The 61550-nt window shown below is 43.9% G+C and overlaps 2 protein-coding genes across 11 annotated transcripts; one reads left to right on the forward strand and one right to left on the reverse strand.

Moving 5' to 3' along the window:
- Nucleotides 1–6912: 6912 nt before the first annotated feature.
- LOC129863900 (tight junction protein ZO-2-like) lies at nt 6913–46069 on the forward strand. Of its 4 annotated transcripts, XM_055936296.1 has the most exons (24): nt 6913–7089; nt 25065–25203; nt 30084–30137; nt 31038–31162; nt 31271–31373; nt 34001–34721; nt 34968–35071; nt 35309–35462; nt 36450–36561; nt 36759–36901; nt 37040–37133; nt 37290–37440; nt 37953–38061; nt 38169–38388; nt 39559–39740; nt 41569–41664; nt 41888–41967; nt 42143–42353; nt 42557–42657; nt 43614–43841; nt 44038–44139; nt 44280–44549; nt 45039–45124; nt 45299–46069. In XM_055936296.1, the coding sequence occupies exons 3-24, from the start codon at nt 30093–30095 to the stop codon at nt 45462–45464; spliced, it is 3603 nt and encodes a 1200-aa protein (XP_055792271.1). In that variant the 5' UTR covers nt 6913–7089; nt 25065–25203; nt 30084–30092; the 3' UTR covers nt 45465–46069. The 4 variants fall into 4 exon arrangements, with proteins under 4 accessions (XP_055792271.1, XP_055792272.1, XP_055792270.1 ...); XM_055936297.1 differs by lacking the exons at nt 6913–7089; nt 25065–25203 and adding an exon at nt 29361–29624 and having other exon boundaries at nt 45239–45328; XM_055936295.1 differs by lacking the exons at nt 6913–7089; nt 25065–25203 and adding an exon at nt 29362–29624 and having other exon boundaries at nt 37076–37133.
- LOC129863901 (amyloid-beta A4 precursor protein-binding family A member 1-like) lies at nt 44654–58600 on the reverse strand. Of its 7 annotated transcripts, none has more exons than XM_055936304.1 (15): nt 58090–58598; nt 56517–56619; nt 54314–54364; nt 52459–54217; nt 52037–52258; nt 51883–51922; nt 51582–51727; nt 51021–51053; nt 50784–50867; nt 48285–48497; nt 47983–48162; nt 47532–47744; nt 47131–47250; nt 46902–47042; nt 44654–46684 (listed from the first exon to the last, which is right to left on the reverse strand). In XM_055936304.1, exons 4-15 carry the CDS (start codon nt 54136–54138, stop codon nt 46613–46615), a joined length of 3144 nt encoding a protein of 1047 aa, XP_055792279.1. In that variant the 5' UTR covers nt 54139–54217; nt 54314–54364; nt 56517–56619; nt 58090–58598; the 3' UTR covers nt 44654–46612. The 7 variants fall into 7 exon arrangements, with proteins under 7 accessions (XP_055792279.1, XP_055792278.1, XP_055792276.1 ...); XM_055936303.1 differs by having other exon boundaries at nt 56303–56619; XM_055936301.1 differs by having other exon boundaries at nt 48411–48497; nt 52459–54364; nt 58090–58600.
- Nucleotides 58601–61550: the final 2950 nt, after the last annotated feature.

Here is a 61550-nt window from a genome sequence, read left to right on the forward strand (position 1 = left end):
CAATAGGACCGCAAAAACCTGCCCATATCCTGGTTAACTCTCTCCACCTGCCCATTACTCTCGAGGTGAAAACCTGAGGTAAGACTAACCGAGATCCCCAGACGTTCCATGAATGCCTTCCAGACCCTTGATGTGAACTGGGGACCCCGATCAGACACTATATCCTCAGGCACCCCATAGTGCCGGAAAACGTGTGTAAACAGGGCCTCTGCAGTTTGTAAGGCCGTAGGGAGACCGGGCAAAGGGAGGAGATGACAGGACTTCGAAAACCGATCCACAACGACCAGGATCGTGGTGTAACCCTGTGAAGGTGGAAGATCAGTCAAACAGACAGGTGCGACCACGGCCGTTGAGGAACGGGTAAAGGTTGAAGCTTACCTCTGGGCAGGTGTCTAGGAGCCTTGCACTGGGTGCACACCGAGCAGGAGGAAACATAAATCCTCACGTCCTTGGCTAAAGTGGGCCACCAGTACCTCCCATCAAGACAGCGCATCGTCCGACCTATCCCAGGATGACCAGAGGAGGGTGACGTCTGAGCCCAATAGATCAATCGGTCGCGGACAGCAGACGGAACGTACAGACGACCAGCTGGACACTCAGGAGGAGGACTCTGCACGTGACGCCCGCTCAATGTCCGCGTCCAGCTCCCACACTACTGGCGCCACCAAACACGAAGCTGGGAGGATGGGAGTGGGATCCATGGACCGCTCCTCTGTGTCATACAGCCGAGACAATGCGTCTGCCTTGACGTTCTGGGAGCCTGGTCTGTAAGTAAGGGTAAACACAAAACGAGTGAAAAACATGGCCTACCTTGCCTGGCGAGGATTCAGTCTCTTCGCCTGCCGGATGTACTCCAGATTGCGGTGGTCAGTCCAGATGAGAAGAGGGTGTTTAGCCCCCTCAAGCCAATGCCTCCACGCCTTCAAGGCTTGTACGACAGCTAACAGCTCCCGGTCCCCCACATCATAGTTTCGCTCTGCCGAGCTGAGCTTCTTCAAAAAGAAAGCACAGGGGCGAAGCTTCAGTGGCACACCCGAACGCTGAGAGAGCACTGCTCCTATCCCAGCTTCGGATGCGTCCACCTCCACTATGAATGGCAAAGAGGGATCCGGATGAGCCAACACGGGCACCGAGGTAAACAGAGTCTTCAGGTGTCCAAAAGTCCTGTTCGCCTCAGCCGACCACTGCAAGCGCACCGGGCCCCCCTTTAGCAGTGAGGTAATGGGAGCAGCCACCAGACCAAAAACCCCGTATAAACCTCCGGTAGTAATGGGCAAACCCTAAAAAACGCTGCACCTCCTTTACCGTGGTTGGAGTCGGCCAATTACGCACGGCTGTAATGCGGTCGCTCTTCATTTCCACTCCTGAAGTGGAAATCCAATGCCCTAGGAAGGAGATGGATTGTTGGAAGAACAAGCATTTCTCAGCCTTGACATATAGATCATGCTCCAACAGGCGACCAAGCACCCTGAGCACCAGGGACACATGCTCGGCGGGTGTAGCGGAGTATATCAGAATATCATCGATATACACCACTACACCCTGCCCATGCAGGTCCCTGAAGATCTCATCTACAAATGATTGGAAGACTGATGGAGCATTCATCAACCCATATGGCATGACAAGGTACTCATAATGACCTGAGGTGGTGCTAAATGCTGTCTTCCACTCATCACCCTTCCGAATACGCACCAGATTGTACGCACTCCTGAGATCCAATTTTGTGAAGAAGCGTGTCCCGTTCATTGACTCAATAATTGTATTTGTCAGAGGTAACTGATAAATGCACGGGCTTAAACCACCATCCTTCTTCTTCACAAAAAAGAAACTCGAAGAGGTTGGTGAAATGGATGGCTGAATGAACCCCTGACGCAGGGATTCAGAGATATATGTATCCATAGCCACCGTCTCTGCTTGCGACAGGGGATACACGTGACTCCTGGGATATGCAGCGTCTACCAGGAGATCTATCGCACAATCCCCCCGTCGATGGGGTGGTAATTGAGTCGCCTTCTTTTTACAGAAGGCGAGAGCCAAATCGGCATATTCGGGGGGAATGCGCACGGTGGAGACCTGGTCTGGACTTTCCACCGTAGTAGCACCAACGGAAACCCCTAAACACCTACCTGAGGACTCTCGCGACCACCCTGTGAGAGCCCTCTGTGGCCAAGAAACAGTGGGGTTATGACAAGTTAACCAGGGTATGCCTAGCACCACAGAATACGCAGGAGAATCAATAAGGAAAAGACTAATCTTCTCCTTGTGACCCTCCTGCGTTATCATACACAAAGGTGCGGTGACCTCCCTGATAAACCCTGAACCTAATGGTCGACTATCTAAGGCATGAATAGGGAAAGGCATATCCACAGAAACAATAGGGATCCCTAAACTATGAGCTAAATCTTTATTAATGAAATTCCCAGCTGCGCCTGAATCTACTAGCGCCTTATACTGGGAATGCAGGGAAAAATCCGGAAAAGTGACAGTCAAACATTAGTGCGACAGAGGGCTCTGGATGAGAATGGTGCCTACTCACCTGGGGTGATGCCAGAGTGCCCTGCCTGCCTTCTCTATTCTCAGAGGAACCAACCTGGTACCGACCAGCAGTGTGATCTCTGCGACCACAGATGGTGCTCAAGCGGGAACCCCCTCCGGTCTCCCTGCGCACCATCCCTCCCAATTCCATAGGTTCGGGATAGAGGGTGCGGGAGGTTGGAACAACCAGACCCCGATCTAGACGTCCACGAGTAGCCAGCATGTTGTCCAGCCTGATGGACATGTCCACCAGCTGGTCGAAGTTGAGGGTGGTGTCTCTACAGGCCAACTCCCGACTGACGTCCTCGCGTAGACTACAGCGGTAATGGTCGATCAGGGCCCTGTCGCTCCATCCAGCGCCGGCAGCCAAGGTTCTAAACTCCAAAGCAAACTCTTGTGTACTCCTCGTCTCCCGCCTCAGATGATAGAGGCGCTCACCCGCCGCTTTGCCTTCGGATGGGTGGTCGAATACCATCCGGAAATGGCGGATGAACTCCTCAAAATGGTCCAACGCCGCATCCTCCTCTCTACACACAGCGCTGGCCCACTCCCGGGCTTTCCCGGTGAGGCATGAGATGAGGGCGCAACTCTTGTCACTGTCCGATGGTACTGGGGAGACCGTGGCCAGATACAACTTAAGTTTAAGGAGGAAACCCTGGCAGCCGGCAGTATCTCCGTTGTATCCAATGGGTAGGGGTAAATGGATTTTGTTCGGTTCAGGAGGGGAAAAAGTGTTCAAGGAATAGCCTGGTTGTGGGAGTGGAGGCGCTGGAGAAACTCCCTGTCTCTCCCAGCGGTCCATATTCTGGACAATGCGATCCATGACTGCGCTCAAACATTCAATCTCCTCCGTTTGTTCCCGGACGTGTTCCTCCACCTCCATGAGCGTAGTGTCCTCTCCTGCTGACTTCATATTATGGTCAGAGATTCTGTCAGAGTCGTGTGTATAGGTGGCAGGGAAGTCAGGCGCAGGAGAGTCAAACGGAGTGTAAAATGGAGTCTTTTAATGAAAGTCCAAATACATGCTCCATAACACTAATAAGAAACGAACAAACAAAATATGGGTACGAAGACCCGTCGCGCACCTATACACATAAAAAACAATACTAACAAGAAACATCTCTCTGACAAAGACATGACGGGAAACAGAGGGTTAAATACACAAGAGGTAATGGATGGGATTGAAAACAGGTGTGTGGGAAGATAAGACAAAACCAATGGAAAATGAAAACTGGATCGATGATGGCTAGAAGACCGGTGACGTCGACCGCCGAACACCGCCCGAACAAGGAGAGGCAACGACTTCGGCAGAAGTCGTGACATGTGCCCAGTGGGTCCTCACCCTGATTGTACACCGCACCACTTCATATACACCAGACCTCACCCACTCCTTATCCACCATAGCACCCTTATACCTTTCAAGGCTCACCCCTTGATGGAACCAACAGTTTGTTCTGTTAGACAGTGATGGAGTTATTTATCTCTGTTGTCCATTGTAACTCTTTCCACTGTCTCCTCAGTGATAACCATTGTGACTCCAGTGCAAATTTGGCCCTGGATGACACTGTCTTCTCTCCCCATACCCAGAGCAGCCCAGACTCTATGCAATGTCTACTTGGTGGGTGTACAAGATACACTATGCATTTAGTTAGGAGTCATTATCTGTTTAATAGTGTCTATGACATCATCACTTCTGCTTGTCTCTATGATATCATAAATATTCCATGCCCTTTGTAAGGTCACTGATTGTGTCGCTCTGTGACATCATCGCTAACTTAACTCCTATATATGACATCAGTAAGATGTATTTAGACATTTTCCGTATATTACCAATCCTCTCTGAAATCCCTGTTTGTTTGGTAATCTATGACATCTCCAACATCTCCTCTCTGTTACATCTCTGATTCTCAACCTCTTATGTTCTAGTGAAGACGGGTGGAAGAAGATGAAAAGTCCCTTCCCACAGCATCACTAAATAGATAATGATCTCTTTAAGCATCAACTGCACATAAAAACGCTATTATGACAGTGCCCTAATACAGACTGTCCTGCCTTTTAAAGTCATGACCTGCACTGTAAAGCACCTTTCTCCTGCTACCGTACACTTTGCTGCTTCTTTAAAATCAGGGACAATCCTAAGGTTTTCGAATGGAGATTACTAGCAACAGTCACCTTGTGGAACATGCCAAATCACTTCTATTCAATGCTTCTCTAGCAAAGCTCTATTTGTATGCACATCCATGTGATTGATTATGGATTTTAATGTTGAAATATCACCAATAACAATGTTCAAATCTCTGAGGCTGGATTCCTGAAAAATTAAATCTGTAAATGTTATGTGATTAAATAGGAAGCATTAAAAAAAATGTATATACATATATATACAGATGAATTTTATGAAAAAAGTTGTTTCGCAAATTACATTCAGACGTGCTAAATAGTCCTACGCTTGGCCAGCAAAAGCTATCGGTGTGTCTGAGCCCTTAGTTGCCAATCAATGTTCCATGAATTGAATTAGTCAAGATTGTAAAACAATGCCATGGTGAAAGAATACCATCGACGGCTTATGTTATGTAGCTAAAGACATGTGATTATGCCATATCACGAAGTGTCTTCCTTTCACGAGCACACATTTTATAATGCATTTCATATAGGTGTTGGCCTATTAATGATCAGTCATGATTGCACATTTTATTTGTTTTAAAATGATGTATTTCATGATCAAATGTTTATTTTTTTAATGTACAGTTGGCATAATATGTATATTGTATTTAAAAATAATTAGTCTTCTATAAATATAATTTGTCGGTCAAATTAAATCTGATTTTATCCAGTAGCTTTGTATGTATCATCTCTAAATTCTCCATCCCTTACTTAAAGGATCGCATTATCATTACCATGCCCATAAATCATCAATAGGGGGCACAATGTGTATAGAATTACTGATCTTTGTTTCTTTCCTCATCGAGGATTATGTTATGATAGATGCAAACGCTATCAATATTCCATATAGAAGCTTTTTGAGTGAAAACTAAACATAGAAAATATATACATTTTATCTGTACATGTAAGTGAGTTTAAAAAACATGGACTTGAATGGGGACTCCCGTTCTATTAATTCTATCAAGGCTATCAACATATCTGTGTATTTTTTATCCTATCAGATAACCGAAATTCAGATAGATAATCTTAGAAAAACTGGGCCCTGGTGATTCACAGCCAAGTCCTCCTGGGTCACGGCTTAAGAATGGGCTGTTGTGGCTTCAAACGTTGTTTTCATTATCTGGAGATGCACAGGAAAATTCAAAAGGCTTCTGGTGGATCACAGTTTGGAGACCACTACATTTATACACATCAGGGAATCTCACTATTACACTCTTCTATGGACATTGCAGGCCAATGCTATCAATATACTCTGTTTAAAAACAATGAACCCATCCATGAGTTTCAAATGCAGAAACGCAACAGCTGACATCAAGGAAACATACAACAGGCTATCAACATACAGTGCATTCGGAAAGTATTCAGACCTCTTGACTTTTTCCACATTTTGTTACATTACAGCCTTATTCTAAAATTGATTCGTTTTTTTACACCTCATCAGTCTACACACAATGACAGAGCAAAATGCTTTAAAACATTTTTTTTGCATTTGTATTAAAAATAAAAATCTGATCACATTTACATAAGTATTCAGACCCTTTTCTCAGTCATGTGTTGAGCACCTTCAATTGAAGAACCAAATCAACAGGTGGAATCCAATCAAGTTGTAGAAACATCTCAAGGACGATCAATGGAAACAGGATGCACCTAAACTCAATTTCGAGTCTCATAGCAAAGGGACTGAATACTTACGTAAATAAGATATTTCTGTTTTTTATTTTTAATACATTTGCAAACATTTCTAAAAACCTGTTTTCGCTTTGTCATTATGGGGTATTGTGTGTAGATTGATGAGGGGGCAAAAATGTTTGCCCAAACAGCAATCATTCCAGGAGTAGAAGCACTGAATCAAAATTGTAGCCTGTTGATAACATGTCGGTAGGGGTGGTAATGGTTGAGAAAATAATGGTTGAGTGGATGATGAGTTTCCTTTTATGTTTCACTTCCCAGGTATGATTCATGCAGTTTCAGTGTGGATTAGGCCCTACTTTGAATTATAAGGAGTGTGTGATTGGCAGGAGTGAGTAGGCTTTGTCTTACCTTACATATTAATGAGCTGACATTCAGTTTCTGTACAATTCACTGGGGAGTGTGGACATCCTAACGGTAAGTGGGCTATATAAGTGTACATTTGAGGGGTGACTCATGCCCTTCCGCAGAACTGAACTCACCTACGTATGGTCACGTGGTAGTCTACAGCGCCGTGCGTGACTCACCTGCAGTTTCAACGCCACGCCCATACCTGCAAAAACCAGGAAACGCAAAGCATTGTCGCAAAACGAACTGCTTTTTTCTTACTTCAAAACTCACCTTCTGCTGGTGTACTATCATATTAGGTTTTTAATTGTGGTTTTCAATCGCAAAAGACCAAATATCCAGAATTTCCATTAGGTAAGTCAAACTTCGAAACTGCCTTTCGTAACGTAGTGTATAATCTCTCAGTTTGCTTCTCTTGCCTTATTTGGGTATTGACCATTGTTCACAGTAGCCATATCATTCGTTATTCGTTATTTCTAAAGTAAAACCTCAAACTTCTGAAGATATAGTACAATTATAACTGGTCAAGCTTGGGCGGCCTCAGTGTTTGTCCTTTGTAGCCCATTCACGAGGGCTATTATGTTACAGAAACGTCACGATTTGGCCTACATTCTGAGGAGGCCTCAACTCAATGTTACTAACTTACTGAACCATTTCCATTTGTTTATGTCTAGTAGTTGACCTATTCATCCACTCTTGCTTTTTGGGGTATCCAAAAAGAAAATTATTATACTGATTATAATTCTGTAAATATTAACTGGTGTCTTTGAGTGTGGCTATGGGTGTTTCTAGCCCTTGATCGTGACTCAGTGCCGTTGTGTTACACACACAAGTCATTGGATGAAAGCTTTTTCTGTATGGGGGAGTTTGCCGATGCACATTAACGCGCATTGCTTGCGTTACGTTTTGGAAGCATAAGTATGGAACCAGATAGTACGTTCAACCTTTTGGCAGCTATCGTTAGGATAGTAAGAAAAGGCATGCATGAATCGTCAATGTGAAATTGAATCAGTGAACATACAAACACCATGTTACGATTACGGACTTACATTTTAGTCTTGAACAAATCTTGCGTTGCAATTCTGACGTACAATAATACTTTTCAGAGTTTTGTCAGTTTCATCTCACCAACAACAAAAAATGTACACCAAACGGCCTGTGAGGAGTGCTACGCGAACAAGTATAACACAGTAAAAAAATGTAAATGGTCAGGGAAAGAGGTATCCTGCCTGTTTCAAAGTTAAAAGTCTCTATTACTCCTCAGTTGAGTTTACTTCACATTTAGGTTGCTAATGTAATGGATTTGTTGGCCAAGTCTAGATAGCACTAGCTGTATTATGCCTACAACAGTGAAGTTTCATTCCGCTAGGTGTATCTCTACAGACGTGGACATCCCCATGCATGCATCTTATCAAAATATGACTAATTCAATATTGCACCATCCCATTCTCTGGGCTCTTTCTGCAATCTTAACCAGTAGTATATACCAGGAATAACAAAACAGAACATAATAGATATTTGGTGAATATATGAATTATGTATGACCACTGGAGTCTTTGCCACTCAAAATATTGACAATACATTTTGACATTTATTTCATCCCTCAATCTTGCCAAAGCATATTCTGTAGGAGGGGTTAATATGAATTTAAAATAATTTTACATGATTTGTATGAATCGGGCCATGAACACACGGCCTTTGAAATGAACTAGGGAGAGGTTCAACAGAGGCTATGTCTGGCATAAACTTATTCCCACACTTTACAATAAGTCTGTTGCAGTGGTCTTAGGTAGTCTCCGTATAGGCTATTCCCTCCATCGTGACACTGCTGCCCAGTTGAAGAGCTTGTTATCTGCTTTCAGCAGCACCATGCGCCTTTGGAAAAGCACCCCTCAGCCTCAGAATATGCCCTTCTAGAGGCATGCAGCCATAGTCATTATACCCTAATGTAGGCCTACTAGCCAGAAAAAGTACAGAGCATGCATGATGTGTGCGTCTCATATTCCAACATTTTAACATTTAATTCATCCTCCATTTAGTTTAGTTTGTCATTCATTCTGTAATTTGCCTGAGTTGCAATAGGAACTAAATCAAAGAGAATAGAACAGTCTTATCCATTTGTTTATTGAAATCCATGTGTGTATTCAAAATCATCTAAATTCTGCAAAGGTCTTTAGCCAATCATTTTAACAATTCAATGTTTAATTTAGGCCTATCCAAATAAAATAGGACTTCAACTTTTAGGTATTGCAATTTAGGCTATCATTTTGGGTACTGGTGTCTTGTGGAGTAATTTTAACTCTATTTGTGTTTTATAACTGTTTTTATAGGCTTCCCCTTAAAAAGAGGTCCTAGCTCACAGGCCTCAAAATAAATAGCTTTGTGAGTAGTGCGTGACCCTAGGGTGGCAACACTTTCTAATTGCTTTCAATGGGTCTTTCTCCATTCTGATTGTTTTAAACTGTTCAATTCAACTTCAACCCAAAATAATTTTTCATACATTTCCTGCACTCATTTGAGAATTTCCACACTGCCACGTAGGGTTGCATGATACAGGCAAAAAAAATCTAGGCCTTATTTTCTAACACATGGGTGAACTGTTGGGATCATGGAACTAGAATGATTATTCTAATTTTATAGTTACAATATAATAGTGGGCACTTTGAATAGTGTTTGACATGATAATGATTGAAAATGCCAGGAGGAGTTATTTTGATAGGGTATGAAACAGTTTGATAAGAGTTTCCTAGGGGAACCAATAATCTTTGTCCACGTTGAATGATTTCACTTGGCTACATGAAGTAGCTAACATTCTTTCTTTGCGTATTCGGCTTTGATTTAGAAGATACTGTTGCACAAACAACATGCTGATTTAGGTCTACACCATCACTGGTATTATCAGGCTGTATAGCTAATTACATTTGCTCTGACTCGATACATTTTATTAGCTAGCCAGCTAACTAGCGATTAGCATTGGTGGCTAACAAGATTTAGGCCCAACTTCCTAAGAAAAGACAAACTAGCTGTTTTGCAGATGTAATAAACACAAACAAATAGTGTTATTTATAGAACACTAGTGAATTTATATTAAGAAGCAAAGTGAAAACTGCATCATTGTCATCAATATTGTTGCATGTGCTAGACTGAACGCAAGTGTCTCCGTCTGGAACAACAAATGCTCTTGAGTGCCGGGGCGGGACTAGGTCTGTGTGGAAAAAGAGGTTGGAGAGAGATGACTTAAGTAGCAAAGTAAACTATAAAAATGAACGTTACACACAGTGTATTACATTTTAACAAACCAAACATTCAAATAGTGTTAGAGGGTAAAGTAAAAACCCAAACCGGTTCGTGCATCAATACTGGTATATTGTAAAAATACGGAATACCGCCCAGCCCTAGAGTATTTGGCTGTTTTGACTTCCAGGGCCAATTCCCCTTTTTAACAGAACATCAAATCAAACTGTATTCGTCACATGCGCCAAATACAACAAGTGTAGACCTTGGACTATAAGGAGTAATGTTAGACTCCTTTAGTCCATTTATTGGGCTATGGGTTTGTCTAACCCAAAGCACCGAGACCTTATTCAGAATAGCAAATCCCAGGCAAAACATCCCTTTGTGATAAGGTTCACAACAACCATGTGGAGAAGAGATATATTGAGATATATCATCTCCTTTTACTCCATTTCTTTATTTCAGTCTACATGCCCAGACTGTTTGTAAGAACTGAATGTATGTTTTAATGTGAGGCCTTCTTTGATCCGAGTCATGACCAGTTCTGAATGCTGCAGGTTTAGGCATTTGTTTTACAATGAGATTCATCACCATTCATCGTGATTGTAGTATCTGGGATCTACATCTGTTTATATTCGTTACTATGCTGTTACTAAGCAGTGATGTATTACGACAGTGTTACGTTACTACACCTAATAGGAAATGCACATGCGCACCATGGTGCCGCGAACTGGAGAGCACGAGAGGTTTTGACTAAACGAAAACTAACTGTACTCCCGTCTCCTGCCTGGTCAATTCTCCACAACACAAATATTAATGGCAATGAGGTGGTTAAACTTCTTTAACGGACATTGCTTGAAGGGAAGAATGTTGTGTGAGTAATGAAACTCAAAATAATTATGTAATTCGTCAGTTTTTTATTTTATTTTGCCAGTAAAAAAGGCTAAGCACTGCTAGTAGGTACAGTGTTCAGGAGCTGCCAAGTAGCAAGACTATTGGAGTCCAGAATAGCGACACTACCCTCTGGTGGTTAAATTAAAAAAACTGTCATTGAACTGGAGAGCATCCACAAATATCTCAGAGCTGGGGTCATTTTTGGGGCTCCTGAACTATTACGGAAAGTTTGTGGCAAACTTGTCCACATTGTTGCATCCGCTTCACCAACTGCTGCAGGCTGATACAAAGTGGAATTGGTCCCCACAATGCGAAGAAGCATTCAAGACTTGCAAACAGCATCTGCTAAAGAGTAAGTGGCTTGCCCACTACAACACAGAGATGAAGCTGAGACTTGAGTGTGATGCATCTCCATACGGAGTAGGAGCCGTCATCTCACATGTTCTATCGTCAGGTGAAGAACACCCTATTGCATTTGCATCACGGACTCTATCACCAAGTGAGAAAAATGATGCTCAAATTGAGAAGGAAGCCCTGAGCATAATATTCGGAGTGAAGAAGTTTCACAAATACCTCTTACGGAAGGAAGTTCCAACTGCTGACCGATCACAAGCCTCTGTTGGCCCTCCTTGGAACAAATCAGCTATACCAACCCTTGTTGCACTTCGAATGCAACGTTGGGCTCTGATATTGTTAGCCTACGACTACGAGATTGAGTACAGACGATCCAGTGATCACGCAAATGCAGATACACTATCAAGACTACCATGCAATAGTGACTCCGACAATGAAGATGATAGAGCAGTCCTCCAGATCTCTCTCTTTGACGAACTGCCCATACTTACTTCAGACATAGCAGAGGAAACAAGGAAAGATCCAGTGCTTTCCAAAGTCTTGGACTTAACATTAGGCGGTTGGCCAAATTTCGTAAATGACGATAACCTTCGTCCATTCATCGACAAGAAAGACCAGTTGTCCACTGATCAAGGATGTGTTCTGTGGGGATCAAGGGTGGTGGTACCTCACAAATTCCAGAGGAGCCTGCTATCTGACCTGCATGAGGGACATCCAGGGATAACTCGAATGAAAGCACTCGCTCGCAGTTATCTGTGGTGGCCTGGACTGGATCAGGACATTCAACAGCATGTAGGCCACTGCTCACCTTGTGAAACTGTTCACAACAAGCCTGCTGCTGCACCTCTTCATCCATGGTCCTGGGCTGCTACACCTTGGGAACGCATCCACGTGGATTCCGCCGAGATTGACAAGCAACATTTCCTTGTTGTCGTCGATGTCCATTCCAAGTGGATGGAAGTGTTCCCTACTCAACTGACCACAGCTGAGAAGACCATCAATCTTCTCAGACACCTGTTGGCATCCTTTGGACTAGTCAAGGAGCTCGTATCGGACAATGGCCCTCCTTTCACTTCAAATGATTTTGAAATGTTTCTCAAGAACAACGGAGTAAGGCACATCCTGTCACCACCTTACCATCCGGCATCAAACTGAACAGCGGAGAGAGCCGTGCAAACCTTTAAGAAGGCCTTGACTAGACTCGAGGTCCAGTCTTACCGTAACACACCACACACAGTAACGGAATGTACACCAGCTGAACTGTTTGAGACGCCAACCACGTACCCACTTGACATTGTTGAAACCAGACTTGTCAAGCACTGTGGCAAAGCACCAGCTACAGCAGAAGAAAGCTCATGACAGACACTCAAAGACTGTCAGAGAATTCAAAGAGGGAGAGGGGGTGATGGTACGTGATTTCAGACACCCCAAGCGCCTGTGGAACTCAGGTGTGATCTTGCAACGCAGAGGACCTTTGACTTACCAAGTCCAAATTGGTCATCGCCAGGTCAACGTTCATGTGGATCATCTGCTACGGTCCAACGCCCCAGCAGAGACACGCCGAGAGAACAAGAACAATAACGACCCCCAGGACTATTCTCCTGACTGTGGACGTACGGGAGAGACAGAGCATGACCTTCCACCCGAACCTGGCCCACCACCGGAAGCCCAGGAGGAGCAGAGATATCCTATTCGACAGCGAAGGGCATCTCAAAAGCTTAACCTGTGAGTTGAGCTGGTTAAGGAGGTAACAGACAGTAAAACAAACAAACAACTTTATGTCCTAGATAAAAGGAAAGAAAAATGACATTACCTGGGTTAGTTATTAGGATACAAACTCCATCTTCGGTTAGAATAATCCCATGGATTTGTGCTGGGCTCAAAGTTTGCTTCAACCCAGTAGTTGAAAAATGTTAAGAATGCATTGTTCAGATATTGCATTAGTAGTTCCCTAACATATTTACCTTGTTCTCTGGGAGTTAAACACTATGGGGGAGGAGTGTAGTATCTGGGATCCACATCTGTTTATATTCGTTACTATGCTGTTACTAAGCGGTGATGTATTACGGCAGTGTTACGTTACTACACCTAATAGGAAATGCACATGCGCACCATGGTGCCGCGAACTGGAGAGCACGAGAGGTTTTGACTAAACGAAAACTAACTGTACTCCCGTCTCCTGCCTGGTCAATTCTCCACAACACAAATATTACAGTTATAGCTTCAGCTTTACTCTCTGTGTGCATTCATTTACTAAATTATTTCCTAAAATCACTGCACGCTTTACTTAGTCAACATCCCACAGTTGAGAACTAATCTGTCTCAGTGATTATTCAGGGACATCATTACGTTAACTGGTCTCAAAGCATTTTGTATTATTCTGTACGTAAATCCGAGTCACTCCATTTATCCTGAACAAAAATATAATTGCAACAATTTCAGAGTTTTTACTGAGTTACAGTTCATGGGGTGGCAGGTAGCCTAGTGGTAAGAGCGTTGGACTAGTAACCGAAAGGTTGCGAGATCGAATCCCGAGCTGACAAGGTAAAAAATCTGTCGTTCTGCCCCTGAACAAGGCAGTTAACCCACTGTTCCTAGGCCGTCATTGAAAATAAGAATTTGTTCTTAACTGGCCTGCCTAGTTAAATAAAGGTACAGAAATAAATAAGGAAATCCATCAATTGTAATACATTCTTTAGGCCCTAATCTATGGATTTCCCATCACTGGGAATACCGAAATCCATCTGTTGGTCACAGATGCCGTAAAAAAAAAAAAAAAATAGGGGCTAGGATCAGAACCAGTCAGTCATTTGGTGTGACCACCATTTGCCTCATGCAACACGACACATCTCCTTCACATAGAGTTGATCAGGCTGTTGAATGTAGCATGTGGAATGTTGTCCCACTCCTCTTCAATGGCTGTGCGAAGTTGCTGGATATTGTTGGGAACTGGAACATACTGTCGATCCAGAGTATCCCAAATATGCTCGATGGGTGACATGTCTGGTGAGTATTCAGGCCATGGAAGAACTGGGACATTTTCAGCTTCAAGGAAGTGTGTACAGATCCTTACGACATGGGGACGTGCATTATCATTAACCCTTCACCTAACCCTTTTAGCCAACCTTAACCCTTCACCTAATCCTTTTAGCTAACCCTAACCATTTAACCTTTCTAACGTTAGCCACCTAGCTAGACTTCATAACATATTTTATGTTTTGCAAATTTGTAACATATAATACAAATTGTATTTCGTAACACCCACAAATTAATACATATCATACTAAATTGAGTTTTGTTTTTACGTACAGAATAATACAAAATGCTATTAAACCAGGTTGCATTACAGTAGGCAAAAAGTCTCTCTCACTCAGACATATTTGTGATTGGCATGTGTCTCCATCTAGCATATGCATTCCAAATACAGTGAGCTCCAAAAATATTGGGACAGTGACACATTTTTGTTGTTTTGGTTCTGTACTCCAGCACTTTGAATTTGAAATGATACAATGACTTACGTTAAAGTGCAGACTGTCAGCTTTAATTTGACTGTATTTTCGTCCATATCGGGTGAACCGTTTAAAAATTACAGCACATTTTGTACATAGTCCACCCATTTTAGGGGTCCCAAGGAATTGGGACAAATAATTTTCGTATTTATTTACCCTTTTTAATTAGGCAAGTCAGTTAAGAACACATTCTTATTTACAATGATGGCCTATCAAAAGGCCTCCTGTGGTCCAAAGTTAGTTATTTGGTCCCGTATTCCTAGCACCCAATGCTTGTGACTCTACAACCTTGTTGGATACATTTGCTGTTTGTTTTGATTATTTTGTGCCCAATAGAAATGAATGGTAAATAATGTATTGTGTCATTTTGGAGTCACTTTGTTTGTAAATAAGACTATGTTTCTGAACACTTCTACATTAATGTGGATGCTACAATGATTGTGGATAGTCCTGAGTGAATCGTGAGTAATGATGAGTGAGTTACTCACAAATATCCTATCCCCAAGACATGCTAACCTTTCACCATTACAATAACGTTGTGGAGGGAGGCAGGGTTTGTATGCCTCTAACTTTCTGATTCATTCAGGATTATCTGTAATCATGGTAGAATCTACATTAATGTTGAAGTTTTTAAAAACGTTTTTCTTTACAAGATAAGTGACTCTGACACAATACATTATATACCATCCATTTCCATTGGGCACCAAATAATCTGAAACACAACCAAAACAAACAGCAAATCATTCAATCCAACAAATTTGTGGAGTCACAAGCTTGATGTAGTCATTGCGTGCTAGGTATATGGGACCAAATACTTAACTTCACATTTTAAGTGAATTTGGATGAAACCGACTGGGATAAAACAACTCGCAAGTAGACATTCAATGGCTACCTATTTAGAAATCACTTAGTACAGCAGAATGAACTCAGTTAAAGGGATACTTTAGGATTTTGGCAATGAGGCCCTTTATCTACTTCCCCAGAGTCAGATGAACTTGTGGATACAATTTTAATGTCTCTGTGTTATGTCAGTTTATAGACCCGATGCCAAGGTATTGGGACATCAAAAAACTGTCCCTAATTGATTTTAATTTTATACAGTATTGCTGTCAAACCCTTTTATACTAACCATTTTAAGACATTTATGATATTTACTGTCAGGCAGACAGACTAATTGTCTCTTCCAATTTTGTGGCAGAATAGTGATGAGTTGGTTATAATTTTGTATTGAGCATACACATCCATTAAGAGTGTCTTTACACTTGTGCACGTGCCACTGACTACATGGATTCATATTAGGAATATTTCATGAGATTACTATAAATAACTTATTCTATGTATTAAGCTGTTCTGGAAAAAAGTAAGTGTTATAAATTTGAATTCTAGTCATCAGTCAGCACAGTAGTAGCATCATTCATGCTCTTTATCCCTTAGACTGTGCCTGCTGTCTGGATGATGCACAATGCAAAGCAATTTAAAAGTCCTTCATTTTATGTTTTTGTTACCTAACTGGGTATAAAAGAGACTGTTATTTATATGCTTGCTGCTTGTTTGGGGCCCGTGGAGTGCTCAGGGATTCCTATGCCCTGCTCACTGGCATTGAAATCTTCTGCTGTCATTGACCAGCCATACAGAGAGCGGTAATCCAGACATGCAAACTGCTGGAATATAATTCCTGGCCGGAGGTTTGCATTGGCTGGCAGCTCGCCGGATGCATTTATTTACTTATTTCCCCTCAGGGGACATGGCTATGTACTGTCAGTGGGTGACAGGGCATACATACATGTGAATGAAATAGTGAAGACACTTGCCAGTTTGTCAGCGCATGCTCGTACATGTCCTGGAAATCCGTCTGGCCTAGCGGTCTTCACTGACATTTTCAACCTCTCCCTGTCTGAGTCTGAAATACAAACATGTTTCAAGCAGACCACCATAGTCCCTGTGCCCAAGAACACTAAGGTAGCCTGCCTAAATGACTACCGACCCGTAGCACTCACATCTGTAGCCATGAAGTACTTTGAAAGGCTGGTCATGGCTCACATCAACACAATTATCCCAGAAACCCTAGACCCAATCCAATTTGCATACCGCACCAACAGATCCACAGATGATGCAATCTCTATTGCACTCCACACCGCCCTTTCCCACCTGGACAAAAGGAACACCTATGTGAGAATGCTATTCATTAACTTCAGCTCACTGTTCAACACAATAGTGCCCTCAAAGCTCATCACTAAGCTAAGGACCCTGGGACTAAACACCTCCCTCTGCAACTGGATCCTGGATTTCTTGACGGGCCGCCCCCAGGTGGTGAGGGTAGGTAATAACACATCCTCCACGCTGATCCTCAACACGGGGGCCCCTCGGGTGCGTACTCAGTCCCCTCCTGTACTCCCTGCTCACTCATGACTGCACGGCCAGGCACGACTCCAACACATCATTAAATTTGCTGACGATACAACAGTGGTAGGTCTGATCGCCGACAACTGAGACAGCCTATAGGGAGGAGGTCAGAGACCTGACCGTGTGGTGCAAGGACCACAACCTCTCCCTCAACGTGATCAAGACAGAGGAGATGATTGTGGACTACAGGAAACTAGGGTTGCAAAGGGTCAGAAACTTTCCAGGAAATTTCTGGAAATTTTCCATGGGAAGTTAAGCCTGGGAATTTGGGGAAATTTGCTTAAATTTAAATTCATTTATCTGTATATTTTATTGTTTGTTTTACTTTTTTCTAATCTTTACAGGAAAATGCCACGGGCACTATCTGATATATGGAGACATTTCACTGCAGCTAATATAGAAGGAAAAGCTGTTTACATTTGCAAATACTGTGCCAAATCAAATGTGAAGAATGCAACAAAGATGCAGAATCATCTGGCCAAGTGCATAAAGTTTCCTCAGCGCTCCCAACAAGCAACCTCTGACAAAAGTCCCTCTACTTCTTTTTGAGGTGGAAATAATGAATCTGACACCTTATTGATAGCAACAGCTCATGGTCCTCCTGGAATTCAAAGTTTTTTTGACTCAATGGAGGAACGTAGTCAGAGAAATACTGATGAATGTCTTGCTCGAGCTGTGTATGCAACTGGCTCACCTCTGCTCACAGGCAATGTGTATTGGAAGAGATTTCTGTATGTTTTTCACCCAGCATACACCTCTCCAAACAGGCATGCTTTATCTACTCATTTGCTGGATGCAGAGTTCAACAGAGTTCAAGTGAAGGTCAAGCAAATCATAGAGAAAGCAGACTGTATTGCATTCATCTCTGATGGGTGGTCGAATGTTTGTGTGCAAGGAATAATTAACTACATCTCCACCCCTCAACCAGTATTCTACAGGAGCACAGACACAAGGGACAACAGACACACCCATCTCTACATTGCAGATGAGCTGAAGGCAGTCATCAATGACCTTGGACTACAGAAGGTATTTGCACTGGTGACAGACAATTCTATGAACATGAAGGCTGCTTGGTCTAAAGTGGAGTCCTACCCTTACATCACACCCATTGGCTGTGCTGCTCATGCATTGAATCTGCTCCCCAAGGACATCATGGCACTGAAAACAATGAATACACTCTACAAGAGAGCCAAGGAAATGGTTAGGTATGTGAAGGGTCATCAAGTTAGAGCAGCAATCTACCTCACCAAGCAAAGTGAGAAGAATAAGAGCACCACATTGAAGCTGCCCAGCAACACCCATTAGGGTGATGTTGTCATCATGTTTGACAGTCTCCTGGAGGAGAAGGAGTCCCCAAGAAATGGCCATATCACAGTCTGCCGATATGGACAGCCCCATCAAGAGGATCCTCCTGGATGATGTATTTTGGGAGAGAGTGGTAAGCAGCCTGAAACTCCTGGAACCTATAGCAGTAGCCATTGCATGGATTGAGGGAGACATTGCCATCCTGTCTGATGTTCAGACTCCGTTTGCAGATGTAAGAGAATAAATCTGTACTGCCCTGCCCACTTCACTGTTGCTCCTGCCCACTTCACTGTTGCTCCAAGCAGAGGAAACTGCAGTGCTGAAATGCATCAAAAAGCGTGAAGACTTCTGCCTGAAGCCCATACACGCCGCAGCGTACGTGTTGGATGCCAAGTATGCTGGCTAGAGCATCCTGTCTGGTGCAGAGATCAACAAGGCCTATGGTGTCATCACTACTGTGTCTCGGTGCCTTGGCCTGGACGAGGGCAAGGTTCTTGGCAGTCTGACGAAGTACACTTCCAAGCAAGGGCTTTGGGATGGAGATGCAATATGGCAGTCGTGCCAACATATCTCATCAGCCACCTGGTGGAAGGGACTTTGTGGATCTGAGGCTCTTCCCCGGTTGCCTCCATCATCCTCCAAATCCCACCAACATCAGCTGCCTCAGAGCACAATAGCTCCTTGTTTTGGAACACACAAGAAACAAGCCATCCTCAAACATGGAACAAGCCATCCTCAACAAGGTTGGAAAGTGACAATGAAGATGAGGCCTCAGAGTCTGATGTTCAAGAGGTGGACATTGAGGAGGTCCAGGGAGAAGACATGGAAGCTTGAGAGGAAGACAACCATAGCTTTAGTTTCTAGACTATCATTTTACAGATGTATGTTGAAAACATTTTTGGGAGATGCGATTGGTCATTGGGGATCATTCAATATTCTCTTTTGTTGTTCAACTCATTTAAAATTAAATTCATAAAATTATTATTTAAAAAAATTATATTGGAAGGATTTAATCATTTGCAATTATGTCTACTGAAAAGGTAAAAGGTTTATGTTTCTGTCTACATGTGATATGGTAAATACACTGCTCAAAAAAATAAAGGGAACACTTAAACAACACAATGTAACTCCAAGTCAATCACACTTCTGTGAAATCAAACTGTCCACTTAGGAAGCAACACTGATTGACAATACATTTCACATGCTGTTGTGCAAATGGAATAGACAAAAGTTGGAAATTATAGGCAATTAGCAAGACATCCCCAATAAAGGAATGGTTCTGCAGGTGGTGACCACAGACCACTTCTCAGTTCCTATGCTTCCTGGCTGGTGTTTTGGTCACTTTTGAATGCTGGCGGTGCTCTCACTCTAGTGGTAGCATGAGACGGAGTCTACAACCCACACAAGTGGCTCAGGTTGTGCAGCTCATCCAGGATGACACATCAATGCGAGCTGTGGCAAGAAGGTTTGCTGTGTCTGTCGGCGTAGTGTCCAGAGCATGGAGGCGCTACCAGGAGACAGGCCAGTACATCAGGAGACGTGGAGGAGGCCGTAGGAGGGCAACAACCCAGCAGCAGGACCGCTACCTCCGCCTTTGTGCTAGGGGTAGCACTGCCAGAGCCCTGCAAAATTACCTCCAGCAGGCCACAAATGTGCATGTGTCAGCATATGGTCTCACAAGGGCTCTGAGGATCTCATCTCGGTACCTAATGGCAGTCAGGCTACCTCTGGCGAGCACATGGAGGGCTGTGCGGCCCCACAAAGAAATGCCGCCCCACACCATGACTGACCCACCGCCAAACTGGTCATGCTGGAGGATGTTGCAGGCAGCAGAACGTTCTCCACGGCGTCTCCAGACTCTGTCACGTCTGTCACGTGCTCAGTGTGAACCTGCTTTCATCTGTGAAGAGCACAGGGCACCAGTGGCGAATTTGCCAATCTTGGTGTTCTCTGGCAAATGCCAAACGTCCTGCACGGTGTTGGGCTGTAAGCGCAACCCCCACCTGTGGACATCGGGCCCTCATACCACCCTCATGGAGTCTGTTTCTGACCGTTTGAGCAGATACATGCACATTTTTGGCCTGCTGGAGGTCATTTTGCAGGGCTCTGGCAGTGCACCTCCTTGCACAAAGGTGGAGGTAGCGGTCCTGCTGCTGGGTTGTTGCCCTCCTACGGCCTCCTCCACATCTCCTGATGTACTGGCCTGTCTCCTGGTAGCGCCTCCATGCTCTGGACACTACGCTGACAGACACAGCAAACCTTTTTGCCACAGCTCGCATTGATGTGCCATCCTGGATAAACTGCACAACCTGAGCCACTTGTGTGGGTTGTAGACACCGTCTCATGCTACCACTAGAGTGAGAGCACCGCCAGCATTCCAAAGTGAGCAAAACATCAGCCAGGAAGCATAGGAACTGAGAAGTGGTCTGTGGTCACCACCTGCAGAACCATTCCTTTATTGGGGGTGTCTTGCTAATTGCCTATAATTTCCACCTTTTGTCTATTCCATTTGCACAACAGCAGGTGAAATTTATTGTCAATCAGTGTTGCTTCCTAAGTGGACAGTTTGATTTCACAGAAGTGTGATTGACTTGGAGTTACATTGTGTTGTTTGAGTCCCTTTTATTTTTTTGAGCAGTGTATATCCAATGCAAAAATATTCTACATTTAAATGGTATTAATATTAATTTGCATATATTTCCATTAATTCCCACGTATTCCTGTTAATTCCCACGGAAAGTTTCCACCTCTGAATATTCCCCAAAATGTGCAACCCTAGTCCAAACACACCAAGACCAGTCGTGAAGAGGGCACAACAAAACGTATTCTCCCTCAGGAGACTGAAAAGATTTGGCATGGGTCCTCAGATCCTCAAAAGGTTCTACAGCTGCACCATCGAAAGCGTCCTGAAGGGTTGCATCACTGCCTGGTATGGCAACTGCTCGGGCTCCGTCCGCAAGGCACTACAGACGGTAGTGCGTACGGGCCAGTACATCACCAGGGCCAAGCATCCTGCCATCCAGGACCTCTATACCAGGCGGTGTCAGAGGAAGGCCCTAAAAATTGTCAAAGATTCCAGCCACCCTAGTCATAGACTGTTCTCTCTGTTACCGCACGGCAAGCGGTACCGGAGCAGCAAGTCTAGGTCCAAGAGGCTTCTAAACAGCTTCTATCCCAAGCCATAAGTCTCCTGAACAGCTAATCAAATGGCTACCCATACTATTTTCATCCCCCCACCCTCTTCTATGCTTCTGCTACTCTCTGGTATTATCTATGCATAGTCACTTTAATAACTCTACTTACATGTACATATTACCTCGACACCAGTGCCCCTGCACATTGACTCTGTACCGGTACCCCCCTTGTATATAATCTCGCTATTGTTATTTCACTGCTGCGCTTTAATTATTTGTTATTCTTATGGTGTGAGGATGGAATGGTGTGTGTCTGTTTGAGGATGATGATGATGGGGGGCTCTGGGTGTTAATGGCCAGAGGACTAAGCCTCCGTGGGGATTATGAGAAAATGGGGCGGGGTGCATACATGATCTATCAGGGCTTAGTACCAGAATTATCACGGCAGCAGCGTTTTCATTAGTGTAATGTTTAGAGATCTCCAGAATTGTATAAGAGTGACTTGCTGTCATCCCCTCTGGGCCTGCCCATCGCCTGTAATGTGGCTGTAATTGTCCATTTTGTTTCTCTGAGGGGGAAAATACATCTGTCAGAGCTGATGGTAGGGGACACAGGGCTCGTTATTGCAAATGTAGTAGCTAGTGGGCAGGGTTCAGTGTAGTGTGTATGTGTGATGGCAGTGAGCACAATGGTGGGAAAGAGGGTTGGTAGTCAGGGGTTTAGAATATTGCGGAGGGAAGTGAGATATGTTAGTGGAACCGTTGTGAGTAGCATGGGGTGTAAGTGAAAAAACAGCTGAGGGCTCAAAGATGAAGTTTAAGAAATTCATTACCATCATGCAGGCGGCCATGGGGATCGTTCCCCTCAACAAAAGAGAGCTCCTACCACCTGGGAGGAAACTATGGAGGCCCCCAGGGTGAGTGAAGCAGAGGTGTGGTGTATGAGCGTGTTTGTGTGAAATGAATGTGGGTCTAGTGTCTATAGTATGTAGCTTAACTCTGGTGGATTCAAGTACAAGCATTTACTGCACCTCTAACGGAGTTGAATCATTTGCACTACAAATAAAAAATTGTGTGCGTGTGCCAGAATGTATAGATGTTTCAGCCAGATGGTACTAGCCTACATGCTACAGCATGAGCATGGGTGTTGTCATTAGTTCCAGCTCAGGTCATAGAGCTTTGAGTGTGACTATAGATGCACAGCAGATGAATGTAGCAGAGATCCTGTGAGTCGCATGGCTCTCCTTAGTCCAGCCACTCACTGGATCTGTTATGGAACCGTTCTTTAGTTTGTGTGTGTAGATATTTATCATTCAATCAAATGTATTTATAAAGCCCTTTTTACATCAGCACATCACAAAGTGCTATATGACCCCTCACCCACTGAGGTTTTGTGTGTGTGATCCCTCGCCCACTTTTGAGGTTGTTGTAGATCAGTAATTCACTATGCACAATATTGGTCTTCGTCATTCTCCCAAGATACATAGATTGCAGTATTCTTAGTTTGGAGATTTCCTAATCGTGCAGTCTCATTCCAGGCTGTATCACAAACGGCCGTGATTGGGAGTCACATAGGGCGGTGCACATTTGGCCCAGCGTCATCCGGGTTAGGGTTTGGCTGGTGTAGGCCATCATTGTAAATAAAAATGTGTTCTTAACGGACTTGCCTAGTCAAATAAAATTGAAATAAAACTAAATATATGCTGATAGAAGCTTGCCTGTAGTTTCCCTGCACATCTGCTAGGGTCAGGGTATTGGGGAGATAGTTGGAAAGGAAAAGGCAAACGACACGAGCTGAGCATTTGGTCAAAACAAAAATATGAACGCAACATGCAACAATTGCAAAGATTTTACTGAGTTACAGTTCATATCAGTAAATTGTAATAAATTCATTAGGCCCTAATCTATGTATTTCACATGACTGGGAATACAGATATGCATCTGTTGGTCACATATGCCTTTTTTTGAAAGGTAGGGGCATGGATCAGAACCCCTGTCAGTATGTGGTGTGACCACCATTTGCATCGTGCAGCGTGACACATTTCCTTCGCATAGAGAGTTGATCAGGCTGTTGATTGTGGAATGTTGTCCACTCTTCAATGGCTGTGTGAAGTTACTGGATATTCGGGAACTGAATCACGCTGTCGTATACGTCGATCCAGAACATCCCAAACATGCTCATTGGGTGACATGTCTGGTGACTATGCAGGCTATGGAAGAAGTGGGACATTTTCAGCTTCCAGGAATTGTGTACAGATCCTTGTGACATGGGGTCGTGCATTATCATGCTGAAACATGAGGTGATGGCGGCGGATGAATGGCACGACAATGGACCTCCACGATCTTGTCACTGTATTCAAATTGTTATCATATAAAATGCAATTGTGTTCGCATAACCGCACCGCCACTCTGTTTACAACATTGACATCAGCAAACCCCTTCGCCAGCACTATGTCATACACGCTGTCAGCCATCTGCCCGGTACAGTTGAAACCATGATTAATCCTTGAAGAGCACACTTCTCCAGCGTGCCAGTGCCCATCGAAGGTGAGCATTTGTACACTGAAGCTGGTTACAAGGTCGAACTGCAGTCAGTCAGTCAAGACCCTGGTGAGGACGACGAGCACGCAGATGAGCTTCCCTGAGACGGTTTCTGACAGTTTGTGCAGAAATTCTTATTTTTGTGCATATGGGTTTTGTGGGATTTTTAAAATTCAGCTCATGAAACATGGGACCTACACGTTACATGTTTCGTTATTATATTTTTGTTCAGTGTATTTATTCCTGTTCTGACACAAGGCCAAATAGCAGAGCGTATGTTTGGCTAAAATGCAAACAGATTACAGCTACACTGGCTCTCCTTGTTGTCCCCTCCCCCCTCTGTCCTCTTACCAATGCAATCCCCCCCAAAATTAAATGTTGTCTATTTTTTTTAAACTATTTTTGTATTCGACAGGCAGAATAAATAGCATTAGACGAATGCTTTTTCGCCACACATCCAAATCACATGACATTCAATAATACAGATGTTAATCAATAAAATAAGGTATTTATAGTATAAGTGTAACAGGTGTGAAATGGCTAGCTAGTTAGCGTTGCGCGCTAGTAGCGTTTAATTTTGTGACGTCACGCTCTGAGACCTTGAAGTAGTTGTTTCCCTTGCTCTGCAAAGGCCACGGCTTTTGTGCAGCGATCGGTACCGATGCTTCGTGGGAGGCAGTTGTTGTTTTCAGAGGGTTCCTGGGTTGAGCCGAGGTTGGGGCAAGGAGAGGGATGGAAGCAACTCTTACACATGCACAGACATACCAATTAACAGTACATGATATTCTAATTGATTCCACCATTACAAGAACAAATATTTGTCTTAATTAGTTTCTACTTTTTTCTTCCGAGTTACATTTTACATAGGTTGACAATTAAAACTCCTTATACAAAGTTGAACTCTGATCTTAATGTTAAGTAATGATTATCGAAAGCCCTTTTGTCTCTCCCCACAGGGACACATCCAGTACTGACCAGTCCAACACTGACCTGTACCAATCTAGCTGCTCCTGGGATAGGTTCTACTCGACCAAAGAAGCCCAGTACCTGTGTCTCTGTCGACTCTCTTCACCCAGCTACTCTGCTATTCTGAAGGTACGTCATCATTTCTGCAAACTTTGTACATGTATTCTTTACCCATCCTAATCTGCCCTAATACCGTGGGTGTATGTGGTTGGACATATGATTTATACAGTGCCATTTTGTGATCTACTCTGTAAACAGGACATCAAGAGTGGTTTTGGCAGTAGGATATGGTTTAAAAGTCAGTTTGAAAATCTTTGCTGGATATCTATTCCCTCTGATCGTCCTTCGGTTATTCATGTTCCCCATTCACAATGTATCCAAGGCCTATGTCCCTTAGCACTATTTGGAAGTTGCTGGCCCACGCACCTCACCCAATGCATATTTAACCAGGAATATTAGGAGTCTTCCATAGAAGCAGTTTAAAGAGAACTGAGGAAAAGATTCAGGCCACCCATCACAACAGAATATTGTACTATATGCATGTGCAACCGGAAATGCTGTTTGGTCTTGAGGCTACTAGTAGCACTGTTATCTACTTTACTTTGATGCAATGACATGGAGCTACGCTTGATGGCTACATAACTTGACAGCTCTGAATCTGATATTGGAACGACACACCCACATATTAATGTTTTTATTCAGTTTGCATTGTTAGATTGAAATACCTGTCCTTTTTACAACACTGAAACTCTACAACTAACAATCAGACTTTCCAATTTGGAAACTGACTGACTTCCCTTTGTTAGTCTTGGGACACCCAGGGGCGAAAAATCTATTTAAGTAATCTGGAAGGATCCATTTTGTCAAAATAAAATGGACAGAATTCCAAACGATAATGAATGCGTGTTGTATTTTATTGGTTTGAACATTAGTTGGGTGTTTTTATAAAAAATATTTGGTTGTGGTAATGGACTGCGTTTATAGGTCTACGTATTTGTTGAGATAAAAATATCGAGACACTTACATTGGTACATCCTGATACTGTCAACATACTGAGTTGTTTTAGAGTCTTTAAAAAACGTTTTAACTCTGACCCTTTTTCCAGCATTGGGTAACATTCCCACGTCTATTTCTATTGGCACAAGCACTGTTCATGACACAAACTGTTCACCCCCCTCGTTGTTGGCAGATAGAACATTTGCAATTCTACACATTTTGCCATGTGTTTTTGTGATATTTGAGTGCGTCAAACATTACAATAACATGTTAGCTGACATGGGTTAGTTGATCTGGACATTTCTGACAAGGTTTAAATAACTCTAGTAGTGATTTTAATCCAGTACTGTAGGGTAATGTTACCCCTTGAAATCTGTTAGTGTCTCTGATAGAGTGCATTTGGGCACCCCGTGTAGTGTAGCTAACTGTTCTGGAAGTAGAGGGCATACTGCTACAAGAAGACATGTCCTGTAGATAAAACCACACCATAATGAGAACTGTATAGAATTGCAGTGCTGGAGTTATAGACATGCCTGGCATGTGTATTGTGTAAGGCTTTGTAGCAGATATGTATGGTTGTTTGTGTTGTATAATTCTATTGTGTGTGTGTGTGTGTGTGCATGAGATTTGTTGTTTTGTCTGAACAAGAATAAAGGATGTGGTTTTTAAAGCATGTGGTTAAAGCGTTTGCTTTTGTGTGTGCATGTTGGGTATATCCATTTAAATTCAATCACTTTTTGACGTGTCTTTTGATTTGAAACCTTCCATACATGTTTGCCCATGGAAGAAGTGAGTTTTTGGAACTGGATGCCAACACACATATAATTTAAATGATTACAAACAATTGTTGTCAAACAACTTGTATATATTTTTTGTTGTTGTACAAAACAATCCTTTTCATAATGTGTCAATTTATCTAAATGCAGAAAATCATTTTTTTTTCATATTCGCATATGTTGTAGCTTAGACCCCATTTCACATCATCTGAGGTTTTGTGTTATGCCTGCCATCGGTTGAGACACAACATTCTCTTGAATAGAGGGTGGGTGTCATTTCAAACATAGAAATATAATTCATAGACTGGACCTATCCCTTCAAACCACTGTAAGTTAGCTGGTAGACCATTTTAGACCAACTTTTAATTACTACCAAAAAACAAAGATGACTGCTGGTCCACCCACCAAGCGAATGTTAACTTCAAAACATGCTCCGATACTTTGGTGACTAAGAAAGCTTTTTCTTTCTTTTTTTCTCCCGCTTTGTGCTGGATGTGTCAATGTGTAGTTCATATATGCATAATTACTGTACCTCAATTAGCCAAGAAATACCTCATTTGAAAGCAACTGTTCTCTTGAAGCTATGCTGTGCAATTTTCCCAAAATCTTCCCCACGTGGGCCAGCCCCCTAGCAATTTGAGTAATAGCCAATGAGCTTCAGCCCCTGGCATTTGAGTGACAGCTAGCAAGAGGCCTGCCCAGCGATATCCAATAAGGTTGCAGAGCGGGCCCAAAGTCTCTGTCAACACAACAGAGGGAGAAAGCAATGAGGTGGTGCACATACAGTACCAGGCAAAAGTTTGGACACCTACTCATTCAAGGGTTTTTCTTTATTTTTACTATTATCTACATTGTAGAATAATAGTGAAGACATTACAACTATGAAATAACATATGGAATCATAGTAACCAAAAAAGTGTTAAGCAAATCAAAATAGATTTTATATTTGAGATTCTTCAAAGCAGCCACCCTATGCCTTGATGACAGCTTCGCACACTTGGCATTCTCTCAACCAGCTTGATGTGGTAGTCCCCTGGAATGCATATCAATTAACTGGTGTGCCTTGTTAATTTGTGGAATTTATTTCCTTAATGCGTTTGAGCCAATCAGTGGTATTGTAACAACGTAGGGGTGGTATACAGAAGATTACCATATTTGGTAAAAGACCAAGTGCTGCATCAGATGACCTGGCCTCCACAACCACCCGACCACGTCCCAATTGAGATGGCTTGGGAAGAGTTGTACAGCAGACTAAAGGAAAAGCAGCCAACAAGTGCTCAGCATATGTGGGAACTCTTTCAAGACTGTTGGAAAAGCATTCCGGGTGAAGCTAGTTGAGAGAATGCCAAGAGTGTGCAAAGCTGTCATCAAGGCAAAGGGTGGCTACTTTGAAGGATCTAAAAAATATTTGAATTTGTTTTTACTTTGATTACTACGTGATTCTGTATGTGCTATTTCCTAGTTTTGACGTCTTCACAATTATTCTACAATGTAGAAAATGGTAAAACAATTAAGAAAAGCCCTTGAATGAGTAGCTGTGTTCAAACTTTTGACTGGTACTGTATGTGATGTAGTACACAATTTTTGGGGACCACTTTTGGCTGGTGAGTGCTACTTTCAGAGCTACTGACTCTAAAGTATACAAAAGTACCAGAGAATCTTTTTAAATGATAGGTCTTGATGTCTATTCTATTAACTATATTTCTATGATTTCAATAGATTTCCTATGGAGGATTGACAGTATAATTTACAGCAGATATTCCCATTCAAGTCAACATTCTCTGATGTGTGGACATCCAACCATCCTTTTTGGTATCATTTTGAAAGTTTAAATGCCAACTTTATTCCCGTAGTAGTTAAAAAAAGAAATAATTAAACACGAAGATAAGTGCTTCCAGTGACCTCGTCGGTTTTCATCGTGGGATTTTTGACCAATTGTGAGTAGGCATTGCCTACTAATTGTCTATGAATTAGTTGATTATGTCATTGGAAACACTTAGAGAAAGCTTATTGTTTTTACTACATAGAAACGGGCCATTTTCACATGTTGATATTGGGGTGGTGCTTGAGATTATGAATATGAAGTTGAAACATTGAAATTACATTTTAATTATTATAAAATGAATGAAACGTTTTACATACATTAAAAAATAGTTTGACAACCCTGTTTGTAAGCTTTTAAATTATATAAATTTCAACCGTTTCTCTTTTTCAGTGATGAAAACATGGTATGATGGGGTATGCAAAATGGGTCAACTTTGAGCACCTTTTATCTCTTGAATATTTTGGCATTCGGGTCCAAAAAGTCGCTTTCTGACCACTTCTACAATGGAAAATGTAGGTTCCGTTTAAATCAAAAGGGATGCTGTCAAAAAGTGATTGAATCCAAATTCACACGTACATCTGCATATACTCATGCGTATATGTCGGTGTGCGATTATCTTGGTGAATCTATGCATGTTATTTTGTGTGCATGTGTATTTAATCATCGCCGCGTTTGCAATTGTGTGTTTACACTCTGTGGACGGTGGGATTTGCGCTGAATGTAGGCCAGCAGAATACAGCTTACGTCAAAGCTAGGCAGGCAGATACATGCAGGGTGTGGCTGCTGCCACTGCTGCTGTGGAAATGGATGAGGTCGTGGCGTAGCAGCTCAGGCAGCCAGAGCAAATAATCAGTGGAGGTAGATAGAGCAGAGAAGGAACCATGAAGACTGTCCTACACCTGCACAGGAAATGGATCCACACCTACAAGGCCATCCGTATCCTCCAGGGGCTCGTGAGTGACTCCAGCTTGGCTCTAGTTAGACAGGTGGTCTGGGTGGAAAGGTAGACCGATAAGCAGGTGTTTCATGGTGGGTGTAGTAGTTGGTTAAAATGTGGGTGGGTACTTTGGTCAAGTTTTCTGTTTTCAGCTGGTATGTGTACTGTATTGGATGGTTCATGTAAGGCTGAGGGTGTGCGGAAGCAGTAGTCCATGTGTGATTCTGCTGATTACTTGGTGTGTACTGTACCATGTGCTCAGAGGGTATTGGTTGGGAACATGGAATTTGTTTGTGCTGGGTATAGCAGAGTGTTATCTTATGTGGCCTTTCTGTTGGGTATATGAGATTTTGAGCATGATGTTTGGCATGGTCCCTCATGATTGAGCTAATAGTTTGCACCTCAGTATGTCCTGTTGAAATGAGAGACACATGGTTTTCTCCTGTTCATTGTGGAACGTGTCCTTCTCCCATAGAGCCCAGTCATGGAGGAAACCGTGTGGGAGCAGTACACAGTGACGCTGCAGAGGGTGAGTCCAGCTTTACAACAACACACATACAGCACCACACTGGATTACTACACAATACAACCCATTTAAGTACTGCAATCATAACACACTACAACACTCTTCACTGCAACTGTATCACATTTCAATGTGTACTTTTATAACAAAAACAGAATTGAATTCTAATTGTCATGTGCAGCTACACCACCAGATTACAATGCAATACACCGTGGGTCCTTTTTTAAGATGTGTTTCAGAACATCTGACGCACTCTAGTACATGTTCACCCATCTACAGCACACAGACTGGAATAATGCCATGCATGCAATCACATCTGCCCAGGACAGTTAATCGTGTGGCGCTCGTGCTCATTGTCTCCTCCACTCACTCTGCTCTGGCTATAAAGATGCTTTTCTTTACCACCACATTACTGACCCTTCCACATCCAGCTGTCATACAATCTGCTAGCGAGGATAGAGAGAGAGAGAGAGAGAGAGAGTGAGTAACGGGCTAATGTGATGCTCCTTTAGCCGTTACAGGATAGGTACTGTTTGGCATAGCATAGAGAATTTTCGACCGACCTTCACATGCCGATGCTGTCGGCCAAACTCTTGCGAGCGGAGCAGGGAATGTTTTTAATACAGATGGGAGAGGAGATGGTGGTGTTTAAATCTCTGCTCTAATCTCATCTGGTCAGCACGGGGGCAGGTACATCACACAGACAAGGAGAGAGAGAGAGAGACACACACACACGTAAACACTAGGTAGGATGTATGGCTTATCTTACATAAAGACTTCATCACAAACCTAGACAGACAGACAGACAGATACATTTATTCACACAATAACCTGAACAGACGAGGTCACACAGGCACTCGCACACCCATACAAACACATCTCTAATACATGTCCTCTCCACTGCAGGACCCCAAGATGGGTTTTGGTATTGCAGTGTCCGGGGGGCGGGACAACCCCAACGAGGAAAGCGGGGAGATGTCCATAGTGGTATCTGACGTACTTCAAGGAGGGCCCGCCGATGGCCTGCTATTGTACGTACTTCTTGTCAATCCGTCATTATGAGAAATCAAGAGTTCTGTCATTTTGAGGAGCTAATGTGTGTAGTTTGTATATCCTCATATGTTAATTGTGTTTTGTAGTGAGAATGACCGGGTGGTGCAGGTGAACGCCATTCCCATGGACAGCGTGCCACACTCCTTTGCTGTACAGACCCTCAGAAAGTGTGGAAAAGTAGCCAAAATTGTGAGTGTTTGACATAGTGCTTTCGGAAAGTATTCAGATCCTTTTGACTTTTTCCACATTTTGTTATGTTACAGCCTTATTCTAAAATAGATGAAATATTTGTTCCCCCCCTCATCAATCTAAACACTACCCCCATAATGACAAAGCAAAAACAGGTTTTTAGAAATTTCCCTTTTTTTTTTACCAATTTAAAAACTATAATTTTACATTTACATAAGTATTCAGACCCTTTACTCAGTACTTCGTTGAAGCACCTTTGACCGAGATCACAGCCTCGAGTCTTGGGTATGGCACTACAAGCTTGGCACCTGTATTTGGAGTTTCTTCCATTCTCTTCTGCAGATCCTTTCTAGCTCTGTCAGGTTGAATGGGGCGTGTCGCTGCACAGCTATTTTCAGGTCTGTCCAGAGATTTTCGATCAGGTTCAAGTCTGGGCTCTGGCTGGGCCACTCAAGAACATTCAGAGACTTGTCTCGAAGCCACTCCTGCGTTGTCTTGGCTGTATGCTTAGGGTTGCTGTCCTGTTGGAAGGTGAACCTTCACCCCAGTCTGAGGTCCTGAGCGCTCTGGAGCAGGTTTTCATCAAAGATCTCTGTACTTTGCTCCATCTTTGCTTCGATCCTGACTAGTTTCCCAGTCCCTGCCACTGTAAAGAATCCCCACAGCATGATGCTGCCGCCACCATGATTCACCGTAGGGATGGTGCCAGCTTTCTTCCAGATGTGACACTTGGCATTCAGGCCTAAGAGTTCCAACTTGGTTTCATCAGACCAGAGAATCTTGTTTCTCATGGTCGGAGAGTCCTTTCGGTGCCTTTTGGCAAACTGCAAGCGGGCTGTCAAGTGACTTTTACTGAGGAATGGCATCTGTCTGGCCACAGATGGTTGTCCTTCTGGAAGTTTCTCCCATCTCCACAGAGGATCTCTGGAGCTCTGTCAGTAACCATTGGGTTCTTGGTCACCTCCCTGACCACGGCCCTTCTCCCCCTATTGCTCAGTTTGGCCTGGCATCTAGCTCTTGGAAGAGTCTTGGTGGTTCCAAACTTCTTCAATTTAAGTATGATGGAGGCCACTCTGTTCTTGGACCTTCAATGCTGCAGAAATGTTTTGGTACCCTTTCCCAGATCTGTGCCTTGACACAGTACTGTCTCAGAGCTCTACGGACAATTCTGTCGACCTCATGGCTTGGTTTGTCATTATGGGGTATTCTGTGTCGATTTGATGGAGGGGAAAAAAACATAATTTCATCCATTTTAGAATAAGGCTGTAACGTACCAAAATGTGGAAAAAGGGAAGGGGTCTGAATACTTTCCAAATGCACTGTATATATAAAAGAATGTTTGATTGTGGTGGCAAAAGATTCCCAATCCGATGTTTGGGATCTGAGGGTAGACCTGAACACAGCACCGTTCAGCTGCTACACTCGTTCTAGATCTGCTAAATTGCTTAGGTCCTAAAAATCATCATTGTGCTGCCTTATTTATAGACCTTTCCAAGGCCTTCGACACTGTTGGCCGTCACATTCTCATTCAAAGGTTGACTGAAATAGGCCTGGATCAGGCGTCTTGCATGTGGTTTGAGAATGAACTGTCAGACAGGACACAATGTCTGATTTCTGATGGTGTTAAGTCTCGTTTCCTGGATATTACAGAAGCTGTACCGCTGGGGTTCGGTATTGGGAGCATCTACATTTTAAAAAGTTAATAAATCTATTTTAATATACACACACAATAAATCCATTATTTATTTTGGGCAGGTCTAAAGAAACATGAATACAATTTAGTCAATTTTAAAAGAACAGAATTTGAGTCGGCCTACTCTATTTTATTATTTTTTATTTTTTCACCTTTTATTTAACCAGGTAGGCTAGTTGAGAACAAGTTCTCATTTGCAACTGCGACCTGGCCAAGATAAAGCATAGCAGTGTGAACAGACAACAACACAGAGTTACACATGGAGTAAACAATAAACAAGTCAATAACATAGTAGTAAAAAATAATAATAATCTATATACAATGTGTGCAAAAGGCATGAGGAGGTAGGCAATAAATAGGCCATAGGAGCGAATAATTACAATTTAGCAGATTAACACTGGGGTGATAAATGATCAGATGATCATGTGCAAATATAGATACTGGTGTGCAAAAGATGTGTTGTCAGGCTATGCGCCATGCCGTAGGCTAGTTCAATTAGCAGACAATATATTCTTATGTCCCGTGCCATTATTTTATATATCATTTTTATTGTAAGAAGAATTTAATTTAACTTAGCTGAATAAAATAGAAAAGATATTTTCCCATTCCGGCATGAGAGTGCGAATATGAAGTGGCTATGTTGAGCATAAAAGTGATCATTTGAAACAGGTCCTATATGCTAGATTTAGAGTTATTTGGCACCTTACAGTTAAGAATGATACAAACCTTTTAAATCAAAACCTATATGGGCTGCATGATGTTCATGAATCATGTTGAATTTGTTGTCCTCAAGGCACCATTGAAAATGAGACCCTGGTCTCAATGGATTCCCCTGATTTAAAAAAATAAATAAAAATACAAATTTAATAAATAACAGTTGTCAATGATTCCTGATGGTTCAGTCAGTGCCTGATGTGGTCTTTGTTTTTGACAGACGGTCAAGAGGCCCCGGAAGGTTCCGGTAAACCTGCTGAAACGCGCCCCTTCCCCTGATGACCGCGTCTTCAGTAACGACTACAACGATGACTACGACCAGGACCGCCGCAGTGTGTACAGTGGACGCAGCAGTCATCAAGACCGCGACCACAGCCAGGAGAGGGGTGGTTACACAGACGCTGGCTATCAGGGACGGGGCTTTGACCGTGATTACGGTCGAGATGACCGGGGCAGAAGTATGGAGAGGGACCTCCATCCAGACAGGCAGTATAGACGAGACGGGAGCATGGGTCGCACTCTGGACCGTGAACGTAGCCCTGACCGCCGCTACAAAAGCGACCTCACTCTTGACCGCGACCACAGCCCCGATCGGCGTTACCGCAGCGAACGGGCCCTTGACCGCGACCCCAGCCCCGACAGGCGTTTCCGTAGTGAACGCACTCTGGACCGCACTAACAGCCCCGACCGACGGTACAGAGCCGATCACAGTCCCGCCCGCAGCCATGGTCGCGACCACAGCTTTGAGCGTAACCGTGAACGCGTTCCCAATGACCGCGACCACAGGAAAGAGCAGATGAAGAGGAGCGGGAGCAGGGAGCGTCTGGACCGCTCACCCTCCCCCACCGCCATGCCAGTCCCCATGGCCCGCCCCCCTCGGGAGCAGGAGCCCCTGGAGAAACCCCTCAACGTGCTGCTGCTGAAGAACAGGCCTAATGAAGGTCTACATACATACATACATACATACATACATACATACATACATACATACATACATACATACATTTGATTTGACATACATACATACAAATTTGATTTGACATACATACATACTGTACTAACACTCCATATTTACAGTGATATATCTCTACTATGCTCATTCCTCTAAGACAGCCTGTGCTAAATGTTTACTATCAGTTAAACCATGTTTTTATGTTTACACCATGTGTTTTGTGTGTGTGTGTTAGAGTATGGTCTGCGTCTGGGCAGTCAGCTGTTTATTAAGGAGATGACCAGCACAGGTCTGGCCTGCAGGGATGGCAACCTACAGGAGGGAGACATCATACTTAAGGTAGGAAGGGCCTCACATACAGACCACTGTTTCATCTCTGCCCTGGGGGAAGCGGTGTTTCACTGCTGCCTCTTTAAAAGTTGCATGTTATGTTGGCCAAAAACTATAATGGGATTTATCCCCCCCTCCCATATTACTTAAGAATGATCCGTCTCGGACAGTGGGCTACAGATATTATGCGTGTTTGCTACGATACACTGTGAATGTGATTTGACTCTCTTTCTCACTCTGTGTCAGATCAATGGTACAGTGACCGAGAACCTGTCTCTGAGCGATGCAGGGAAGCTGATCGAGAAGTCTCGAGGAAAGCTGCAGCTGGTGGTGCAGAGAGACAGGAGACAGGTCCTGGTCAGGATTCCTCCCCTGGCAGACAGTGACTCTGAGCTCGATGGTGAGAGACCCTCCACTCTCAGTCTCTGTGGCAGCAGCTCCTTTCCTTTTTAAGGAAAACTACATTTTTATGTGGACAGATTCAGAACGGTCCCAGTGCTTTGTAGAAGTTATTCATTGAGAGTGTTTTAACCTACTGTATTGTCTACTGATATGAACATGTATGTTTTCGGTTGTATTGTCCTGTCCATATCTGGTTTTATTGAATTGTCTGTTTTCTTTTTGTTTGATTCTGGCAACAACAACAACGTTTCCCTTAGGGATAATAAAGTTTTGTTTCAACTTTACTCACCTTCCACCCGACCTGTCATTGGTATAGAGAGAATATGAAACGGTATACCCATGCATGTCAGCCAAACAGACACCTTATTGATGACATTTAGTCTATTCCATCAATAACATTTCACATTTCTATAGAAATAATGCATGAAAAAGAGAACGTGTTCTCTTCAGTGTCACCTGGCTGTCTCTATGGCTACTGGCTCTATTTCGGTATATTTGTCACGTGATCAAAGTGCAGGTTATGATTGGCTTGTGTAATTAAATGGGAGGGTGGGGTGATGCGCTAACCCAAAGCGTTTGAGGGGGGCGTTGTCACACACCCGGGGACTTCTGACCCACTTTGGTCCATTCAGGGACGTGGTGTGCGAGTGCTTGGCAGGGGAATATAATCCCCCCCGATAATCCACTTATTGAATATGACAGAATTTCATTATGTTATGGTCTGAAATGTAGCAAATAAATGTGCGTTCTAAGATTGGAACTGCAGCTTCTGTTTTGAGAACAGGGGTGCTTATCTGTGTGTCAGATATCTGCAAGAAATGGATCTGTCTGAGGTTTGCTGTGTTTGTCTGTTTTCTCTCCACTCCACTAATACCAAATGTAACATTTCTTATGGGAAAAGTCGAGTTAGTGTTACGCGTATAAAGCCTGACTTGGGTGATCTGTCTGAAGATGAACTAGATGTTGGTAATATTTTGTGTTCCAGATATCTCCGAGATCGAGTCTTACCGCTCCTACTCGCCACAGGATGACCGACGGGCCCCCCACTCAGACCTGTCCTCCCACTCCTCCAATGAGAGGCTCAGAGACAAACCCAGGTAAACAGTCACCCTCTGCTCCCACCTGCTGTATGGATCACTCTTATGTACTGTACCATATAATATTGTCAAGTTGAGATGATATTTACGTTGAGTATCTGTACTCCATCACTATGGCATTTTGGAGAAGATGAAAGCCTACTGTAGCTGTGCAGTACTGTTTGAGAACCATGGGATTATGTGTGTTTTACGATCAGGGAGGAACCTACCAGCAGGCTGGCTAAAATGGGCGCTATGCCGACACCGTTCGCCAAGCCGGCGCGAAAACCGGATAGAGTTGTGGAGGACACTCCCCTTCTGCCAGCAGAGAGGGTGGAGCCCCGCCCAGAAACACCCCCAGGTAAGCACAATGACTTTGAATAACTGAATATGGGACATTTTTATTTCCAGTTATCACATTTATCTGTTATATAAGCAGTGCATCAGTTAACTTACCCATGCATCGTAGCAATGCTCACCAATGACGATTACCATTTAGTTTTTACAGCACCGGTAGTAACTGTTGCCCCAAAAGTCCACTCTGCCCCAAAGGTACCACTGACGCCAAGCATAGAGGATCAGGAGATATACGGGTAAGTGTTGGTTCCACAAACAAATCTACAGAGAATGGGTCTAGGGTACAGACTCAGTAACTCAACAGAGTTGTGTACTCTAATGTAGATTATGAATAGAAATGTACAAATGTTATTAACTTGCCTGTTGTCTTAAATGGATTGTGTGTTGTCCAGGCCCAACACGGTGATGGTGCGTTTCCAGAAGGGGGAGAGCGTGGGGCTGAGGCTGGCGGGAGGAAACGATGTGGGAATCTTCATCGCAGGCGTTCAGGAGGACAGTCCTGCAGAACAGGAGGGTCTTCACACTGGGGACCAGATCATGAAGGTAGGGGAAGGGTTAACGCTTAGTCTTTGTCTTCTTTGGGATCGGTGTCCCTTCCGTGGGACGGTTGAGCTAACGTAGGCTAATGCAATTAGCATGAGGTTGTAAGTAACAACAACATTTTCCAGGACATAGACATATCTGATATTGGCAGAAAGCTTAAATTCTTGTTAATCTAACTGCACTGTCCAATTTACAGTAGCTAGAACGGCTTTTTTGTCCTTTTTATTATCTTTTACCAGATCTATTGTTTTATATTCTCCTACATTCATTTCACATTTCCACAAACGTCAAAGTGTTTCCTTTCAAATGGTACCAAGAACATGTATATCCTAGCTTCAGGGCCTGAGCTACAGGCAGTTAGATTTGGGTATGACATTTTATGCGGGAAAAAAGAAACGGGCGGATCCTTGAGAGGATTGTTTGTCATGTTTGTGAAATTCCTCATCTCCGTTCATGAGTGCTTTACATATGATCTCTAATGTTATGTCTTCTGACGTCTTTGTGTCTGTCAGGTGAATAACATGGACTTCAGGGGCATGGTGCGTGAGGATGCTGTCCTGTACCTGCTGGAGATTCCAAAGGGAGAGGATGTCACCATCCTGGCTCAGAGCAAACCTGATGGTGAGTCACGCCTTCACTCTCTAGAATAAGACAAATCTGTCATTTTATTTCAACTCATGTTGCAGGTGAAGTGGTTTGATGTTTGTGGTGTCTGTCCTCTGTTCCAGTCTATAAGGACATCCTGGCATCGGGCAGGGGGGACTCGTTCTTCATCAGGACCCACTTTGAGTATGAGAAAGAGGTTCCCCAGAGCCTGCCCTTCTCCCGAGGGGAGATCTTCAATGTGACTGACACACTCTATGACGGCAAGCTGGGCAACTGGCTAGCCATCCGCACTGACAAAGACAACCAGCTGCTGGAGAAGGGCATCATCCCCAACAAGAGCAGGTGTGTGTGCGCATACAGATGTAAGATCTTAATTTGATCACTCTGTTGCAGGAGAACTTATAGTGTTTTGAGGTAGGGCTGCACGTCAATAGCTCACTTTCAATCTGAATTTGATTCCACATGTGCAATATCCATATCGCAAGAGGCCATGATTTTCTCCTCTTTTTTTGGCACTATTAATACTACAAAAACTAGACTACGGTACCTCCTCCAATGAGATGCACTAGACTGTTCATTCACTCTGTACATGCACAGAGGATGCTGACCAATCACAAGCAGGGTCTCTCATTCCCTGCATGGCTTGCACATGCTGGCCAATCGCAATCATCCCGCTTAGAGCGTGCAGTTAAACAGGCATTGATTGCCGATGCATTTTCAAGGGTAACGCCAACGAAGAAACATCCTGCAGAACAGAAATCAGAGGTTATCACTCACCACATAGCCAAAGACATGGTTCCTATTTGTACAGTCCGCAAAGACTGCTTCAAGAGATGATTAACAAGCTGGACAGGAGATACAAGAATCCATCTCGCACATATTTCTCCCAAGTCGCCATCCCAACACTGTATAAAACATTTTAAGGCAGATGTTGAAACGTGTCGCATTGAATGAGCGGACCAGACTTCAATATTTGGACACATGCTGCACCTTGCAATCGGTAGGCTACGTGTTACATGATTTTAAGGCACTTTGACTTATAGTTACAATTATAAAAATGATTGAGGCTACTTATACATAATTACACAATCATAAGACCCCTATTCCATCTGCAGCCAATGGCTGCCTGAATAAATAATTCACTTAGGTTATTTAAGAACTCATAATGTGATTAATTAATTAGTGCTGTGCTTATAGCAGACTATATTTTGATCATGTTAAAAATGTATGTCTGTTAATATGTAGGTGTAATAATCCTATCTATTATCATACTGTATGTAGCCTATAACAATGTTGGAAGATATTTGTTTAATTTGGCTTTGTATTCAGTTGGCACCGTATGTAGTAATTCATATGATCTCAATTTTAGAAGTGATGTTCTCTACCTTGACAGTAGTTTTAACCATGTCTGATGGAATTGCCAAGTTTTCACCCAAGTGTTTGAAAATGGCAATGTGTGTGTGATTGAGACTAAGTACTAATTTATGATTCCTGGTGTTCTCTGCTTCTCAGGGCAGAACAAATGTCGAATGTGCAGAATGCCCAGAGAGGAACAGCCAATGACAGAGGAGACTTCTGGAGGTTGAGGGGTCAAAGGGCGGCGAAGAAGGACCTCCGTAAGAGCAGAGAGGATCTGACTGCCACCCCTGTCACCACTCGCTTCTCTGCCTACGAGAGGGTGGTCTTACGAGAAGGTACGTCTCCCAACGCAAAAGACTCCTATCTCCTGTTGGGGTGTGGTCTAAGAGCCACTTGATTGGATAGAACAGAATAAGTTCTAAACTTTTGATTGAACTTAACGATCAACTGAATTATTAGGAACTGAATTATTAGGAACTTGCTCATAATGGAATGCACAGACAAACTATATAGCATGTCTAACCAGAGCTACAGTTGAAGTCGGAAGTTTACATACACTTAGGTTGGAGTCATTAAAACTCGTTTTTCAACCACTCCACAAATTTCTTGTTAACAAACTATAGTTTTGGCAAGTCGGTTACGACATCTACTTCGTACATGACACAAGTCATTTTTCCAACAATTGTTTACAGACAGATTATTTCACTTATAATTCACTGTATCACAATTCCAATGGGTCAGAAGTTTACAAACACTAGGTTGACAATGCCTTTAAACAGCTTGGAAAATTCCAGAAAAGTATGTCATGGCTTTAGAAGCTTCTGATAGGCTAATTGACATCATTTGAGTCAATTGGAGGTGTACCTGTGGATGTATTTCAAGGCCTACCTTCAAACTCGGTGCCTCTTTGCTTGACATCATGAGAAAATCAAAAGAAATCAGCCAAGACCTCAGAAAAGACAATTGTAGACCTTCACAAGTCTGGTTCATCCTTGGGAGCAATTTCCAAACGCCTGAAGGTACAACATTCATCTGTACAAACAATAGTACGCAAGTATAAACACCATGGGACCACAAATCCGTCATATCGCTCAGGAAGGAGACGTGTTCTGTCTCCTAGAGATGAATGTACTTTGGTGCGAAAAGTGCAAATCAATCTCAGAACAACAGCAAAGGACCTTGTAAAGATGCTGGATGAAACGGGTACAAAAGTGTCTATATCCACAGTAAAATGGGTCCTGTGTCGACAACATGAAAGGCCGATCAGCAAGGAAGAAGCCACTGCTCCAAAACCGCCATAAAAAAGCCACACTACGGTTTGCAACTGCACAAAAGTCATAGATTTTGAAGAAATGTCCTCTGGTCTGATGAAACAAAAATAGAACTGTTTGGAGGAAAAGGGGGAAGTATTACAAGTCGTGAAACACGGGGGAGGCAGCATCATGTTGTGCGGGTGTTTTGCTGCAGGAGGGACTGGTGCACTTCACAAAATAGATGGCATCATGAGAAAGGAAAATTATGTGGATATATTGAAGCAACATCTCAATATATAAGTCATGAAGTTAAAGCTTGGTCGCAAATGGGTCTTCCAAATGGACAATGACCCCAAGCATACTTCCAAAGTTGTGGCAAAATGGCGTTAGGACAACAAAGTCAAGGTATTGGAGTGGCCATCACAAAGCCCTGACCTCAATCCTATAGAACATTTGTGGGCAGAACTGAAAAAGCTTGTGCAAGCAAGGAGGCCCACAAACCTGACTAAGTTATACCAGCTCTGTCAGGAGGAATGGGCCAAAATTCACCCAACTTATTGTGGGGAGCTTGTGGAAGGCTACCCGACACGTTTGACCCGAGTTAAACTATTTAAAGGCAATGCTACCAAATACTAATTGAGTGTATGTAAACTTCTGACCCACTGGGAATGTGATGAAAGAAATAAAAGCTGAAATAAATACTTCTCTCTGCTATTATTCTGACATTGCACATTATTAAAATTAAGTGGTGATCCTAACTGACCTAAAACAGGGAATTTTTACTAGGATTAAATGTCAGGAATTGTGAAACTGAGTTTAAATGTATTTGGCTAAGGTGTATGTAAACTTCCGACTTCAGCTGTATATTACAGATGTGAGATACTAACCGTGTGTCTGTTTTGATCCTCAGCTGGATTCAGGAGACCAGTGGTTGTGTTTGGGCCCATTGCAGACGCAGTCAATGAGAAACTGGCCAACGACCTGCCTGAGGAGTTTGTCATAGCCAGTGAGTATGGTGCTCTTAACTTCTGCTTGTGAACGAAGGTGCATCATGTATTTATGTTAGGTGCGCTCAATTTAGTATTTTTAATTTCAATGGAATAGTTCCAAATTTTTTTACCCTGCGCTGACCGGGCATTCTAAATTGAGCATCGCCTTGTGGCTTCTATTATCATGTGTGTTTATGTAGTATTGGTGAGAAGCTGATGTGTTTTTCTTTGACCACACAGAGACCGAGCCCAAGGATGCAGGCGCTGACAAGTCCTCCGGTGTGGTGAGACTCAATACCATTCGTCAGATCATCGAACAGGTAAACGCGACCACCACCGGCGTCTTCATCCTCCCCATTTTAATCATCATTACCATCATCTTCATACACCCCTTACCTTCATCACCGTAGTCATCATCCTCCACCTTACTCTTCTTCACTGTCATCTTCTCCAGCTTCCCTCTCACATTGATCCTGTCCTTCCCTGTCTCCCCAGGACCGCCATGCCCTGCTGGACGTGACTCCCAAGGCAGTGGACACCCTGAACTACACCCAGTGGTACCCCATTGTGGTGTTCCTCAACCCGGACAGCAAGGGGGGCGTCAAGACCATGAGGAACCGCCTTGTGCCCGGCTCCAGTCGCAGCGCCCGCAAACTCTACGAGCAGGCGGTCAAAATGAGGAAGACCTGTTCCCACCTCTTCACTGGTCAGTCACACACACAGCAGCTCCTCTGTATATGGCACTGTAGATGTCACTGATGCTAGTCCCCAGGTGAATCCCTAGTATTATGAAGCCCAAACACTAAGGTTGGTCTATTGAGGCCACATTGTTTCAGTAATAAACTATGATTAAGCTGTATTTCTCCTGTTTCTGTTGTGCCAATCATTCTGGTTTGTTTCTATGGACAGCGACTGTTGACCTGAACTCTGCCAATGACGGATGGTATGGGAGTGTGAAAGACTCTATCCGGGCACAGCAGGAACGGGCTGTGTGGATCTGTGAGGGCAAGGTAAGCTCTGTTTTTATTTAATACATATACACTGAACAAAAATATAAATGCAACATTTTAAGTGTTGGTCCCATGTTTCTTGAGCTGAAAAAAACGATTCCTGAAATTTTTCACACACACATAAAGCTTATTTCTCTCATGTTGTGTACCAATTTGTTTAGATCCCTGTTAGTGGGCATTTCTGATTTGCCAAAATAATCCATCCGCCTGATAGGTGTGGCATATCAAGAAGCTGATTAAACAGCATGATCATTACACAGGTGCACCTTGTGCTGGGGACAATAAAAGGACACTCTAAAATGTGCAGTTTTGTCTCACAACACAATGCCACAGATGTCTAAAGTTTAAGGGAGCGTGCAATTGGCATGCAGTCAGCAGGACTGTGCACAAAAGCCGTTGCCAGAGAATTGAATGTTCATTTCTCTACGATAAGCCGCCTCCAATGTAATTTTAGACAATTTTGTAGTACGTTACCCATTGAGCATGTTTGGGATGCTCTGGATTTACGTGTATGACAGCATGTTCCAGTTCCCAACAATATCCAGCAACTTCACACAGCCATGGAAGCGGAGTGAGGCAACGTTCCACAGGCCACAATCAACAGCCTGATCAACTCTGTGAAGGAGCTGTGTCGCGCTGCCTGAAGCAAATGGTGGTCACACCAGCTACTGACTGGTTTTCTGATCAATGCCGCTACTTTTTTTTGTGACCTGTCATATGAAATCCATACATTAGTGCCTAATGAATTTATTTCAATTGACTGATTTCCTTATATGAACTGTAACTCAGTAAAATCTTTGAAATTGTTGCGTTTTTATATTTTTTACACACACACACACAGAGAACAAAAATATCAACCGCAACAATTTCTAAGATATTTATATACTTACAGTGAATTTATGTACTGTATGTAGTGTCTCTGTGTCTTTCATACCAACTTGCGTCCTTTCTTTCAGTTGGACGGCTCTGAAGAGGAACTGGATATCCATGATGACCACATGTCATACCTGTCAGCGATGAGCGCCGATTACCTGAGCATGGACAGCCGACTGACCAGCGACTTCGACGACACGGCCGACGAGGGTGGGGCTTACACCGACAACGAGCTGGACGAGCCAATGGACGAGCCCCATCAGCCGGTGTCGGCCATCAGCCGCTCCTCAGAGCCCGTACTGCCAGAGGAGGTGGGTGTGCTTTACTACTGTCAATCACTAGCGCTCATTGTCAATCACTCATCCAGTGTCAGATGGAGACCGGAATGTCTCAAGTGTACTCCATTAATCTGTCAATCTCTCATTGCCAGTCAACAATCTTGACTTGTTGTGTTGACATACTGTATGTATATCTGACATATGTACATCCCTCCATTCCCACCTGTAGAGACGCCATCCTGCCCCCATACCTCGTATGAGGAGATCAGGGAGCAGAGAGGTGCTGAGAGACCCCAGCCCGCCCCCCACCTTCGTCCCTGAGCCACCCAAGGTGAGACCACCTTGAACCCCACCCTCAGCGCTCAACCCCAAACCCTGTACCACATGTTGTGCTTGCTTTTAAGACTTAAAATACTAAGGCTATAATAAGTGCTTGCTAAATGACCATAATATCCTCTTCTATTGCACCAGGTAAGGGTTCAGTCTCGAGGGGGCTATGACTCCCACTCCAGCAGCACCATTAGCAGTGACGCGGCCGGGGGGTCCAAGCCCGCCCCGCCCCCCGTGGCCCTCAAGCCCACCCTAAGGGCCCTCAGCCAGTCATCTGAGGACCACAGTGTCCAGGGGGCAGAGGACCCGGCTAACCGCTCATTCATTGGCAAGGTGAAGGCCTTTGAAAAGATGGACCACCTGGCCAGAGCCCAGAGGATGCTGGAGCTCCAGGAGGCCGAGCAAGCACGGGTCAGTACTACTGGTGGAAAACAGACTAACTCCCCCAGCAGTAAGATGTAATGCCTCATAAAATAACCTAATGGATCTACAGGGGAAAGTGATAATTTCATAAATTCTGATTTAAATGTTTTATTGCAAGTACCAAAAGGTATATTCAAGTGCATGCAGTTGAAGTCGGAAGTTTACATACACTTAGGTTGGAGTCATTAAAACAATTAAGGCAATGCTACCAAATACTAATAGTGTATATAAACTTCTGACCCACTGGGAATGTGATGAAAGAAATCATTCTCTCTACTATTATTCTGACATTTCACATTAAAATAAAGTGGTGATCTAAGATGGGGAATTTTTACTGGTATTAAATGTCAGCAATTGTCAAAAACTGAGTTGAAATGTATTTGGCTAAGGTGTATGTAAACTTCCAACTTTATGTTCATAATGTACAGTATGTGCGTTGACACAACTGTCAAACTCCTTCTGCTCTCTTGACTGTAGTTGGAAATAGCCCAGAAGCACCCAGACATCTATGCAGTCCCAGTGAAACTACCAAAGCCCAACCACAACCGCCCACAGCCAATAGGGTAAGTTCATCTATTTAACCTTGTCGGTCACCACACAAATGTTAATTTTTACCTAACTTTCCACTGCCTGTCAGGTTGGGTTCAGGTTGTGTTGAATATATTTTTTTTTTACAGACTCAATGCCCAACAATCTGAATGAACGAAAATGTCTCTCTCGCTCTCCTGTGTGTCCAGCTCCAGCTCCAACCCAGAGCCCCAGACTCCGTCCTCCAGGCCACCGCACTCTGAGAGCAGGGGTCACTACGACGACGATGAGGAAGAGTACCGCAGACAGCTGGCCAACCAGACCAGACGAGGCTACTACAGCAACCCCCAGAAATACAAAGACACCGAGATGTAGGACAGGCAGATCCACCTGTTACACCTTACTGTGGTTACTCAAACACCCTATTCCTGTGCCTGTCCTGAGCTCCCACCTAGTGGCAGGACGATATATCCCATTCAGGTGTGTCCTTACATTGACTGTGTGGATGGCGTATATGCCTTTTAACCTCCCAACCCCGTGATGGGTAGTGTTTGATGTTCACCCTCAGTCATATTTATCCAAACCAATAGGGTTCGAGTACACTTTTTATAACCGTGTGTGTATATATTTGATCTCTTTACATGTTATAAATCTTATTTCAATGTAACAAATAATGCTTATCTGGACAGACATGGGGTATTCTGTCTCCAGCTGGCCCTCATTGCATACCCTTTGATTTACTGTACTGTCCTTTTGTGTATTTTAATACTAGAGATCAGTGCATACAAAGTGCCTTTTATAGTGTAGCAGTCAGCACTAGGCTCTGAGGTGATGGACAAAACATGCCAGTTTACATACAACCTGAGACACAATCACATTTTTATGGCATATGCGCTATTCTTGTTTTTATCAGGAATGTCACCCGTCTATTTGATTCATGCGGCTAGTTAACTTTCTCAAATAAATCTATTTTAAACGTTCATTTGTGTCATGTCTTAGTTCATTCTATAAATAGTGGTGACTGTTGTGTTTCTCAGGCAGGATGGTTTCTGGGAGTTCATTCAACCAGGTGCAAATTATAGCACAGCTGCAACATCTAAGGACATTGCAGAGTTACATGCAAGTGGTTTTGGTCCAATGAAAAGCTCACATTTGGGTTACCACACCCCCATGGAGACAGTTTACAGTACATTCATAGGATCCTGAAAGACCAAAGGTATTCCTTGCTCTGTTTTTCCTCAATATGCATATTTAAATTCAGCTATCTGGTTACTGATCAAACATCAATCTGCCTGGTAAATTACTCTGTGCCGTTTTACTTCAGAGATGCACCTGTCATTCATGTTTAACAGGTTCAGATTAAGGCAAGTCAGTGCGGAGTGGCATGAAAATACTTTGATTTTAAGCAAACAGTGATGTGAAAATCAAATACATGGCTGATAAATGTAATTAAATAAAAACCGAAGTAAAATCCTCTTGATGTGAACTGGAATAGAGTTTTGTCCAGGGAGAGAGAGCAAGTCTCAGATGTAGACAGGCTGTTCCTGGGCAGTCAATAGACGGTACATGGCTGCAGGCATCGTCTTCATGTGGATCTGCAGCACAAAAGTAACACACAGGTTGATGATCAAAATACAGCAGAGCATAGTTTTCCTGACGTTTTGAATTGACTGTCAATTCTATCTCCACTTCATAAATTAATTGTAATGCCATTTACAGATTCAATTAGGATTATTTCAACTCATGACTGTATTTAAGTTCTTGACCTCGAACACTGGACTTTACATGTTACTGTTGCGTGTGTTCTTATACCTCTCCCACTGCATTAGACAGGACGTGAACAATCTTCTCATGAGGTGTAGCCACCACACTCTGACCGTTGATATCAATGATGCGATGACCGACACGGACCCCTCCTCTCTCAGCAATGCCCCCCCTCATCAGGCTGCAGATCTTTACAGGAGAGGGACACAAACAGCTGAAAATAAACTACAATAAATCTAATCGTCATCTCTTTTCCCCCCATTGTCTTGATACCCACAATGCCATTCTGTACGCTGAAGCCCAGCTGGTATCGGAGGTTTGGTCTGCGGATCAGCACCATAGTGACAGGGGGACACCTGACGATGTTCAACTTAATCTTGGACTGGGCCTTCAGACCCTGGGGGGACAGATTAGGGGTGGTTTATAACAGGAGGAGACAGCCAAGGGAAAAAAATGTACTTACAGCACCGCCTGGTCAAGCAGTCAAAGTCAATTGTTTTCTGTGTGTGCCAGCTTGCAGAGGAGTAGGCTACTTAGATTTAAAACAGACTTTGTCTGCCTGACCACAAGTGCATTTGCATTTTCAGCAGAAATGCACAGTTGGGCTGCAGTGACACAAAGAGAGAAAAGGTGAAGGCCGGGAGACAAAGGGAAAGATGAAACACGAGAAAGGCAAACCTTGATGATACTCTGGCAAGTGGAGAGGGGCAGTCCAACCAGACTGGTTCCATTGATGGTCATGATCTGGTCACCAATGTTGAGTCGACCAGACTTCTCCGCAGGCCCAGAATGCATCATGCTAGCGATGATGACGGTGGGCAGAATAGAGCCCCAGCCTGACTCCACTATGACCACACCCAGAATCTCTCCCTTCTGCTTCTCTATGTAAACCTGCAATAGGATACACACAGAACAAATGCCACTACTTACACCAATAAGGTCGAGGAAAATGTTCACTTGAATGTCTTCATGATTTCAGTTAGCCCTTCTTGTTAATGCAATGCTATGTGTATTACAGGTCTACACCTCGCACTGTTTTAGAACTAATAGGCATTGCCACTAAGGTCTAAAATCCCATAGCAAAATACTAAGCACCCAACACTGGCCTGCCCCCTGGTGGTTGACTCACATCTCTGCAGTTCTCTGACTTGGAGAAGTGGATGAGGTCATCGTTGTACATGTCCTGAGTGTTGAGCAAGTCGCTGTACTCCCTCTGACTCAGGTCCTCTGGGTCGATGCCATTGGCCCGCAGGAACTCCTGGTATGCCACACTAAAGGCCTGGCCAATAGACTGGGCAATGAGCTGGGCCTGGACAGAGGGTAAGAGTGGCATCAAATACAATGGAGGCATATTACGTTGTATGTCACAAAGTTCCTTCATACACACACTTGTGTCCGAGTCAAACAAATCATTTGTAAACACACACATACATCCTCCGACTCAAACACGTGGCAGACCATCCTGTACTGGGGGAGGTCGTCGAGGGCTGGGCTGTTGGTGTGGTCAGAGTGGTCAGTTGTATGGTTCAGATGTTCCTGAGCGCTCCTGGAACGTACCATCTTCCCCCTGGCCATCAGCACCACCATGTTGCCTATGTCAGCAATGTAGGAGATGGTCCTCAGTGGCAGGTCCATCATGGACGCCTGATAGGAACACAGGATAAGGACATGGTTATGTGGCTGTAGAGGGAAAGAGGTGTTTGGCAGTATTGTATGTGGATGTAGTTTAAGTGTGTGTGGAGAGGCAAGTTTGATAACTGTGCCGTTCCACCAATTAGGTGACAAATAAAAATGAAATGTTCACCTAATTGTAAAATTGTCATTTAGAGCACATGTTCAACTTCATAAAAAAAAAAAAAAATTCACATCTCAAGAGGCTAAATTTAAAAAAATGACTATAGTAAGTGCCCAATAAAGTAACAGGGTTGACGATTTCATCTTAAATCAGCCATAAATCCCCTTGTGACACGGGGAATGGAAGCTTGTTGTGTACAACAGGGAAGGGCAATTGAATGCAAAAAAAAGGAAATTTAGCCTGCCTATCTATGGGTAATAGGGTTGACGTGTTATGCTTGACCCACTCAGTTGTCCACCACAAAATGGACAAAGGGTAGAACCAGCTCACCTGCTTTATCACTATAATTTGGCTATTAGATGTTCAATGTTTCTTTTGAAAAAATATTTTAAAAGGAATAGTTTCACCATATTAAAAATGAGAGTTCAGTTCACGTAACAGGGTTGACCTTAAAATGAGGGGCAGATGTAAATGAATCACTAACCACATGAAATAAATAATAATCTTCAGAAATTCCTTTGTCAAAGCTACAAAATAACTAGGGCTTTACAATGATGGTGAATACTTGGGAGACATTTTGGGTTTAAGTGGGTTAAAACCTGTTTGGGCTAGGCATCCCGCTAGCGGGACAACGTCCGGTGAAACTGGAGGGCGCGCAATTCAAATAAATAATCATTCAAATTATGGATATTAAACATTTAGGTACATATCGGTTGAAAGCTTAAATTATTGTTAATCTAACTGCACTGTCCGATTTACAGTAGCTATTACAACGAAAACATGCCATGAGATTGTTTGAGGACGGCGCCCCACATCAAAATATTTTTACACCGGCACAGGTTTCATAAATTCACAAATAGCGATTAAATATTCACTTACTTTTGGAAAATCTTCCTCTGATTTGTCATCCAAAGGGTCCCAGCTATAACATGTAGTGTCATTTTGTTAGATAAAATCCTTCTTTATATGCCAAAAAGTCTGTTTAGTTGGCGCCATCGATTTGAGGAATCCACTCGTTCAATATTATTTTTTTAACCTTAATTTAACTTGGCAAGTCAGTTAAGAACAAATTCTTATTTTCAATGACGGCCTAGGAACAGTGGGTTAACTGCCTTGTTCAGGGGCAAAACGACAGATCTTTTACCTTGTCAGCTTGGGGATTCGTGCTTGCAACCTTTCGGTTACTAGTCCAATGCTCTTACCACTAGCCTATCTGCCGTCCCAACATGCAGAGAAAGGAATCCAAAAATCTACCCCTAAACTTTGCTTCAACAAGTCAAAATACGTTTCTATCAACTCCTCAGATACCCTCAAATGTAATCAAACTATAATATTTCGTACAGAAAGAAGTATGTTCAATAGGAAACCAATTTTAGCAGGTGCGTCCTGTCTTCATGGCGTGCAGACACGAATTTCCAAGACTGTGTCCCTGTACTAAAACTGATATTACTTATTTGTTTTTGAAGTTAAAAGCCTGAAACCTTGAACATAGACTGCTGACACCCTGTGGAAGCCATAGGAATTACATACAGGGAACTCATTTTCAGTATGACCTTATGCTTGCCATTCTAAGAGGATGGTCTCTCAAAAAAAGAACATTACGGTTGGTTTTTCTTTGGATTTTCTCCTACCATATCTATTGTGTTATATTCTCCAACATTATTTTAACATTTCTACAAACGTCAACATGTTTTCTTTCCAATGGTACCAATTATATGCATATCCTGGCTTCAGGGCCTGAGCAACAGGCAGTTAACTTTGGGCACGTCATTCAGGCGGAAATTTTGAAAAAATGGGCCTAGCCCTAAGAAGTTTAAAATCGTTCTAGAAGTCACAGAGGGTGCATGGAGGGAAATATCAATATGCCAAATTTTGGCACTAGCATTTATTGAACTCTCCATGTGGTCTATACTAAAGCTCACTTAATTTAATATAACAGGCTTTTAACATCCAATATTGGTGCACAATTTCTACTTAAAATATTAAAAGGGTCGCACGCAACAGGCACTCATTTCATGGAACGACCCAATTAACGCCGGGATTACTAAGACTATAGCGATTGTTTGGTAACTGTAACATAGCAGTCGCTATCCTTGAGTGAGTCCATGTTAAGGTCAATATTATACAGTATTTACCTGAGTGTCTGCATTCAGCACTTTGATCCTCTGTGTAGACATGAAGAGATCCACTTCAGTGGAAGAAGGAATCTCACCCCCAGTCTGCACATTTAGGGAGAGGAGAGCATCACTTCAACAACAGAAGACATTCGAACAACCATTACAGACAAACAGTAAATATGACTTAGAATAATTTAAAAAAAGACACAGAACAGACAGAAAAAATATGTTACAGCCGTAATACTGTCACTGTACCTTCTTTCTGTTTTTAGCTTGCTTTTGTGCGGTCTGCCGGATAGAATAGCAAAAGCAAGAGAGAGAGAGAGCGTTCAAGACAGTGCTCCGTCAAGAATAGTAAGATGGGGCTAGGGTATGGACGACACTGGATTGGCCATCCCATTTTGTGTGTGTGTGTGTGTGTGCCTTGTGTGGGCAGGTGGTGATTTAAGCCGTCTACCACATCTGACAAAAGTTACTGGCCCAGAGGTTATGAAGCAAACATCCTCAAAAGTTGCCCCTTCATCAATGTGACATTAACACCCCTCAAGAAACAAACAGACTGCATGTGATAACAACATAGACTGACAGATGCCATGGGCATTCTTCAATACTTCTTTATGGACATTAAATAATGTTATTTGGCAGATGTATCAATAGCTATTTAGTAAAAATGTAATGCACAATATAATGCACATTATTATATGGAACTAAGGACATGAGAATGATTACTGCCTGTCACTTAAAAGATGGAAAAGTGAAGGAATGACAAAGGGAAGAGTATTCGGTCCTAGCTGATGTGACCCCCGTGTGGCTCACCCTGACACGGCTCATAGCCTCCTGGGCCTGCTGCATGCGGGCACTCTTAGTGGGAGTCCTCTCTGACAGCAGGTGGGTGGAGCCCAGGTAGCTGGCTGCAAAAATGATGCCATCAATCAGATCCTGTGGGTCACATGGCCCTGGGACTGTGGACAAGACGGTCATTGAGGTTGGCGACAATCAATGGTCATCACTTTTGATTTGAGTGAAAACACAGCAAAGCTGTTTACCACAGCAAAGCTTTATCTACAAAAACATTCCGCTTATCTCACTAATGACCCCCGACCACAGAGACACTCACCTTCCACGTATGTAGGGAAGGACGGCATATGCCTCTGGATCTGAAATGAAAACAGAATATTACTATTATACATCAGTAATGGTGACAGTAACAGTAGAATAGCACTTCTCTTTCCACAGTGGTGCGTGTGACACAGTGCAGAGCAGTCACTTACCTCCTCAATGGATGGTGGCCTAGGCGGCTCCCTCTGATCTCTATGCTCCCTCTGATGAACCTGGTGTGTTCTGGAGGACTCTGCCCTCACAGGACAGACATGCTCTGGGACTGGCACCAGAACTCGGGATGGAACTCGGGATGGGGCTGTAACTCGGGATAGGGCTGGAGCTGGTACTGGAACATGGACCGGGTTATAGTGCGAAGGAGACTGAGAGACAGGCTGTAGGACAGATTAAGAGATACATGAGAAAACCTCAATTGATTTCTGGTGGCACATTTAAACAGGAGTAGATAACATTATTACCACAGAGATCACTCTTATCACTGATGCAATAAATGGACTAACATCCATTCTACTCCACTATGTAAACATTTCAAAATGGTGATTTCTGTAGTGATCCAGGGCTGGCTCATACTCACGTTGCCTCCCGGTGGCTGCTCTGGGGAGGATTCGTCCTCATTAGGACTGACCTCCGGTCTCATCACCCACACAGGCTCTATGTGCTGGTCAGGAGTGTAGGGCGAGTGCACCGTCTTTGTCTTCACCTCCTCTATGGCCTCTCGGATGTTCCTGATGGCCAGAGAGATAGCATCCCCTGAGCATGTGACACGGTCCTCGGAAAGGCCTTCCACTGGAGTTCGGAGCTCCATCCCGGCCTGCTCATCCTGGAGCTCACCTGAACCAGGCTGCCCAGAGCTGGGACGCTCTGACTGGGCTTCAACTTGCACATTCCAGGGAGGTGGCCCCAGGCTTTGGGATCTGGGGCTTTCTTTGAGGCTGTCGCCCTCCCCGTCAGACGTAGTGTCATCGTAATGGTGTAGTCTTGAGCCGACTGAGCGTCCCTGCCAATGGTGGCTGGTCTGTGGTAACCCCACATCCCTACCTGGCCAGGAGTCACGGGGTTGGGGTTCAGTGTCTGTAGCTCCCTTATAAATATGCTCCCTCTGTCTACGACTGTAGGGCCCTGGGTGAGGTTCTGAATATGGCTCAGAGTCAGCCTCAGATCTCCTGTCTGGATAATTAATCAATTTCAAGGGTTCAGGGAAAGACTGGGGGTAGGATTTTGCATAGGGCTCTGTGTAGGATTCTGTGACAGATTCTGACTGTGGGTAGGACTCATTATAAAATTCTGCATAGGTCTTAGGATACGAGTCTCTGAAGGTGAAGGATTTGGGGTGGGACAGTGGAGAATCAGTGCAGCTCTCATCATCAGGCATTATGTCATTTTCATAGGTGGGGCTTGGGCTAAACTCGTCACTACATTGGTCCGAGTTCTCAGACTGAAGTGGAGGGGGCAAGAATGGTGATTGGTGAGGAGGTGAACTCAGGGGCGGAGACTCCATGCTTAGCAAGGCAGCACTCTCAGTGTCAGAACAGTACTCATTAGTTCCATCTTCCTGGTCATCCTCTACCAGATCCCTCTTGCTTCTGTCTTCTTCTACCAGACCGGTCTCTTTTAGATCCCCCTTTCCATGGTCCCCCTCCCTCTGGTTCTCTAGGTCTGTCTGGTTGTCAAATCCACTTTGAGTACTAACAGACTGCGTTATGGATGAGCTGTACCCTGCCTCTTCTTCCTCCTGAGGTTGGGGAGACTCTATGTTGGGAAGGGGTGGATACAGGTCTTGGGAAGGGGGATCAGGGGCAGTAGGACATGGTGTGTGGTGTGTGGGGGTAGGAGAGGTACCAGCAGTAAGGTCAGGTGCTCCACTGTTCTGTGTGTGGTGGGGTGGACAGGAGTGTGGGGGGTGCTGCTGCTTCATTGTTGCGGGACCAGTCATGTCCCTCTGTTCAGTCAGGGGAGTGCCAGATGACCGTTGCTGTTGAAACGGCGGGGCATGGGTGTCTTGGCCGTCTCTCGTCGGCGGTGTCTGTCCGTGAACTCTGACCCTGGGCTCTCCCTGGCGGCGGTAGCGGGCCACGCCAGGGCGGGGCGGCTGGGTGTGGCGAGGAGGCTCCATGTCTGCTCCCTCCCACTGTCTGGATGGGCCCTGCCCTGAGGGAGTTCGCCTACGGTGCCGTGCAGGGCCGCGGCCCGAGCCTTGGTGCGGAATAGGAGGATGATGGTGGTGGTGATGATCCTGCCCATCTTGACCGAGCATTTGGCAGGGTCTCCAACTTCTCCGGACAGGGACCCCTTCTCCCCCCCCTTCTCCTGATGTGCCATTGGGTTGCTGGTTTCTGGAAGCAGGTGAAGCCTTATGGTCATCCAAGACAGCATCACCTAGCCCCTCCCCCTGCTGCTTGTAGCTCATCACTCTGCTGTGGTCTGTTTACCTTTAGAACATGGTCCTTCCATCTCCTAGGAGACACCACTCACAGCACTGCCTGCAGGGAGACAGGAAATGAATGTGAACAGATAGTTCAGGGGTTATGGGTGAAACAGCAGGATCAGGAAGGCATGTCTAAAACAGGAGATTGTGATTGTGAGCGAGCACCCCTGTGGTTATGAAGTAGATCTATGTACCACTCTCCCAATATCCATTTTAACATCAATTCTATCCTCAATTTCGGAGATCTGACAATCCCCCACACATCTACAAAGTACAAAGCACAAGATCCTGATAGATAAGCAGAGCCGCAGGGTCTCCCTATACTCCAGGGTAAAACCTAAGTCCCATGGGATTCATCTGGGTGTGTTTAATCTCAGGCATATTCTCCCTGCACCAGCAGCGGCACCACGCCACAGCAGCTGGCAGATGGCGCGAGGAGGAGCAGGAGGAGGGACAAAGCCCTGACGTCACTGACCTGAGAGAGAGGAGGTCAGGCTGAATACCAAACTTTACGCTCAGTGTACAGAATATTGATGTCTGAACTCTAGAAAGACTGTGCAGTATACTCAGCATCAATCAGTAGACTGACTTCACAGTATCGTATAGGGTCAGTTTTCAAAATTGTGCACAGTAGTGCAGGTACAGTATTTTGTAGCTTTAAGAGCTATAGCCCATTGTACTGTATGAATTAGTGGCCGAAATTCAAATTTGATGGATACAGAAAGCAGAGAGCAGAGAGTGTACAGATTTAATAAAGGCTGGATATCTGGAGACTAGGGGCAGAGGTTAATGCAGTACCTCAGTGAAAAGTCATCTGAGTGCAGGCGAGAACCGACAAAGAGGAGACATGTAAGGAGGACAAAGAGTGGAGATTATATGCTAGAAATATGCTCTTTCCCCGGTGATTGGTGCTGCTGACTGGGTGGGCCCCAGGGGGGCAGTGCCCAGGTCACAGATGGTCAGGCTGTGGGCAACATCGGCCAGGCGGCAGGCGGAGGGAGCTGTGAGCAGCTCCTCCATCTGTCAGGGCTCCAGTGAAAGCCACAGGGAGGGGATTTACAGTACCAAGACATTGACTCACTGATCTTACGCTAGTCTAACACACACAGGTCAATGTTAAAACAGTGTTTACATGTAGGGGAGAGTATGTTGAGCCATTTTCTACATTCAGAATCACTACATCAAGGGAAATATAGTATTACGTCTAAAAGATATCTACACTGAGTGTACAAAACATTAGGAACAGATTACATTTGTCAGGGCATGGACTCAACAAGGTGTCAAAAGCATTCCACAGAGATGCTGGCCCATGTTGACTCCAATGCGTCTCACACTTGTGTCAAGTTGGCTGGATGTTCTTTGAGTGGTGGACAATTCTTGATACACACGGGAAACTGTTGAGTGTGAAAAACCCAGCAGCATTGCAGTTCTTGACACGAACCGGTGCGCCTGGCACCTACTACCACCCTGTTCAAAGGCACTTAAATATTTTGTCTTGCCCTTTCACCTTCTGAATGGCACACATACACAATCCATGTCTCAATTGTCTCGAGGCTTAAAATCCTTCTTTACCGGTCTCCTCCCTTTCATCTACATTGATTGAAGTGGATTCAAGGTGACATCAATAAGGGATCATACTGTAGCTTTCCCATGGATTCCCCTGGTCAGTCTATGCCACGGAAAGAGCAGGTGATCATAATGGTTATTGATATTGTGTGTCCCTGGAAATAACCAGAATTAAATGTAAACTTAACAGTTTTCAAAACATAGCTTGTCCGAAACAAAGTGGTCTCTAGGCACAACTTCCCCAGGTAAGGGGGTAAGTTGAGCACATGTACAGGGTAAATTGAGCCGCCTTGGGGGTAAGTGGGTGATAGTGTCTTGTGACAGTAGGTGATGGTGTTGGTAGGTCAAAGTTGAATTCATGGAATGGGGGTGTGGTATATCGTATATATTAAATGTATGCCTACATTCAGATATAGATCTCACTTACCCTTCCATTTCTTGACCAATTGTCTGGGACAAGGATGTTGTTTCAATGTGCCAACTCGTAGGCAAGTTCTCTGCATTTGAGGATACTAAGCCCATGAAACTGGTCCGCGAGATTCTTAATATGTTTAGCAAGCTCATGTCATCAGATGAGACCTCATGAGCATCTGCTACTCTTTCACACAGGTACATATTCCTTTTCTTTTTTGTCAATATACCTCTTCAGTGTCATTCAGTAGATGTTTTTCATCCCTTGCCGCTGCTCAAATGGACTTCTTCCCTTCCTTGGCTGCTCTCTCAAGAACTTCAATGATGTCTGCTCTGTAACAACAACAAAAAAAAATGCACTTGAGCTCATTTGCATGACACATTGCAAAAATACTATGCATATTATGCATAAAATTGACAAAATGTAATCATAATTTGTATGGAGTATGGTGGACATTGGCTCAACTTACCCCAAGGCAAACATTTTGACTATATTAGCCCACGCAGCTACAAGGATGCACTTTCATGCTAGATTAAGGACCTCATTTGTAGTTTATAGAGACCCAAATGTATTGTAGCGACCCGCACAGACAGCTGTGTGTTATGTGTTAGGCTAGTAGGTGGTTGTGTTCGCGGGGTCCGACATGTCAATCAACCTGCTATCTGCCAATCACAGGAATGCCTGGAATGTTCTGATGCCGGGCATCCTGGCGGTTGGCGGAGTGGCGTGGAGGGGGGTTGGGCAGGGGGATGGAGCATTGGAAGTTAAGACCAGGTTTTGCCTTTGTTCTCTCTCTTACGTCTGGGCTTCACAAGAGAAGGTCACGATTGGCTTGTGGGTTATCTTTCATTTATTTGGCGTGGGCTACGGCCAAACAGTAGCCTGTGTAAAGTTGGTTTAATAAACCGTCCATTCGTAAACTCAATCCTCTGTCTGGACAGTTGTTCTTTTATGATCTAGTCAGGTCATTACAGTATGTATAAAACAATATTTGGTTTAGATAAAACGTTGGTTTAGATACAAGCACCATGAAACTTACAACATAAATTCATTTGACTTGGGACCTAACTTGCTTCCCACTTTTTCCATGTGGTTTCTTCCTTCACAGACTCCATGAAATGATGACCTCTTCCTAAATATTTTGTCACATGATTCATTTTGTGCATGGTTTCTTAGAAACAAGGGGTGGCTCAACTAACCCTTTGGCTCAATATACCCCACTCTCCCCTAGTATCAATAGGCCTATTATTTATATTTTGTTGATGTGGTTTCAGCAGGACAGGCTTAATGCATAGACTAAGCCAGGTGGTGTGACGACTGGCAAAAGCTTGTAGACTATTCAAGTCCCACGTTGAATGGCCGCTGAGAGGACTTTTTTTTAAATGTATTTTAATTTTTTATATCTGCCTGAACGTGAGGAAATTAAAAGGGTAGGACAGCAGGTAGCTTGTGCAGAAAACGCTCTTCCGATTCTGTCACCATGTATGGAGTGGAACGTAACCCAAAAGGAAAGCAAAACGAGTAGGCGCTCCTGTGATGAAATATCTTAATACATGTTTACTTATTGACAACTGCTCAACGAATGGGCTATAATCCTATTTAACAAACAGACACCTGTCTGAATGTCCGACGACGATTAAAGCCTATACGATGTGACACGTCTCTAATTAAACGATCCACCAGGTGCCTTTCATGGTCAAATCATCCGCGCCACTGGTACCTTCATCGATTCGGTGGTGTTATGCGAGTTGTCATAATGTAGGCTCTTTGCCCTATTTCCTGGATCATAAATTGGCGCTTACCTGTTCATGACTAGGAACTGGTAGATCGCGTAACATTCCGCTTCACCATCTTTATCCTACTGGTCCCTCTGCTCGATACCTTCAAACAATTTGCATGGATTAGGCCCGATTGGTCAACTCCTGCTGCATCGTGACATTTGAGCGAATTACCGATGCACAAAGCGACTTTCGACTGCTGTGTTTCAACATGATGGCGCTGCAACGATCGTGTTCCACGTAGGCTACACTGCTCTGGTCTGCACCACTTTTTCCCACGCGCAGTGAGATGTTAGAGCCCGCAAATTCTTTCCTTGCCCACAATGCACCCCCTAGGGCTAAGAAACACCGGTGTACGCAAAATATCGACACCACGGTGTCAAGCACACAAAACAAAATATTCAAGGACCCTCGCTCACAGCATTTTATCAGAATAGCCTATGGATGTAGACTAGCCTACATTATTTATTAGGAAAATATTCCCTAGAACGCACTCACGCCTCTATCGCTATCTTCTCTACAGTCTAAACGAGATCATTGGGACGTCCCAACTCTGACGTCAACCTGTTGAAGTTTAAAACAGTTAATGTTGGGGTAAAATGTATGGTTAAATTAAGGGTAGGGGTTCAATTTAGCATTAGGCAGGGACGTCTCAAGGATTCCCGGATTGCAATAAATGTAAGTAGTAACCATGGTATCGAATCTGTGTCAGCATTTAAACCTAGAGGGGCCTGATTGTCCCATATCCCTCTCTCTTTCCCGCACATCCATAATTTCAGCTCATTCTTGATAAACAGTAAGGGAGGGATTTGTTTGGCAAATGTGGATTCATCCATGTTGGATTCATAAATTAGCCTATCATATACCCCCTTCTTGTTGGTGCAACATTTGCTGTTCTATCTATTAACATTTGCTGTTCTATTTTAAAACTGGGCATCAATAATTTCTGGTCCTTTTCATTCATTGATGAAGGTATATATTATGTCTTAAGTTATTTAGGAACATGACAGGCTTGAGAGCATGTTTAAAACCCATCTTTGAAATGATCATTCATAAATGTTTGATCAGATCCATTGCAGTGTTGTCACGCAAAACCCATGGCCCACATGCAAGACCTCTGGTATTCCTGGCTTAGACTGCACTGAAGAAAGCAAGGGTTGGATGGTGTAGGGTTGTCTCTTCTTCTCCTATCTTCCCAGTACTTGTCATTGTGCTGGGCTGCAGGTGGTGCTGTCCAAAGGCTGAACTATTCTTAATCTTTTGATATGAGCTGACCAACCATATGGTAGTCCTATCAATCTTGTGTGCTTACAGAATATGTACATCATTGCAAGGCTCAAACCACTCCCATAACAATCCATAACACTCGCATAATAAGTGTGGGACATTGTTTGAATACAGTGGGGCAAAAAAGTATTTAGTCAGCCACCAATTGTGCAAGTTCTCCCAATTAAAAAGATGAGGCCTGTAATTTTCTTCATAGGTACACTTCAACTATGACAGACAAAATGAGAAAAAAAAATCCAGAAAATCACATTGTAGGATTTTTAATGAATTTATTTGCAAATTATGGTGGAAAATAAGTATTTGGTCAATAACAAAAGTTTATCTCAATACTTTGTTATATACCCTTTGTGGGCAATGACAGAGGACAAACCTTTTCTGTAAGTCTTCACAAGGTTTTCACACACTGTTGCTGGTATTTTGGCCCATTCCTCCATGCAGATCTCCTTTAGAGCAGTGATGTTTTGGGGCTGTTGCTGGGCAACACGGACTTTCAACTCCCTCCAAAGATTTTCTATGGGGTTGAGATCTGGAGACTGGCTAGGCCACTCCAGGACCTTGAAATGCTTCTTACGAAGCCACTCCTTTGTTGCCCGGGTGGTGTGTTTGGGATCATTGTCATGCTGAAAGACCCAGCCACGTTTCATCTTCAATGCCCTTGCTGATGGAAGGAGGTTTTCACTCAAAATCTCACGATACATGGCCCCATTCATTCTTTCCTTAACACGGATCAGTCGTCCTGGTCCCTTTGCATAAAAACAGCCTCAAAGCATGATGTTTCCACCCCCATGCTTCACAGTAGGTATGGTGTTCTTTGGATGCAACTCAGCATTCTTTGTCCTCCAAGCACGACGAGTTGAGTTTTTACCAAAAAGTTATATTTTGGTTTCATCTAACCATATGACATTCTCCCAATCTTCTTCTGGATCATCCAAATGCTCTCTAGCAAACTTCAGACGGGCCTGGACATGTATTGGCTTAAGCAGGGGGACACATCTGCCACTGCAGGATTTGAGTCCCTGGCGGCGTAGTGTGTTACTGATGATAGGCTTTGTTACTTTGGTCCCAGCTCTCTGCAGGTCATTCACTAGGTCCCCCCGTGTGGTTCTGGGATTTTTGCTCACTGTTCTTGTGATCATTTTGACCCCACGGGGTGAGATCTTGCGTGGAGCCCCAGATCGAGGGAGATTATCAGTGGTCTTGTATGTCTTCCATTTCCTAATAATTGCTCCCACAGTTGATTTCTTCAAACCAAGCTGCTTACCTATTGCAGATTCAGTCTTCCCAGCCTGGTGCAGGTCTACAATTTTGTTTCTGGTGTCCTTTGACAGCTCTTTGGTCTTGGCCATAGTGGAGTTTGGAGTGTGACTGTTTGAGGTTGTGGACAGGTGTCTTTTATACTGATAACAAGTTCAAACAGGTGCCATTAATACAGGTAACAAGTGGAGGACAGAGGAGCCTCTTAAAGAAGAAGTTACAGGTCTGTGAGAGACAGAAATCTTGCTTGTTTGTAGGTGACCAAATACTTATTTTCCACCATAATTTGCAATTAAATTCATTAAAAATCCTACAATGTGATTTTCTGGATTTTTTTTTCTCATTTTGTCTGTCTTAGTTGAAGTGTACCTATGATGAAAATTACTGGCCTCTCTCATCTTTTTAAGTGGGAGAACATGCACAATTGGTGGCAGACTAAATACTTTTTTGCCCCACTGTATATATTCAAAGGCCTTTTGGGGCCTCCCGGGTGGCGCAGTGGTCTAGGGCACTGCATCGCAGTGCTAACTGCGCCACCAGAGTCTCTGGGTTCGCCCCCAGGCTCTGTCGCAGCCGGCCGCGACCGGGAGGTCCGTGGGGCGACGCACAATTGGGCTAGCGTCGTCCGGGTTAGGGAGGGTTTGGCCGGTAGGGATTTCCTTGTCTCATCGCGCTCCAGCGACTCCTGTGGCGGGCTGGGCGCAGTGCGCGCTAACCAAGGGGGCCAGGTGCACGGTGTTTCCTCCGACACATTGGTGCGGCTGGCTTCCGGGTTGGAGGCGCGCTGTGTTAAAGAAGCAGTGCGGCTTGGTTGGGTTGTGCCTCGGAGGACGCATGGCTTTCGACCTTCATCTCTCCCGAGCCCGTACGGGAGATGTAGCGATGAGACAAGATAGTAATTACTAGCGATTGGATACCACGAAAATTGGGGAGAAAAGGGGAAA

The sequence above is a fragment of the Salvelinus fontinalis genome, chromosome 10 (genome assembly GCF_029448725.1).
Source record: "Salvelinus fontinalis isolate EN_2023a chromosome 10, ASM2944872v1, whole genome shotgun sequence".
In the NCBI taxonomy this organism is placed as follows: domain Eukaryota; kingdom Metazoa; phylum Chordata; class Actinopteri; order Salmoniformes; family Salmonidae; genus Salvelinus; species Salvelinus fontinalis.

What these genes read in the sequence shown, in the direction of transcription:
- LOC129863900 (XM_055936294.1), top strand. Translation starts at nt 29,553, where the DNA reads ATGAAGACTGTCCTACACCTGCACAGGAAATGGATCCACACCTACAAG. An exon ending in CAGTGACTCTGAGCTCGATG is followed by an intron (nt 35,463 to 36,449) that starts GTGAGAGACCCT and finishes TTTGTGTTCCAG; the next exon opens with ATATCTCCGAGATCGAGTCT. An exon ending in ATCATCCCCAACAAGAGCAG is followed by an intron (nt 38,389 to 39,558) that starts GTGTGTGTGCGC and finishes TCTGCTTCTCAG; the next exon opens with GGCAGAACAAATGTCGAATG.
- LOC129863901 (XM_055936298.1), bottom strand. Translation starts at nt 54,291, where the DNA reads ATGAGCTACAAGCAGCAGGGGGAGGGGCTAGGTGATGCTGTCTTGGAT. An exon ending in AAGCTAAAAACAGAAAGAAG is followed by an intron (nt 50,868 to 51,020) that starts GTACAGTGACAG and finishes CTAAATGTGCAG; the next exon opens with ACTGGGGGTGAGATTCCTTC. An exon ending in TGTCTAATGCAGTGGGAGAG is followed by an intron (nt 46,685 to 46,901) that starts GTATAAGAACAC and finishes TTTGTGCTGCAG; the next exon opens with ATCCACATGAAGACGATGCC.